This window comes from Ooceraea biroi, chromosome 10, assembly GCF_003672135.1.
Source record: "Ooceraea biroi isolate clonal line C1 chromosome 10, Obir_v5.4, whole genome shotgun sequence".
NCBI lineage: Eukaryota > Metazoa > Arthropoda > Insecta > Hymenoptera > Formicidae > Ooceraea > Ooceraea biroi.
This window is the reverse complement of record NC_039515.1, coordinates 10,019,251-10,081,943: the sequence shown is the minus strand read 5'-3', so window position 1 is coordinate 10,081,943 and position 62,693 is coordinate 10,019,251. Positions and strand designations below refer to the sequence as shown.

Here is a 62,693-nt window from a genome sequence, read left to right as displayed (position 1 = left end):
GAATTAGATGTTAATACAGCTGCTGTAGCAGGCACTGTTACAGTGGGAATTAGTTACGCCCAGCTGGAAGAGTTGTGTGCAGCTATAAACATTCCTTGTATGTCTGAAAAGACGTATATACATAATCGAGAAAATTTACTCGATGATTTCCAAAAAACCGCCATGAACAGCATGAAAATGGCAGACGAGCTTGAAAAACAACTCGCTATGGAGAGGAATGAAGTAATAAATGGCATTTCATATATAACCGTTGTAGCGGATGGTAGTTGGATGAAGAGGTCGTACGGTTCTGCCTACGATTCACTTTCCGGTGTCGATATTATAATTGGTTACCGCACGAGGAAGGTCCTCTTTATCAGTATCCGCAACAAATATTGCACGCTATGTGACATGGCGGAGCAAGAAGGTCGCCAGGTACGGAAGCACAAGTGCTACAGGAACTTCGACCGCAACGCAAGCTCCACAAGCATGGAGCGAGACGCTATTGTGGAAAGTTTCCAAAGTAGCCTTGAAATGCATGGAGTAATATATAAAATACTTATTGCTGATGGCGACAGCAACGTATATCAGTCCATCATTAATAACGATCCGTACCGCGAGATGAATGTGAGAGTGCAAAAGATAGAGTGCACCAATCACTTGCTTCGAAACCTATGCAGAAAGTTGAAAGCTGTTGCCGAAAAGCCTCAGTCAAACATGCATAGGTAGCGTGATTGCGTACAGCTACGAAATGTTGTGAAAAACAATATTTTGAAAATACGCAAAGAAGTGTTGCGACTAGCCGCTGTACTAGGGGAAGGAACGCAAGCTCACCATATAAAGGCTATGGGCTTACAAAAAGCCATATTAAATATCCCTAGCCATATATTCGGTGAGCATAAGCGATGTAAGGTACATGATGTAGACGAAAGCAACTGCAATAACAAAAAGAACTATGTGCCGTCTCTGCAGTTCTATGGTCTGTATCAAAAAGTAGACAGCGCTGTCGTCTGGCTCAGCGCTTACTCCGATAGTTTGTTATTCAATGTAACAAACAATCCTGCAGAATCTTTCAATTCAGTGATCTGCAAGGAAATCGGTGGTAAGCGCATTCATTTTGGCAAACACGGTTCTTACAATGCTCGAATTGCGGGAAGTGTTGTGCAATATAATACACAACAAGTCCTTACAGAGCTCCATAAAAACATGTGTAAGGATATTCCTGCTGTTGTCGCTAATCTTGAAGAAAGGCGACAAGTTAAAATTTCGAGCAACAAAGAACGCAGAGAAATAGATGGAAGACATAAAAGGTTTAAAAGAGAGACAGGACCAGATTGCCATTACGGTCCGAAATCTGAAAAACTTGATCTTCCATATCCTGTTTTTGAGCAATTACGACAGAAACATGTTGAGAAGTTACTCGAAAACGCAGAAAACTGTGACAAAATTGAATGTCAGACAAGAGGTCAAAGTGATTGCGAATTATGGCTATCACTGAGACGTCAAATGTTAACGGCATCCAATTTTGGAATCGTTTGTCGCATGAAGCCAACAACGTTTTGTGCAGCGACTGTGAAAAGTATTTTGTTTCCTCCGTCCATTGAGACCGCTGCCATGAAATATGGACGCGATATGGAGAAAGTCGCAAGACAAGAGATAGCGGCAGCATTGAAAAAAGACATTGCACCATGTGGATTGTTCATTGATTATGAAAATCCATGTTTGGGTGCTTCTCCTGACGGACTTATCGATGAAGACGGTCTGGTGGAGATCAAATGTCCTTGCTCAGCTGAGAATTTGACAGCTGATGAAGCTATACAAAACTTGCCTCAACTAAAGACCGTGTTTGATAAGAAAAACCTAGATAAAATGAATCGGAATCACCGATTCTTTTATCAGGTTCAAGGTCAATTGAACATTACACGGCGATAGTATTGCATCTTTGTTGTGTGGACGCCGAAAAGCTTCAAAACAGTGCATGTCAACAGAGACGATGTTTTTTGGAAAGAGCAAATGCTACCTTCCCTAACACGTTTCTATAATGATTGCATACTGCCAGAGATATTGGACAGTCGCTACAATAGGCACATGCCAATACGAAATCCGGAATACATTATTGAGGCTATGAAGGCTAAAGACGCATGTAAAAGATAAATAGTTCACGAGTTCGGCGAGATATCCGTAGAGAAGATAAATCTGCTGAACAAATCAGTCCAGCATCATCTGCCGATGTTTCTCTTCTTGAGGAGCAAGATGATTGCATCATAATCAGTCATTCCAAGCAAGAATTGACTGATAAAGATGCGAAGAAATTTAAAAAAATTCTGGACGACACAATCCCTCCTCTCTTTTTGTTGAAGCAGAATATTTTACCTCTGCACAGCAAAGTGAACGACGAATCGCTCGATCGATTTTTACGCGTCGTCAGAGAGACTTCTGCTTTTGAAACGCAAAGCGTGCAGTACTTGGAATTTCCTCACCTCATTGACGCTAGTATTAGCGACAAGAGCATTCAAATAATTGGAGGAAATTGTACCGATCATTGGCGTTGCATTTTCTTTGACGGTTCCAAGCTGCATGTGTATGACAGCATACCTGGCTGTACATACAATAAACTAGCAGAAAAGGAAAAAAATTATATTCGCAAACGTTTTCCGCAGGTAAACGTGAGCGATATAATTTTTGAAAGGGTACAGACACAACCGGATAACACGTGCTGTGGCATTTATGCTGCAGCTTTCGCTACAGCTGTAGTGTTGGGAAAGGATCCATGCGACGAAAAATATTCGAATGACGTGAAGCGCATGAGACGTCACTTTGTTACTATTATACAAAGTAACAAACTAACACTTTTCCCAACATGAAAAATGTTTATCACGTCATGATGCTTTTGCATCACATACGTGGCATTGACTCTGTCATAGAGGTCTAGTAATGCATTTATTATTCCATGTGTGCGTAATTCTCGCGAACGCTTGTGACAAATAAATGCTCACACGTATGAACAATCGGAGAGACGAAACGATATATTGGTTGCGTTCTCACGGGAATGGGCGGTGGAGGGGCCCATTCTACTTCTTCAATTTTTTTAAATATCTATAAACAATATGTAATTTTTATATTACGTGTATGTGTTTATACATATATAAAATATTTTGCATACATGCTGTATCATTTGTACTTTTCGTTGCGACTTTCCGTTGCAACAAGAAGTGAATGATATTGCGTGTATTACTGTGCCGCACATCACATTATCAAAATAATGTTGGAAGACTGCCTGCAGTTGCAAGTGCTTCAGAACACTTTGTATCCCTTCTTTTTTCCAAATAGAAAAGAAGAGAAAATAAAGAGTGTTGCGAAGCATATTGTTCAATTTATTCCAACATTGGCAACACTGTCCAACACCATTTTTGTAATACGGGTGTGATTGTCATTTCCGGTGTATTTTTGCCTGTTGAACACGAATGCGTTCTCCAAATTTGACTATCACGTCACAATTTTTAGGAAATTGGCGTCAAAGATGCCAAAACCGACGATTTTGTGGGTTTTCGTGACACCGGCAGCAAATTTTTTTCCTAACTTTCGTTTACGCCATGTGAAAGTGTGAACTTTTAGCTGTAAAATGCGCGTGTTTCGTTTCTGTGTGATGTTTCGTTTCCGAGATGTAGCAATTTGAAAATAGCTCTTTTTCCCATGGAAAAATCATTGTTGCGTCATGTGGAAAGTAACTGCTTTTATAATTATATAATATAACTATAAAAAAATATAATAGGATCACATTACATCAACAAACAATATGAAATTGATAAAATACAATAGACAGAAAGATTATAGAAAAATATCCGCACTCGGCATGACCCAGGATCAACGACGTGGACATGGCGGAGATCTTTTATAATCTTTCTGCTTATTTGATTTTATCAATTTTATATTGCTTTTTGATGTAATATGATCCTATTATATTATATAACTATAAAAGCAATTACTTTCTTACATAACGCAGCAATGATTTTCCTATAAGAAAAAGAGCTATTTTGAAATTACTATATCTCGAAAATGAAAAATCACACACAAATGAAACCACGCGCATTATACAGTAAAAGTTCACACTTTCACATGGCGTAAACGAAATTTGGGAAACACATTTGCGGCCGATGTAACGTCACAAAAACCCGCAAAATCGTCGGTTTTGGCATCTTTGACGCCAGTTTCCTCAAAATTGTTACATGATAGACAAATTTGGACAACGGAGTCGTATTCAGCAAGCAAAAATACATTGGACATGACTATTTACACTCGTGTTACAAAAAAAGTGTTTCCGTACAAATTTTCTCGGACAGTCTGATTATATTGCCGATGTCGGTAATGTTGGTCTCTACTTTCATTTCCCTTTCTGCCGCTACGAAATGACGGCGCTTTCGCGACGAAGTTCGGCCGTCACTCCAGGATCCCCTTAGGCCGGTATTCATAGTCGGATCTTATATTTAAGACCGTCTTGAGTTTATCTGCAGATGCTGTATAGATCATTTCATTGGCTACGGAGTATCTGAAGATACACTTAAGACGGTCTTAAATATAAGATTCGACTATGAATACCGGCCTTAATCTCGGCAACTATGAGAGATAGCGATTGCATTGAAAAAGTACAGTATTCTCCATAGTCTGTAGGAAAATGATAGCCTCATTAGAAATTTAGGAAAACTATATCTTCGGTTACTAAAGCGAGAGAGCGTATCGAATTCCTGACGCTATCGCTTTTTTATATTCGCATGCGTTTTTTGCTGAAATCTCGGCAATCAGGAGAGATATCAAGTTCATTGAAAAAACACAGTATTCTCCATAGTCTGTAGTAAAAGGAAAGCCTCATTAGAATTTTAGGAACACTATATCTTCGTTTACTAAAGCGCGAGAGCGCGTCGAAGTCGTGACGCTATCTCTTTCCCGCCTATTTTATACTCCAATGCATTGTTTGGTGAAATCTCGACAACCAGGAGAGATATCGATGTCATTTTAAACGCACAATATTCTGCATAGGCTGTAGCAAAATAACTTTATGTATTTGATTGTACATCACCCACATAAAACGAAAACCTCCATTGGGCGTCCAATGAACGTCTGTCATGGAGGTTCAGACCATCCAGTGGACGTCCTTTAGACATCCAATGGACAGCCATTAGAAATCCATAGTTCCGCTTTGCGCACGTCCAATGGACCTCCATTAGACATCTTTACAGACGTCCATGGGACGTCGATTGGACGTTTTGTGGGTCATTAAAGGAAGCTTCATGGAGCCTCGAAGGACGACCCAGGCAGCACACATTGGTTTCAAAGCCGTTATAAACGTTTTAACGTAACGTTTCATAACCATTTTATTGAAACGTTTATTTAGGAGAAAAATGTCCAACGAAAAAACGTTAAGAGAAACGTTTCTTTTTCGGGAAAAAACGTTTCAGAAACCATCAGAAAAATATTTATCAATTCTATATATCAGTGCCTCAAAGATAGACAGAGTTAAGTCACATTTTTGTAAAAAAACTAGATTTTTATATTTTATGAATTACTCTCTAAATTTCGTGTAGTGAAATCTCACTCTTTTGGAATGAGATATCACTTCAAGCAATAATGATTTCAAAAGAAAAGAAGAAGAAAAGAGTACTGGATCGGTTTTCCGGATGGTTATTTATAAAGTGATAACGCAAATGTTTCTTGCGAGAACGTCACGCCTGACCTGGCCATCTATCGGTCGCTTGGTAAATCAGAGGCGGGAATCTCACACACACACTTATGTTGATTTTTGTCTCTTGTTCCATAATCGAGTACATTGAAACGTATGATGTAAAAATAATTAATACTCGCAAATTAAGTAGAAATTACTATTTTTTTCTATATTAATTATATAATTTTGAATCAATTTAATAAAACACATTTTTCGTTTCTGTGGAAACGTGAAAAATACGTTTTTAAAATTTAGGTCTAAAAACGGTTTCTATTTAAACCGTTTCTTAAATGGTACTTTATGTTTCTTAGACATTAGATACGTCTAAGAAACATATATTAGACTAACATGTGCTGCCTGGGGACTAACCGACGTTCCGTGGATCATTAATGGACGGTTCATGGAGCATCGATGGACGTCTATTAGACGTTCCGTGGATCGTTAATGGAAGCTTCATGGAGCCTCGATAGACGACTAACCGACGATCCGTGGATCATTTATGGACGGTTCATGGAGCATCGGTGGACGTCTATTAGACGTTCCGTGGATCATTAATGGAAGCTTCATGGAACCTCGATGCCACGAAACGTCGGTTAGTCATCCATCGAGGCTCTATGAACCTTCCATTAATGGTCCATGGGACGTACATTAATCGTCTACCGAGGTTCCGTGAATCTTCTATTAATGATCCACGGTACGTCTAATAGACGTCTTTAAAGACGTCTAAAGGCAGGAGCACAGACTTTGCATAAGCGCATAAAAAGATGCATAAGAAATTTGATTGGTCTATAAGCATGTGCATAAAGAAATGGACCAATCAAATTCCTTATGCATCTGTTTATGCGCTTATGCAAAAGTTTGTGCTCCTGCCTTAATGCAGATCCACTGGACGTGCAAGGCGGAACTATGGATTTCTAGTAGCCGTCTAATGGATGTCTAGTGGATCGCTACTGGATGTTCCGAATTTCCATGACATACGTCTAATGGACGTCCATTACAGATTTTCGGTGGATGTAAATTTATGTAAGAATAACTTCAATTATATACATATATTATTAATAATTAAAAATAAATTCTATAATATTGTGAATTTCTAAATGTTAAACAAAATTAGCTAAAAAATTGTAATTAATAATGAAACTTAAATATTAGTTTATTGGAAATACTCTATATGTTTAATAAATCTATTATACATCCATAATGGATGTCTAATGGACATCTGCAATGGATTTGTAGAGGACATCTATTATGGAGATAGGATGGACCTCTAATGGACGTCTATCTGACTTCCACTATGGAGATATATATCCCATGGAGCTATGGAGGTATCATGGATCTCTAATAGACGTCCATCTGACGTCTATCGTGGAGATAGATGTCCCATGGAGCTATGGAGGTTTCATGGACATCCACTGGATGCTAATTTCTATGTGGGCAGGTTAGCTAGACGAACGCATTCTTATTTAAATCGCAACTACAATTGTTAGTGCATAAGTAATTTGTTTCTAAGCAAAAATTAATATATTTGAAAAATTACAAAAGTTCTTAAATATACGTAAATTATGCATTTCGCATAAATGAATTATCATAACAAACTTTATTATTATTATACATATGTATGTAATATGTGACAAAAAAACTGACAAAAAAATTTTATGGTATTTTATACTTCCTACAATGAGGTATTCACAGTTTTCGAAAATGTCAAATTTACGATTTATATTTACAATTTACCCTTACCCTTACCTGTTATTTTGTAAAACAATTTGGTAAAAAAATTTAAACCATCAAATGTCAAATCTAACCTTGTATAATACTAGTATGGTAAGCATTAAAATGGATAATAATACATTTTTTAAAGGAAATATAATGATTACAAAACTAACTATCATCTTAATAATTATTAAAATTATTACTTTTTGTATTTTTATGTTTCCTTGGTATGATATTATACTAACAGTTTTATATTCTCTTTCCTTTATATTGTATTAAATGAAACTGTTAACTTTATAATTCTTATGATAATCATTTTCTGAAGATAACATTATATGGTAACATCTTGTGTGGGTATATTAATATTATATGGTAAGTATCATTGAAAGTTGGTAACTCTGTCGGTAACTGTGTCGGTAATTGTTATTACAATTGGTAACCTAGTTCCTACTGGTAAGTTAGAAACACGTGATTACCCAAGGGTCAATAACTTATCCTAAAAAATCGGTATTTAGATAACAAGTAAAAAATGAAAAAAATTAATATTTGTGAATGTCGTGAGACTTCACACGCATAATGACAATCGATCCGCCGCGATATCGACACGGAAAGTAAACAATCTTTGCAGGGCATTACAATGGAAGTAAAATCCTTTTTGTTCTAATGTGATATCTCGCTTCGTTTCTGAGATATCAGCTTTAAAAGATAATGTTTATTTCCGCATGAGAGAGAAAGAGAGAGATAAGGATGGCAAATGTCGTCGCGTGATGAAAGTTGCTCCGCCGCGATAGCGGTAACAAATATATACAATCTTTGCAGGGCATTACAATGGAAGTAAAATCCTTTTTGTTCCAATGTGATATCTCGCTTCGTTTCCGAGATATCAGCTTTAAAAGATACTCTTTATTTCCCCGCGAGAGAAAGAGAAGGATGGCAAACGTCGTCGCGTGATGAAAATCGATCCGCCGCGATAGTATAAGCGGAAGTCGTTAATCCACGTTCTTCACGCAGAGAATAGTTTCAGAAACAATGTTCTTTTTGAACGGGAGCGATATCTAGTTCCGTTTCCGAGATATGTGCCTTATCATCTGTTACTAAATTGTTGTTATTGTCGCTGTTTACTAAATGTAGTAAATTTACCGTCTCTCTCATTTAATGCATAGCATACAGAAAGTGTTATATCCTGCAAGTAAATTGTATTTTTGGATATTATTGTTTAGTTCACGATAGAAACCAAGAAAATTGTATTTAAAAATACAGGATCCTCTTTACTATTTACTACAGGTCAAATCAGAACGATTAATGTAGCTAAACTTTTATTGGAAAAGAACTCTGAAAAGTATAATAAGTATGCCTGTAGTCGAACGTTTTCCTGTCCTAGATACATCCAGCTCTTCGTATTGCGACAAACTATCAAGCAACTGAGTGAAATTTCAGTGGCATCCAGGATGGCATTGTCCGAAAGAGAAAGAATTACTTTACTGATGATGCGAGGATATGGTGACCGCGTTAGATCCTATGAACAAGTAGCTGCTTTATTTAACAATACTTATCCAGATCGTGAACCAATTGCGAAGTCTACAGTCCAGAAAACGGTCATTCGATTTGATGAAACAGGATCCGTCAAGGACCGACAACGCACTGGCAGACCAAAATTAGCGACAAACTTGGATAAGAGTTTAGAAGTGATGCAAACATTCGTCGAAAATCCTCATTCTACTGTGAGGAAGGCAGCACAGGCGCATGATATTAGTACAATGTCCATTCATCGTATTTTAGTGAAAGAGAAATGGCATCCTTTCAAAATTAAAATCACTCAGGAGCTATCGGAAGATGATTTTGATCGAAGAAATGAATTCTGCGACGAAATGATGCGTCGATACGACGATAATAATAACTATTTCGATCACATAATTTTTTCCGACGAAGCTTCTTTTGAATTAAATGGAGCGGTAAATCGGCATAATTGCCGATATTGGAGTGATGAAAATCCTCACTGGGTGCGTGATCTCCGCACGCAGTATCCCCAAAAACTTAACGTTTGGGCGGGTTTTTGCGAACGTGGTATTGTCGGGCCATTCTTCATTAATGGGAATTTGAACGCGGCGATCTATCAGGAGCTATTGCAAAATGAAGTCATACCCGCTCTTGAAAATATGTTTGATGGGAACATAGAAAATATTTGGTTCCAACAAGATGGTGCAGGACCACACTATGCAGTAGCAGTACGGCAATTTTTGGATAATACTTTTCCAAATCGATGGATAGGAAGACGTGGTCAAATAGAGTGGCCTGCTAGATCACCAGATCTTACACCTGTCGATTATTTTTTTTGGGGATATCTTAAAAATAATGTATACGAAACAAAACCTGCCAACCTTGTGGACCTTAGGGAACGTATAATACAGTAAAGCGATCTTATCTCGGCAGAGATGAGACGAAATGTTTTAAATAATTTTTATCTACGACTAGGCCACTGTCAAGCAGCAGACGGAGGTCAATTTGAACACTTACTCAACTAAACGAAACGCACGCACGCACAACAAATACACGTCACGGCAGGGAGGGTTTGGAGTCTTGAAATACCGGAGCAGTGACGAGCCCCGGGGTCCTGATCCCTGCCGTGCACACACACGCGCGCACGCACACACGCACACGCGCGCGCGCACACACACACGCACGCACACACACGAGGTGTAAATCCGACCGTGCAACCTCCATGCGGTACACCTTGGGTAATGCTAATGCCGGCGGTACTAATAACTTTCAAGCCTCATAACTCACAGAGTAATGAGCGAAAAAATACTTTCATATAGTGTTTTGGAAAGCTCTCGAGGTAAGCTACAAGGATATGCAATAATAAATAGGGTGTTCAATTTAAAAAAACAAAGTTGAACTCTTTCTGACTTTGGCATGTTCACTCAAGGTCAAACCAATGACACCATCTTATGTGCCTCTTCGAACCAAACAACTTTTGTCTGAAACATTTCTTTCTAAAATGCATAGTTTATGAAATATTCGATCGTTTCCAGACTTTTGTTACACCCTGTATATATATGTATGTGAATCGTATATTGTGAGGACCGACATTAACACATATCTTTTTTGAGTACATAGGTATACATCAACGTGTAGATGAGTATATTAACGGAATTTTTTATATATATATTAATTTTCCGAAGGTATTCAGCATTTTCCTCTGTATACAGTAATCGTATATACTGAGGACCGATATTTTAGAAATTATTTAGACTCTTTCTTTGCTTATTCTGAAATATATATTGTTTTATTTCTCATCGCTTTCTGGCATGCAATATCTGTTCAACAGAAATAAACTGTCACCTAAACCAAATTTTCAAAATTTCGGAATTTGTTGTACAATTTGTATTCCAACTCAGTACAAAGCTAGATACATTTTGTTGGAAAGGAATAATGATTATGAAACACTGATTTAAACACCGAGTAGTATTCCGGAAATCTCTATCTCACGTTGCTTATGCGCAAATTGCATGAATTTTATTTTAATGTATATCGTTTATTATGAGGACCGACAAGTTTTTCGTATTTTCGGATGGAAAGGTGGCAGATAGCGGTTCGCGGGATAAGATCATTTATATTAACAATTTCGAGAGCTATCGACAGAATAGTATTCCAGATATCTCAATCTGAACCCGTTTAGGCATAAATTGGACGATAGTTTATTTTAATATACATCGTTTACTAGGAAGACCGACACGTTTTTCGTATTTTCGGATGGAACGATGGCAGATAGTGATTCTCGGGATAAGATCATTTCTATCAATACTTTCCACAACTATCGAAAGGGTAGTATTCCGGATATCTCTATCTGAAGCCGTTTAGGCGTAAATTGGAAGATAGTTTATTTTAATGTATATCGTTTACTAGGAGGACCGACAAGATTTACGCATTTTCTGATGGAACGGTGGCAGATAGGGATTCACGGGATAAGAACATTGTAATCAGCAATTTCTAAAGCTATCGAAAGTAGTATTCAGGAAATCTCTATCTCAAACCGGTTAGGCATCAATTGGAAAAAAGTTTATTTTAGTGTATATCGTTTCCCAGCAAACACGGGTATATAACTATTACATTACCCTAATTAAACGGAATGTAACACGCAATATTACATAGATGTACTAGGTTATATACACGTTAGTAGTAATTTCCTACTCACACATGTTACAATTATATAACGTGAATATAATACGTATGTAACATGTTATATACTCTTAACAAAGTTAGCGAATAATTGTATGATATATATATAATCGTGATGTAAATTATGTAATTGTTATATTACTGTTATATTTTTTGTAACTGAATAGTAACTGTAGAATGAAAATATATATTTTATACATACTAATCCCAGAAAAGGTCTTTGAATTAATTCTAAGCGAGAACAAACTATTTCATTTGCTTTCGCTCGAAATTAATTCAAAGACCTTTCCTGGAATTAGTATGTATAAAATATATAAGTTAATACAGTAACATATACAATAACAATCACGCTATAGTTATTATAATGATGCAGTTTTCCCAGAGGAAAGGGAAAAATATAAATATTTAATCATTATATTTTGCACTTTAAACATATACATATAAAATATACACAGCATGTTGTTGCGTGTTATGGAAGAGTTCTCTTTATCCAAGGTAATCTTTTCTAACAGTAACATTAATATTAAAAGTATTCAAAATAAGTATTATATTATAAAGAAAACTAAATATTTGTACATATATAATTTTACCAGTATTCTTTAACTTATTGCAATTAATCTATGCATATGTAAAATGGATATAGATGCAAAAGTCGCATTGCAAGAATGCAACGCCGAATCATTTCCATTTCTACGGAGCATTTAGAAATACTTAATTTCATTATCAATCTTTAGAGTTGTGTACATTTGATAATGATAAGCATTTCTAAATGTTCCGTAGAAGTGAAGACGACCGGTATTGTATTCTTGCAATGTGACTTTTGCATACATAACCTACTACACCATTTTAATTACATATACATAGGTTAACTGCAATAAGTTAAAAAATACTAGTAAAAATATATGCACAAATAGTTAGTCTTTATAATAATACTTTTAATCAATGTTCGAAATTAAGGATTACCTTGGATAAAGAGAGCACTTCCATATCACGCAACAACACGCTGACACGATAAAAAACCAGCAAAAACTGAAAAGAACGCAAGGATACCAACAACGAAAAGAGGCAACATTTTAAATATATATGTTATATTCATGTTATAATATATATAATATAAAATGAATATAACATCTCTATATAACACGTTGTATAACATCAAAGTAATAATAATATAGCATTTGTAATATCACGTGTTATGTTCCATTTATATTGCTGTTATATTATTATAACCAGGAAATAACACAGTTATAATAAAGTTTTAAAACAAAGTAATATTACAGTTATAAAAGGATATTATGTAGCCTCAATATTAATAGTGTATAACAACTGTTATATTACGTGTTACTTCTGAGATATACACTACTCACAAAAATTAGAGGAACACCAAACTTTTCTTAAAAAATAGGCAAACTTCAAGCAGCTGTAACTTTGTTAAAAATGAACGAAATTTAAATTTAAAAAAAGGATTTTAAAGCTTGAAACTTCTACTTTCGAACGGTTGCCATGAGTTTAAATTTCTGTGACGTTTGGTAATTTTTACATACAAAAAACTGCGAACTGGACAAAATAAGAAATTTTCTTTTCACTTTGAAGGTCTGTCACGTATCAAAAAAATTCTGCGAAAATTATCGACTTTTTATTGTAAAAGATTAAAGTTTTCCCTACAAAACGCTTTTTTAAAATTTTTCTACGAGTTTTTGTTACTGAGTTATCGCCGATTAAATAAAAATTGGCATTGTTTACTTTGATTGCTCATAACTCCGGTAAAAATCATCGCACAGCAATTTAAAAAACGGATTCTTAAAGCTGAAACTTTGCTCTATTGAAGGGTATGCTTGCCCAAATTTTTTCGAAAACATGTAACCATGCTGAAAATGGATGAATATAACGTAAAAATGAATGATTTTTCACTTTGTCATTTTGACCTTAAAAACAATCGTACAGAATGACAAAAAAATTTGTTCTTCACATTTTTGTATACTTTTCAATACCATGAATTTGACAAAAATGTGCTGAATAGCTATAAGATTTTTTTCATCGTGGCCACTGTGGTTTTATGGGACAAAACTAAGAAATTGCTAAATTTTAGTAAGATAAAATGGAAAATAATGTTAATTAATGTTAAAAAATTGATTTCTAGCGCACTATATTAATCTTTATTAAGTCAGCAATAACAAAGTACACACTTTTCTACCAAAAGTTGAAAAAATTTGTGAACCGCCGGCGTTAGTTTTATCCAAAGCGTACCACGTGGAGGTCGCACGGTCGGATTTACGCTTCGTTTTGTGTGTGTGTGTGTGTGTGCGTATGTGTGCGCGCGTGTATGTGAGCGCTCACGGATTGCACGCAACTAGTGGAACGTCTTGCCACTAGGCGGCGACAAGACGTAAGACGTTTCTCGTAAGTGAAAGAGTTCAGCTACATTACTTAAGATCGCGCATTCGTACTCACATGTGCTTATGCTTACATACGCATACGTATACTGAGCTGTTCGGAGTTCTTCTATTGGCGATTTTTGATACTGTCTGATATATCACTAGTTAAGGTTTTTACTTATTCCTTTACTTATTTTTACATTTCTTCTTTACTTTTATCTATTCTGTTTTCTCCTTCCGTTTTCTGCTCGTTGTTCTTTTATGATGCCTATGCGTCATTTATCTGAGACAGATTGTTCTCGTATTGTGACTCTCCTACAGGAGAATCACAGTCAACGGTACGTTGCCAACCAGTTTGGAGTAAGTCCGTCCGTCATTAATCGGATTTATTCCCGGTTTTGAGAGACTGGCTCATACCACAGACGGCCGGGTCAAGGCCGTTCTCGTGAAACAAGCGCTCGGGAAGATCGAATGATCGTCCGGCAAGTTACACAGAATCGCTTTGTATGCGCACGTAGAATTGCCGGCGATATTAATTATGGTCGACAGCATCCGATCTCGGCTTCAACGATAAGAAATCGTTTGAGAGAAGCGGGATTGCACGCTCGTCGACCAGTACAAGTTCCATACCTTACCCATCGTCATCGTCGCCTACGATTACATTATGCTCATTCTTTGTCAGGTGACCTAGGCAATGGAATTCTGTACTGTTTAAGGATGAGTCTAGATTTTGCCTTTTTGGCAATGACAGACGAGCCCGAATTTGGCGACGTCAAGGAGAACGCTATTCCGAAAACTGCAACAGACCGGTTCGAGCTTTTCATGATGGTTCTGTAATGGTATGGGCAGGAATATCTCGATTTTCACGAACACCTCTTGTAATTATCCCTCCACCAGGATTAACTTCTAGACGATATGTTCATGAAATACTAGAGCCATATGTTCTACCAATTAGAAATCCAATTGGTCAACGGTTTCGCCTAGTGCATGACAACGCACGACCGCACACTGCTCGTTATACCCAACAGTTTCTGAGAAACCATCAAATCGGTACATTATTGCATCCGCCAATGAGTCCCGATTTGAATCCAATCGAGCATGTTTGGGATATGTTAGAGCGCCAAGTACGCGAAAACTATCCCAATATCGTCGATTTGGCTTCGTTTGTCACAGTTCTTTGCCGAACTTGGCAGCGAATCCCTCAAAGAGCAATACGTCGTTGCATCAATATGCGAAATCAATTGCGAGCAGTCATTTTTAATAGAGGCGGAAATACACGTTATTAAATTCTTTTTAGCGTTAATCACTCCATCTTGTATTAATCACTAATACACTCCATATAATACATACGCACACACACGCACACACAAAACGAAGCGTAAATCCGACCGTGCGATCTCCACGTGGTACGCTTTGGATAAAACTAACGCCGGCGGTTCACAAATTTTTTCAACTTTTGGTAGAAAAGTGTGTACTTTGTTATTGCTGACTTAATAAAGATTAATATAGTGCGCTAGAAATCAATTTTTTAACATTAAGTAACATTATTTTCCATTTTATCTTACTGAAATTTAGCAATTTCTTAGTTTTGTCCCATAAAACCACAGTGGCCACGATGAAAAAAATCTTATAGCTATTCAGCACATTTTTGTCAAATTCATGGTATTGAAAAGTATACAAAAATGTGAAGAACAAATTTTTTTGTCATTCTGTACGATTGTTTTTAAGGTCAAAATGACAAAGTGAAAAATCATTCATTTTTACGTTATATTCATCCATTTTCAGCATGGTTACATGTTTTCGAAAAAATTTGGGCAAGCATACCCTTCAATAAAGCAAAGTTTCAGCTTTAAGAATCCGTTTTTTAAATTGCTGTGCGATGATTTTTACCGGAGTTATGAGCAATCAAAGTAAACAATGCCAATTTTTATTTAATCGGCGATAACTCAGTAACAAAAACTCGTAGAAAAATTTTAAAAAAGCGGTTTTTAGGGAAAACTTTAATCTTTTACAATAAAAAGTCGATAATTTTCGCAGAATTTTTTTGATACGTGACAGACCTTCAAAGTGAAAAGAAAATTTCTTATTTTGTCCAGTTCGCAGTTTTTTGTATGTAAAAATTACCAAACGTCACAGAAATTTAAACTCATGGCAACCGTTCGAAAGTAGAAGTTTCAAGCTTTAAAATCCTTTTTTTAAATTTAAATTTCGTTCATTTTTAACAAAGTTACAGCTGCTTGAAGTTTGCCTATTTTTTAAGAAAAGTTTGGTGTTCCTCTAATTTTTGTGAGTAGTGTATAATATTTATATTCTGTGTTTGCTGGGTTACTATGAAGACAGATAAGTTGTTCGCATTTTCTGACGGAAGGGTGGCAGATAGGAATTCCCGGAAGAACACGATTTTGATCAGCAATGTCTAGAATTATCGAAAGTAGTATTCAGGAAATCTCTATCTCAAACCGTTTAGGCATAAATTAGACGATAGTTTATTTTAATGTAAACCGTGTAGTATGAGAACCGACACGTTTTTCGTATTTTCGGATGGAACGATGGCTGATGGCGATTCGCGGGATAAGATCAGTTATAGTAACAATTTCTAGAGCTATCGACAGAATAGTATTCCACATATCTCTATCTGAACCCGTTTAGGCATAACTTGGAAGATATTTTATTTTAATGTATATCGTTTAGTATGAGGACCGACAAGTTTTTCGCATTTTCAGATGAAACGGTGGCAGATAGCGATTCGCGGGATCATTTCCATCATCGCTTTCTAGAGCTATCGACAGGATAGTATTCCACATATCTCAATCTGAACCCGTTTAGGCATAAACTGAAAGAATGGTTATTTTAAATGGATATCGTTTACTATGAGGACCGACAAGTTTTTCGCATTTTCAGATGAAACGGTGGCAGATAGCGATTCGCGGGATCATTTCCATCATCACTTTCTAGAGCTATCGAAAGGGTCGTTTTCCGGAAATTTCTACCTCAAGTCGTTAAGGCATGAATTGGAAGATATTTTAGTTTAATGTATATACAGGGTGTCCCATGGGAAGTTGCTGAAACTAATCAGCTGTCATTTTTAAACGTATGCAGTTATTGAAAAAACAAAAATAGCGTTGGAAAGAGGAAAATCTGCAGTTTTTAATGGGTATAAATAAAATTTAGCAAAATGTTTGTATATCAGTTTATTTTATTAATGAAAAATATGCTAATAATCAAGTAAGCTAATGATAAATATTTTCAAAGTGTGCACCATCTGAATTTGTACAAAAATCAATTCTTTTACGAAAACTTGTGAAAACTTTTTCTAACATGTTGTCTTTAATGTTGCTGACGACCTTTTTAATAGCTACTACTAAATCTGACACTGTGTCTGGATTTTCGGCATAACAATGGTCCTTAATGTATCCCCAAAGAAAGAAGTCACATGGATTTAAATCCGAGTACGGTGGCCATTCTAGCCCCCCCCCCCTGGGCAAATTTGGGGTATCCCAGACCGATGACTCGATTGCCATAAACTTTATGGATTGTTTCGAAGACCTCCTGGGTTCGATGTGGTGTCGCTCCATCCTGCATGAAATGAAATCCTCTGACCAAGCCTCTTTTTTTGCATGAGGGAAGAATTGTGTTTCGAGAAGCTGCTTGTAACTTTCACCAGTGACTGTTGATTCGAAGAATTGCAGATACATTCCTTTTACCGAGATCGCAGCCCATGCTGTTATTTTTTGTGGATGTAAAGGTTTAGCCAGGGAAACATTGGGATTTTCCGACCCCCAAAATCTATAATTTTGTTTATTAACATAACCATTTAGCCAGTAATGTGCTTCGTCCGTGTAAATTATCAATTTTGCATCAAGTTCTCCATCTTCAAACATTCCATTTATCGTCTTGCAGAATTCCACACGTTTCGTCATAGCGCGTTTGGTTAGCAATTGATGCGATGTTATTTTATAGAGATGCATTTTCAGGAAATGTTTTAAAATCCTGTGTAACGTTGTTTTGGATATTTCAAGAGCTTGGGCAGCTTTCCGAATGGAAGAATTTGGATTCTCTTCAAAATTCTTCTTAATATCTGCAATGTTTTCTTCTGCAGCTACAGACACAGAAGGACCTGGCAGATCATGTCTACGGTCTTGGATAGTTCCATACTGCATAAAATTATCGATAATTCTGATAACAATAACACAAAACATTATTTTAATGCAGATTTATTGTCACAAAATGGAGTGACGTAACGCATATGTTTAAAGAAATAATAAATTCTAACCTTTTCAGTGTGTTTTCGCTCTTAACTTTATGTGTTCCGTATTTAGTATGAAACCCCCTGTAAGCATTGCTATAAACTTTTCCTCTGGAAAAGAAGCACTCGACAAGATAAATCTTTTCTTCCGTCGTCAGATTACTCATTTTGACGCGCACGGACTTGCATCTACCACAACCAGAATAAAACTGCGGACACTCAGATGAACGACCGTTAACCGTAAGACCCTTTCTGAAGTCATGGAGGGGAGAACCAATCGTTTACTTTCAGCAACTTCCCATGGGACACCCTGTAGTTTATTATGAGGACTGAAAAGTTTTTCGCATTTTCTGATGGAACGATGGCAGATAGGGATTCGCGGGATAAGACCTTTTCGGTCACTAATGTGATATGTAATATGTCTAAAGCTATCGAAATGGTAGTATTCCGGAAATCTCTATGGCATAAATTGGAAGAAAGTTTATTTTAATGTAGGTTACTATAAGGACCGACAAGTTTTTCGCATTTTCTGATGGAACGGTGGTAGATAGCCATTCGCGGGATAAGATCATATCTATCAACAATTTCTAGAGCTATCGCCAGAGTAGTATTCCGGAAATCTCTATCAAAAACCGTTTAGGCGTAAAGTGGAAGAACGTTTATTTTACTGTATATCGTTTACTATCAGGACCGATAAGTTTTTCGCATTTAGGTCTCTGATAAATTTCGGCCATTAAAAATATCAACACTTTCTAAACAACTCAGTATTCTATGTATTCTGTGCTACACGGATTACTGTATTAGAATATACGATTAATATGCATTTGATTATAAGAAAGGCAGGAAAGCGGGCCGGGCGATAACGTCAAGGCTTCGGCGCGCTTTCTCATTTTAATAATCGAAAATTAATTGTAAACTTCTAATGCGGCTATCTCAATAATACAAGGTAGAATATTGTGCTTTATTTTATACCGTTTAAATTGTTTACATCTGTATAGATGCGTGTTATAAATTTTGTGTTTAAATAATTCTTTTCAAAAATGTTTGCTACATATTTTCTCTTTACTTGCATTAAATTGCATGAATATCTTCATCAAATTATATTATATGCAAATCACTGCAAATTACATTGGATAGTCACGGTAATGTACAGAATACAATAATTAGAATGTCCTCATAATGCACGATTCGTATAATTTTAAAGATGGTACTCATAATGTACGAAAGTACAGAAAGTTATTGTGAGGTCCGGTCTACATAATATACGTTGCCTGTATAATATTATGAGGACCGTCCTCACAATGACGTTTGGTCTACATAATATACAGTTGTTCAATGAAAGTGTCCTCACAATATACGGTTCACATATATATACACATACAAAATATATATATATATATTTTATATATATATTGATATTAATATATATATATATAAAAAACAACTTTGAATCACGCACAGTTCAAACGGTTAATGAATGATTTTGAATATATGCTTATGGGTATTAGCTATTAACACGGAATGAAAAGCAATAATATTACTGTATATATATATGTATATATATAATATATATATATATAATATATATATATATATATATAATATTGAGTCATATATGGCAACGGTTTAAGCTGACTGCTATGAATCTCTGGAAACACCTGCGTCATTTGACGCAATTAAAGAAATTACTCCATTTGGAATCCTGCTTTAACACATTCCATTGGGAAGAGCCCCACGCACTCAGCCGCCGGGAAAACCCAGCAATAACTCAAGGACTGATCATCTTACAGGCTACCTCACAGGAGCACCTGAATATTGCTGACTGAGGCAGCAATAAATAATAATAAAACGAGGTCATAAGAGTCTGTAGCTGACAGCCTTGGGCAGTCGTTAGACTTTACTTTAAGTAATTAAATAAGGTGTGACATAGCATTAGCTGTTACAAGGACAAGGATATACATTTAAATAAATATATCCACACAAGAAAAAAAATTATATCAACATAGGGGAAATATCAAAATCAGAAACACACACACACACATATATATATATATATATATATATAGGGCGCATATGTGCATATTTATAACATTAGAAGGATAACCTACTGGAAGCAAGGAACCTTCTCTTCTTAATTTTGCAAATATCGAGCACCCCCGATATTTGTCTAAGGTGGGGGGTGTTACGTCCAGGAGACTTCACGGTTCCTCGCTTCCATAGGAAAAATATTAATTTAGAAATAGGAAAAAGTAACAAATAAGAACTAAACCCCACCAACGGAAAAAACGACCGAACGAGCGCAGGGGGGGCCAGGTGGACAGGCGTTACGCCAACCATAAGCTTGCAGCTTTTCCAATCCCAACTGCGCTCGGCCGGAACGTCCGATAGGTAATAAACAACCAGAATTAAGAGCTAAAATCACTTAGTGAAGACAGCTCCAGAACCTGGAAAAGCGGAGCGGTACCCGCTGACGGCAATAAAAGTAATCCACCACAATTAAATACTGAGAAATCTGCCATACATGGGGAGATTCAAACTAAAGATACGACGCAAATAGACTAATGGAAACATGAGCATGGATTGCAATATGGTAAACGGAAGGGTCTTCACAAGTGCCGCACTTTAACTTTCAAGAACAAAATCATAAATCTATCGGATACCAGCTGCAATTCGGGAAAAACAAGCGCTCCAATAGAAACGAATTTGTTTTACTTTTCTTTTCTTCTGGGAAACAAATCACCCCCACCTACACTCTTTTAGCCCTATATAAAGGGAACAATTTGGTCAGAGGTCCTCTTCAATCTTCAGTTGGCTTACAACGCATATCGTACTGTTTTGTTCCCGTGATCGGGACATCGAGCTTAAATCTTAGAGTCAGTGTTGGACTCCACTCGAGGGACCTCTGGTCAAGTTGGCTCCCTCCTCAAACGCATTGACGATCAACTCCATCCAAGAAGCGGTACCAGAAAAGTAAGCCTAAGTTCATTATTAATTTCATTTTACTCCCCTCCAACCGTCTTCGTGGTTTCATTTCGGTTTCTGGCACAAAGAATCAATTCCGTCTTATTTCATTTAAGTGTCAAATTTCAATCGCGGACGCAGTAATACCCCGACAGAAACACGGGCAGAAACTGTAACGTGCAGCCAAGGGGCATCTTACACCGATTCAGCACAATTAACAACCGATAACACCGAGCGTTACTCACCCCTTTTTGTAAATATCTCATCACCTGGATCTAGCGTTATCGGGAATCCATCTTCTTCTCCCGGCCACTCCCCCCTTTCCCTCCCTGAGTTGTCTCCGCGGTGGTATTCACCCATCCCCTCTCCTGAGTTCGGGCGGACCCCAAACTCGACCATCTCTTCCTCTACACCCGAACTAAGTACCTACCTTCCTTCACCAGCTTCAGTCCCTGAGAACCCCGATTTTTGCAGCCTGCCCATCCCTACCATTCCTACATTAAGGGAGTTTTCGCAGGGCGCTTTCCACCTATTATTAGAGTACTTCCTAGATTTCTTTCCCATCTATTCTCTTCCACTCTCTCCTACCACTATAATCTGCGGACCAGGACCCATAAATATTCCTGCTCTCAGGATCGCAGTCGAAAAAGCTGGTCCCGACACATTTATACCTTTCATAACCCACCACCGCGTTCATCCTGTATTAATCCCTGCGATTTATATTAGAGAATTTATTTTTAATTTGGACATTTAAGCATGAATATGGTAGATTTATTTTATTTATCATTATAGTTTGTAATATTGAATATGTATCAATAGTATAGAGAGTTTAAATGCGAGTTTAATTTTTGAATTTTAAAATTGTATAGACAACCTAATATTACCTCCATTATGCGTTTCGAAGTTATAGTTATCTATCCGTTATTTTAAATTATGTTATATATATATATATATATATATATATATATATATATATATTCTTACCAACGATGTTCGGAAATGTATCATTCCTCTAATCAGAACTTTCTCAAATCTTTTTGTCTTGATTTTATACGTTAGTCAAAATTACAGTTGCGCTATTTATAAGAAATAGAATCATGAATAAATTTCTACTCCAAATTCTAAATTATAGTCAAGCGTATCAGTAGCGATTCATTAATTTCATTTATGTAACCATTAGACAGAATATATTAGTGGAAATGTTTTAAGAGACAAACCCAAGTTTCATTTATGTCTAACTATTCTCGTATAACATCCCTTTCCTTGACAGATCGTACAGGTCCTATCCTTGGTAATAGGGATTCATTTCCCTTACCTAAAAAGGACCATCGAGTTGACCATCTCGAATAATAGGGTAAAATCGACTTCGGTCGTTGACCCGAAGATCGAGTACCCGTTTCGAATAATAGGGTAAAATCGACTTTGGTCGTTGACCCGAAAATCGAGGGACCGTTTCGAAAAAAGGGTAAAATCGACTTTGGTCGTTGACCCGAAAATCGAAACGTATCGGTCGGCTCGAACACACGAGGCACGACGGTTATGTGCCTACGTACCTCGAGAGGCGTCTGGTTGCGCCCTTCCTCGAGCTCACGGAGCTCTGGACGTAACAGTGTTATATATGGGAAATATTCAATATTTCGGTAATCGTGCTATATGTATATGGGAAATAAGAATAAGAAATCGACTAATCACAATAGAGTATGAAAAGAAATATGGACAACGCTTGGTCAATTTCTCAAGGCTTGAAAAAGTTCTTATTGTAGAACTAAATTAACGTCGCGTGGATCGTACCCTATATCATAGCTCTTAAGGAAAAACAAAACATTGATTGGCTGCCACGTTGTATCCAGCCATGTCTTGTCGCGCGACAACTGTTTCGCGCCCTGTTAGGAGCCATTACCTTTTGCGCCATAGTTGCCGCATTCTTTCTGTTGGCGCCAAGACGTACGTGCGCGGCTGAACACGTGGTAATCGCCGGCTCGCTCATTACGTATTCCTGCGTATCGCTTATTTGTGTGCGTTATGTGATTCACGTGCTTCACCATCCGAGAACATACCTGGTGCGGAAAATTCTGTATTTTCTACCTAATTCTACCAAGGATAAAACGACGCAAACTGTAAGTCCACTAATTAATAACATGTATTGTTAAAAAAGTTATTATAATATCGCAATTAAAACAAGTGGCAGTAATTGGGACACTGACAGTAATTGGGATCGATACTTTATATCTTGCAATTTCTAACATTGCCTGATTTGCAGCAAACAATGTCAACAAAAGAAATTAAATTTGCATACATAAAATATTCGACTGGAGAGAAAGAAATAGTTCACGTAGATCGGATTAAAGGATTTAATGCAAAATCGATTAACTATGAAAAAAAATATAAAATTTTATGGAACGCAGAATACTATGATGGAATTATTATTTTCGTCGCAGGTGATTGTTGATTTATTTTTGTAAAACTGTATTTTATTTATTTTCTTTCATATTATTTATTACAATTATACCTTTTATGATAAATTAATTATATTTTGTTTTATATTGTAAGAATCGGAAAAAATATTGGAAAAAAAAACTTGAGAAGGAGAGATCAAGATTTCGTCCCATGGATCAGTATATATCTGCCTCAGAAAGCGATACAGAAAACAAGGTATTAAAAAGGTAATTATTTGTGTATATTATAATTATTTTTAAGTTAAAAGAAAAACTATATATTAATGTAAAAATTTTTTTCAGAAAAGTAACACTGAAAGGAAGAAAGATAAAGAGGATAAAGAACAATTATTAGCAAAGAAACTTGAAGACGCATTAAATCAGAAGCAACATACTAAGTCATCTAGCCATCCTAAATCGTCTAGCCAGCCTAAATCATCGAGCCATAAACATGTACGTATTCAAGCCATTAACCCTTCAGTACTCAAGACATTGGTCCATATTCAGAACGCGCTTACATCATTCAAAGCGTGTTCTTAGCCAATCAAGTGGTTGGCTACGGGTGCGCCAGGATGATTTTTGAACGCAGCCTAACACTTACATTATTGAATGGAAAATTATACTAACAATTACGTTATAGTTACAGTTATATTAATATTTTTTATTTTTAATATTTTTAAATTCACATTTCAGATTGTACTTGCATTTGTTATAAAGCTTTGTTTTGGATACTGTCGGCCAATGATCCGTTAGCTTAATATTATATATGTCGTACGACAAGCTTGTTGGATACGTTGATTGAATTAGATAAAATTTCTAGGGTACTCAGAGCAATACTCTGTTCGTCAACCAATCAACGTTTTCGACAAGCTCGCCGTACGACAAGAAATCTTAAAAAACAAATCTACAACAAATGCAATCACAATCCAAAATGTTTATGATTATATATATATATATATATATATATATATATGTTATGATTATATATGTATGTGTGTGATTTTAACATTTATTAGAATAACAAAGAAGTTGATAAACCTAAAGAAGTCGATACCATTAAAGAAGAAGTGGAAAACTTAAGATTGCAGATTGCAGAATTATCAAGTTCGTTACACGATATACAAGATTATATGGAAAAAGGTCAACACAATATAATAGAAGAAATACATGAACTGAAAAGTATGTAATAATTATTATACCCTGCTAGCCGATTCAGATAGTACAGAGAACTAAGAAGTCAGTTGCACATCACCAATTCTGAGTTTATTTTCAGATGCAAAAGGAATTCCTTTTGCATCTGAAAATGAACTCAGAGTTGGTGACATACAACAGAAATATTTTTTCTTTTTGAATTCCTGTGGTATCTTGAAAATCTGGGGCTAATAAAATTTCACAGCAAGGTATCTATTACGGTTCTTTTAACGAAGTGAAAATTACAAAAGTGAGCGAATTTACTAGAATATTAATTTTATTGGCTAGTACCTAGTGGATAGGTAATAGGTATCCAGATCCATAGCCATCTGTCCACATTAAATTCATGTTCTATGAAAGACGTTTGTTGAAATAATCTTACAGTAGGTTGGCGACAGAAATAATCATTCTTGCCGCCAACGTGCCGTAAGGTTATTTTAACGTTATCCATAGAATACGAGCTTAATGCAGACACAGATGGCTGTGGATCTGCTGTAAGATTCTATTATCTGCAAACTTGGCTGGCAGGCAAAGTATTAATAAAATATTTATAAAAGATATATTAATTATATATTCATACTTTTTATATAGATATTGTTAAAGAACAGCAGAAGCAAGAGACTCACACAAGAGAAGAAGAAATACTTTCTCCTGTTGGTCAACGAGAAATTGATGATAATGTACGTCGTTACACGCACCTTACTACAATTTTTATTTCTTAACATAATGTTTTATATAACCCAGCAAACACAAAGTAATAGTTATAATTTCCCATTCAACAATGTAAGAGTGCATTCAGATGGACTAAATTTTCCGCGTAACGCATATCGCTAATCATATCTTTCATTCTTTTTGAATGTTCCAACAGAAATCTCAATTTTCGCAGTTCATTGAATACGCATTACGTGGAAATTTTCAGTCCATCTGAATGCACGCTAACTGTTGCATAACACACGTTAAGTTAAAAGAAAAACTATATAGTAATGTAAAAATTTACGTGTTATATTGCAATTACATTGTTGAGAAGTTCTAGTTAACACTTTTATAGCTCTTACTTTGTGCTTGCTGTGAATTTTTGCTAATTTTTTTGCTTTTTTAGATTGAAGTCCATGTAGGTAGAAATATATGGATCTCGTCTCAAGTCTATAACAGTGTAATGTGCATAAGTAAATCGCTTAGTTCTTTTACGAAAAATATGGCTCTTGCTATATTTGGAGTTCAGGTGTTACAAGAAAGCTCAGTTACCGGAATTGTCTCAAACAGAATAAAAAAAAATTAAAATGTCACTCCTAGACCAAAGCTAGATCCGCAGCGATTATTAGCATTAAAAGGTATTTCCCGCTTTAATTTTATTTTTCAAAGCATTTGAGATTTGTGTCATTATAACATTCTATACTTTTTCCTTACAGATATTTTACGTTATTGGATGGACAAGATAAAACAATATGATGAAGTAACCATTGATATTGAAGTGAACTTAGTAGGTAAATACCTCAGCCAAAAAATATACGAATTAAACAGAAATAAAAATAAACAAACTGCAGAGAGTATAAATACAGGAGAACCTGCAAATCCAACTGTAGAAGGTATGTAAATGAAATATATATTAATATAGATCCTAACTCAGAACTGCGGACAGTTTCACCTTTAGAGAGAGGCTATCCCCACTCTTTTCGTTTTTTACATTTCGAACCTTGAACTCAGAAACTCTATTAGCTAAAAATCAAGGTCAAGCGTCTGATGTTTGCGCGAGATGTTAAAAACGAGAGGAATAGGGAGGTAGCTACTCATCCCTAAAATTGAAACTGCCTGCAGCCCTGTTCTAACTAAATTAGAACATTAATTAGTTACGATAAATGTAGTAAAATATAAGAGGTTCTTGAAATATTAAGTAATATATAAACAATCTTATTGCAGAATATACTAACGAAAATATTGATACCGAAGCCCAAACAAATGATGATTTAGTAAATGAAGAAAATCAGGGCGAAGAATCAGATAACTAACACCATCATTTTTATGGAAATGGACGGTCAATGAATAAAGAATACCAGGAAGGAGCAACTTCGCGATATATGGCGGGCAAGCGAAAGTCGCATTTTGGTTTAGTTTTGTAACGTATAAGTGACATTTCGGAAGTGACGTTACGTTTAGCTGTGTTCCAGGAGTCACTGCCAACACTGAAATCTATTGGATACGTAACGTATCTATAATATGCGGAATATAGACTACGTTTACGCGGCCAGATTTACACCGAAGTTATAACATTGATGTTATAATGACTGACGTTAAATGCCGTGTAAACAGTGCTTTACACCGGTGTAATAACTCCGGCATAAAGCACCGTTTACACGGGATTTAACGTCAGTTGTTATAACATAGAATGTAATAACTTCGGCGTAAATTGGGCCATGTAAACGTAGTCACATTCACCGAATCAATAATCAAAATTGATTTAGTTTCATTATGTCACATCTCCAGGATTTTTTTCTTCATGCTCCTTCCTGGTATTCTTTATCTGTGGTGGCGGCACAGATGCGATTAACAGATGCAAAATTGTAAGCATCTCAGATATTTATTTTAGTCTTTATAAATTTAGAACAGCTACCAAAGCTTCTTACCAAAGTTGTAGTTTTATAAGATAAAATAAATTGATTATTATTTTCTTAAAGGAGCAGAGCTGGAATTTTTATTCTATAAAATGTAATTAATAACTTTATTGAATTACATTTGTCTTTAGCAGTGCGCATACATAACATTCACTAACATGTTTAACATCTTTTTTATTATTAACATTTTTTTTATTCCAGCTCTGCTTTAAATTAATGAAGTTTATTAATTCTATTTTTGTTTATGGTTCATTATAATAATAATAATCTTTATTAACGGGAGAACCCTTTTGTTACGAAGAAGTTGTTACAAAGAAAAATTATTCAGTTTGTTATAAAAAGAAAACTGGTGGAAATGTTTATTTTTCATGTGAAAATTGTATTGGTAAGGCAATTTAATATAATAATGTAAAAGTTCTGAAAAAACCTCTCAAATTTCTTTCACACATACACACACACGCACACATACATTCACTTTTACTCGTCTATTTTATATACCCTAACAATTAACAGATGCGCACTATACACTTATGAAAAATTTGTGAAATAAAAATATGATTACTTATCTGAAATATTTGATAGATTTTCTATAGTTCTATAGTTTCTAGATAGGGTAAGAGATAGGGTACAATCATTGACACGGATATAGTTATTGACACATTAATTTTTTTAATTGAAATTTCTCGACACATGCACGGCTCTCGTGTGAAACGTTCATATGCTCGTACAAAAGTACTTTTTCACCAATAAATTTACTGAGTTGTCTTAGATTTCTGTCATTGCGTTTTGAAGCGGATAGCAAAAACAATCACTGACCCATTCCTGGCGATGCTCCGAATAGATCAGTGCATGTTTTTCCTGCCTGCTTCGAAACGCACTGACAGAAATCTAAAATTACTCAGTAAATCTGTTGGCGAAAAGGTACTTTGTACGAGCATATAAACTTTGCGTACGTGCATGTCACGAGAAATTTAAGTTAAAAGAGTTAATGTGTCAATAACTGTATCCCTATCAATAACTGTATCTCTTATCCTAGCTTAGATATTGTTTTTAATAAAATATTAATTTTGATACGACACAACCCATAGAAATTGATTAAAAACAATATCTAAGCTATGACAAAACGATAAAAGAAGATAGAAATCTTATCATATATTTTAGATAATGAATATGAAACTTACGATTAAAAGACGATAGAATATTATACATTTTAATAAAACACAACCGATAGAAAGTAATTAATAACGATATCTAAGCTATGACAAAACGATAAGAGGAAATAAAATTTATCATATTTTTCAGATAAGTAATCTGAAATTTACGATAAAAAGACATGATAGAATATTATAAATGTTGATAAAGCATGACCAATAGAAAGTGATTAATAACGATATCTAAGCTATGACAAAACGATAAAAGAAGATAGAAAACTTATCATATATTTTAGATAACTAATATGAAATTTACGATTTAAATAGACGATAGAATATTATTAATTTTGATAAAGCACAATCAGATAGAAATTGATTAAAAACGATATCTAAGCTATATGATAAAATCGATAGAGAACTATAGAAAATCTATCAACTATTTTAGATAAACAATCTGAAATTTACGATTTAAATAGACGATAGAATATTATTACTTTTAATAAAGCACAATCAGATAGAAAGTGATTAAAAACAATATCTAAACTATATGATAAAAACGATAGAGAACTATAGAAAATCCATCAACTAGTTTAGATAAACAATCTGAAATTGACGATTAAATAGACGATAAAATATTATTAATTTTGATAAAGCACGATCCGATAGAAGTCGATTAAAACTATATCTAAGCAATACTATATAAACGATAGAGAACTATAGAAAACCTATCAAATATTTCAGATAAGTAATCTGAAAGTTACGAACCAAAAACACGATTCAATCAGATAGATTTTTGATAAAGCACGATCCAATAGAAGTCGATTAAAAACTATATCTAAGCAATACTATATAAACGATAAAGAATTATAGAAAACCTATCAAATATTTCAGATACGTAATCTGAAAACGAACCAAAAACACGATTCAATCAGATAGATTTTTTCTATCTGATTCTATCGTTCTTTTTAAGCAGGGCAGTGTTTCTGAATCGCTCAATAGTCACTTGGACTCCTTTCAGCGAGACTTTCATTTTTTTGCTATTTCGCGGTAAGAATAGCCTTCGTTGTATAAAGTGATTATAGCACTTCGTTTTTCGATGATAATTTCCTTACGTTTTCCCATGTTGTCTGTTTGGAACACGATTATTTACTAAAGCTTTAAAGCGTTCCGAGTGATGATTGTTATGTTATGTGGGTGGCAAGGAAAAGGAACACACCGTATACTTTTACAAAGTTTTACTTTGCTCTATATGGAGGTTACAAACGTTTGCTCGCAAGGATGCCGCGCGACTAACTGCCCTCGCGCTAGCGCTAACCAAACAAAAACCTATCGAACCCGCCTTGTTATAAACGGAAACCAAACTAAACCTTTACATAACATTCCCCTTTCTTTAAAATAAAAATAACATTTAATGAAATCTCGAATCAAAATGATAATAATCAGGCGGCTTTCGTAAACGCGTTCCTCGACGGGGAGTTATGCCCTGTGTGACGCTGTTTCCTGTTGGCTGCGCGTCGTCCACCGTTTCCTCTGCTTCCGTCGTCACGGGCGACTTCCTGGACGGACTCCTTTCCGAACAACTATCATCACCTGGCTCCTTATCCTCGCACGGTAACAACTTAACTAGTTGTGATCGGGTACGACGATAATCACCTTTAGCGCAATTAATTACAAAGGAACGTGGTTCTTTACATTTTGCTTTCACTACTCCCCACATTCTAACATCCTTAATCCAAACCTCGTCCCCTTCTTTCAACGCAATAGACTCTTTCGTATAATGTTTTTCATCATGATTAGTTTTCTGCCGTTGAATTCGAACATTTTCACGATGTAACAATACCTTTCGATCAATTAAAACAGGTGTTAAATTATCGGGATGAATTGGTAATAATGAACGTATTTTTCGTCCCATCAAAAGTTCGCTGGGGGTAAAACCACATTCCAATGGTGTCAATCGATATTCCATAAAAAATAAATGCATATCACCAGTTTTCTCAAGACTTAATTTCATTGTCTTTACCATAACCTCAATAAAACCGTTACTCTTTGGATAATGAGGAGATGAAGTGATATGTGTAAAATTAAATTTATTCGTAAAATTAATAAATTCGCGAGTTTTCAAAGGGTCAAACTGTGGCCCATTGTCGCTACGAACTATAAATAGAATACCGTGTCTCGCAAAACAATCAGTCAAACATTGTATAATGACACTAGCAGTCATATTACGTACTTTATAAAGTTCCGGATATCGAGAATAATAATCGGTAACTAACAAATACCAATTGTCTTTAAATTTAAACAAATCCATGGCAACAACTTCCCATGGGTAGTCAGGAAATTTTGAAGGCAACAATGGCTCCGGGCGATTCGGTCTATGTTCGGCACAAACACGACACTGTTTTATTTTTTGCTTAATGTCTCTAGAAATGCCCGGCCACCACAAGCTTGAGTTGGCACGATTCCGGCATTTAATGATACCTTGATGTCCAAGATGAAGCGCTTCCAACGCTTCCTTTCGTTGCTCCTTAGGCATCAACACTCTAGGTCCAAACATAATAACTCCTTCGTTCACCGACAATTTATCGTAATATGAAAAATAGGGTTTCATATCGGCCTCCAGTTTCTGCTTGTTGTTCCAACCATTGAGGATAAGTTTTTGTAATATTTTACACTCTTCATCATTTTGTTGACTGACTACTAGTTTTGCCATAGTAAAGTCAGACAAACCACAATGTTGTACCACTGTACATACATGGGCTTCAACTTCTTCTGCTAAATCCGACGTTGGAAGATCCTCTTGCAGTGGAACTCGACTCAAATAATCAGCTGCTACAATGTTCTTTCCCGGTGAATGGAAAACTTCAAAATCATAATGCATCAATCGCATTCGTAAACGTTGAAGACGAGGACTAAGTTCATCTAAATTTTTTGCTTGAAGTAAAGGAACCAGCGGCTTATGATCAGTTTCCAATTGAAAGCGAAGTCCATAAATAAAGTCGTGAAATCTTTCACACGCCCAGGTCAACGCTAAAGCCTCTTTTTCAATTTGAGCATAACGCCGTTCCGTATTGCTCAAAGTTCTGGACACATATGCCATCGGTCTCCAGCTACCACTCGCTTCTTGAATCCGTAAAACTGCACCAAGGCCGTAGGAAGAAGAATCTGTTGTCACCATAATTGGACGTGATGGATCAAAAATAGCAAGACAAGGTGCTGATGTTAATTGTCGACATATCTTCGAAAATGCCTGGTCATGACACTTTTGCCATTGAAACTCCGAACCTTTTTTCAATAATGTATAAAAAGAAGCGAGTAAGTCACAAAGTTTTGGTACAAATTTACTTAAATATTGCACCATTCCAATAAATGATCTGACTTCCGATACATTTGTAGGCGGTTTTAATTTACTAATAGCATTGATTTTACCTGGATCAACTGAAATGCCATTAGCACTGACTATATGTCCTAAAAATTTAACTTCTTGAACACCGAAAACGCACTTTGCTCTGTTCAAAGTGACGTTATTTTCTTGCAGTCTTGTAAGTACCTGCCGAAGACGAATATTATGTTCCTCCCGGGTTGCTCCCCAAATCAAAATGTCATTCGTGTAATTGGTCACGCCCTTGAGCCTTCCAAAATTCTTGAAATCCGTTTTTGGTAATGCTCCGGCGCTGATGATATTCTAAACGGTAAACGTAAAAAACAAAATCTTCCAAACGGAGTAATAAACGTAGTCAATAATTGAGATGCTTCAGATAACGGCATCTGCCAAAATCCGCTAACGCAATCCAGTTTGGAAAAATACTGGGCTCCTGACATCTGTCCTAACGTGTGCTCCACCACGGGCATCGGATGATTTTCTCGAGCCACAGCCAAATTCAAAAACGTCAAATCGACACACAAACGAATGTCTTCAGATTCACGCTTGTTAACTATTACCAAGCCACTACACCAGTCGGTTGATTGATCGACCGGTTTAATCACCTTCATCTTGAGCATTTCATCCAGTTTTTGCTTCAATTTTGACATTAACGGCAACGGCACACGACGAGGTTGATGTAAACAATAGGATTTAGCCTCCGGTCTGAGCTTGATCTCATACGGTTCCGCCAAAAGCCCTAATCCACTAAACAACGGCTGGAATTCTTGAAAAGGATTCACGACAACCTGATTACATCGGGCGATTAACTTCAAAAGAACGCATTCTTCACGCCCGAGCAAACACTGATTTATTTCACGAACCACGTAAATATACCGATAAACGGTTTTATTTGTAAACTTTAACCGTGCTTTAAACATTCCGTCCGTTTCTGACAAATGTCCGGCCGGGCCGATTAATTTTTTATCCGCGGGCACCAATTCATAATCTTGTGAACGTAAACATTTGTCCCATGTTGACCAGCCAATAATGGTCACGTCCGCTCCGCTGTCAAGTCTAAACGTCACCGGTACACTTCCGATTTTGATAATTTCTTCCCACTGAATATTGCCACAGTCTTTGTTTACCGAGCCGACAAAATAATTTTTCGCATTTTCGACCACCGCATTAACTTTCGCGTTCGATTGCACGTTCTTCGACTCTTCCTTTTTCGGTCCTTTCTTGCACATTTTTTCCCAATGTCCTAATTGGCTGCACTTGTTGCACTTTGTTCCGCGCGCGGGGCACGAGTCCTTCTTATGTTGTTTAGTACCGCCACAGAAGTAACATTTCCAAGATGTGTTACCAGTCTTCCCTTGCGGATACTTCTTGCCTTTGACTTGTACAAGGTTAGTTGCGCCGACGGTAGATGTCGCGCTTTGATGAATCTCCTTGTTCTGCCGCAGGACCGTCTCATAGCTTCGCGCCATTTCTGTGGCTTTCCCATAATCTAAATTATCTTGTAACTGCATCCTTTCCGATAACTGCGTATCACGAACATCGACCACGAGCTTATCGCGGATCATTTCTTCTTACGAACTTCCGTAATTGCAATATTTGGCCAATTTATGCAAATCCGTGATGAAATCGTCCATAGATTCACCGTCTTTCTGTGCACGGCGATTAAACAGCGCCCGTTGATAAATAATGTTTCTTCTTCCATTAAAATAATTCGTAAATTTGCTGATCACTTCCGCATACACCGTTTTGCTAGCTTCCGTGTCCCACGTAAACAAATTAAAAATTTCTTCTGCTCTCGGGCCCATTGCATACAGCAAACAGTCTACTTTAACCTTTTCCCCTCTCAAATTCGCCACCGTACAATATCTCTCAAACGTAGATTGGTAAATGTCCCAATACATTGGATTGTCGAACGGGAATCGTTCTGGCAAAGGAATGTGCGTAGTGTTGGCCATCTTGTCCCGGCGTGTCACGACTGCACACGATCGTACGATATACACGAGTCACAATACCGTAACTGAGCCAATTTTTACCGCTGCCACCATGTTATGTTATGTGGGTGGGTGGCAAGGAAAAGAAACACACCGTATACTTTTACAGAGTTTTACTTTGCTCTATATGCAGGTTACAAACGTCTACTCGCAAGGATGCCGCGCGACTAACTGCCCTCGCACTAGCGCTAACCAAACAAAAACCTATCGAACCCGCCTTGTTATAAACGGAAACCAAACTAAAACTTTGCATAACAATGATGATAAGATGTATTTCTCATTAAATCAATATGTACTATTTATTGAAACTCACAGAAACCATGTACAATGTATTACAAGATAAGATAATAATAGAAAAGTTGAGTTACCTGAAGTATGCAACTTAATGTCTCGATCATAGAAAGTAATCTACATAGATTAGAAAACTCATGTGATAATTCTTTGAAATTTTTTGTTACAGGCCGCGAAACTTTTGATAGATATTATTATTAATGAGTTCACTGATTCATTACTAAAAAATCCCTTTTGAAGCGGTTGGGTTCCTCGTTAAGACAATATAAAATACATATATGTCGATGTATCTAAACTTTTGGCTGGCAGTGTATTTACGTATGATTAAGGTCAGAAAAGTCGAAAATATGAAAACGCCTCACGAAAGAGTCAAAAGTGAAAATGAAAATATTATGATGTAGCCAACTTTGCAACACATAATGGAACGAAAGATAGCAGCAGTATGACCCGATGATCATCCTATTTCATTACGTAATAATAAAAGTATAATGGATCTTATAATTGTCGATATGTTACCGTATAATATTGTTGAAAGTACTGCATTTCTAAGGCAGAATATTACTGACCCAAATAGCCCGTCACGATACTGAAAAAATCAGAAAAATTCTTTAGGACATCTTTGATGCCAACTACTTACGATAAAGTTAAAAAAAAAGTATTCGATCTTGTTTCTAGAGCCGACTGGATAAGCTTTAGGATGCTTCCCCACGGAGCGTAACTTGCGTAAGCGTAACTTGCGCAGACCAATCACATCATTTCATTTGGACATCAGCTTCGCGTAGTTATTTTACGCTCTTTACGCTATTATCGTTACGCCGAATCCAATTTCTTGCGGAAGATACGCCGATGTATGTGTATTAGTGCGTGTTCGTGTCAGTTCGTGCGTGTTATTATACAGGGTGTCCCAGACCTATCGTATAAGACGTGAATGGTAGATTCCTGAGTTCATTTCGAGACGAAAATTCTAATGCCAAATTGTCGAGGGTGCTATAGTTTTTAAACGGGAAAGGTTTAAAGTTTACCAATAAGCTTGTCAAAATTTCGCGCGCTCAGGGACATCGTATATCAAAAGGGCCCTTCCACATCACTTCACTCAACTCGATAGAACATGTTAATGTGTTCGAGTGTTAACTCGAAATTATTATTCACTTTATTTCTTTGTACACTGTTGACAAGACCGACGAATATCAGGATGATAATAGTTTTTAAATTGTCATACGGAAACGCGATGCTTGTCGAACAAAGCATTCGTGCGAAGCGTGCAACGAATAAATGACGTTTCTTCTGTGATGAGAATCACATTGTAATTGATCTTTCTGGACTGGAGCGCAGCACGATACTTGTTCCTTTAAATAAATTAATAAATTAATAAAAAATCTTGCTAAATATGTTAATATTTTCTTTTCTTATAAATTTTTTCTTTAGCGACATTTCATGCAGAAAACCATGCAGAAAACTTCATACCGATCGTATAGATTTTCTCTTATCACAGAAAAAACATCATTTATTCGTTGCACGCTTCGCACGAATGCTTTGAAAGTTCGACGCGCATCGCATTTCCGTATGACAATTTAGAAATTATTATCATCCTGATATTCGTCGGTCTTGTCAACAGTGTACAAAGAAATAAAGTGAATAATAATTTCGAGTTAACACTCGAACACATTAACATGTTTCTATTGAGTGAAGTGATGTGGAAGGGCCCTTTTGATATGTGATGTCCCTGAGCGCGCGCAATTTTGACATGCTTATTGGTAAACTTAAACCTTTCTCGTTTAAAAACTATAGCAGCCTCGACATTTTGGCATTAGAATTTTCGACTCCAAATGAACTCAGGAATCTACCATTCACGGCTTATACGGTAGGTCTGCATACCCTGTATGTTACAAAAAGGATATTGTGTATTGTACACAAAAAGTTTAAACAAATCATGAATAAAAATCAAATCAGGGTAAGTTAATAATTATCGTTATATAGAATTTATTATATCAGCTATAGCGTTCTATTATATTCAATCCACGTGCTTACGATTTTGTCAATACAAAATATTAAGGTTATAGCTGTATATTAATAGGTCTGTCGTATTGTTTTTGCATGTAGAATCTTTGCTTTCTCTTTCTGAAATTTTTTTCTCAAATTAATTTATATGTTCTCAACTTATTATTTTTCTCACTTTAAGTGCATGAATTTTTGGGAAACAAACAACACAAACAGATCTAACATCAAGATATTATACACTGTTATAAAATGACCAATTTTATTTTGCAATGCGGTACGTGTTCAAATAAAAATAAAAAAAAAACACTTTCCTGAGGCCACCATATTCTTAGTTTATTTAATTGTGCATTATTAAAATGTCTTGGATCTATCTTTTTATGTGTTCATTAATATAGAGTTATAAAAAAACAAATTTTATAAATTAATAAATAAATTAATAACATAAATCCCACATAAGCCGGGACGGACGTCTGGTCACTTTACACTATCATTAGATACACAGAACATTAACTTATCCATATTGCATGCTTGGACCTTTGCAGCACAAGTGTGGATATTGCGGGTGGCTTTTTTGCTTTACCACAAATTTCCTTGAGCATGAATGCTTCAAGCATTATGTGGAAGGTGAAGATCGGATTTATGTGGACGAGAATAATGTTGTGACACTATGTATGTTTTTCTGCATTCTTTATTCTTCACGCATATTTTATTGTACTAACAACACAGGCGCGCGCTACGCGCGCTATTTTATTTTTCAATATTAGTAATGTTTTCGAATAATAATATTCATCTATTATTTATTATATAATAAATAACACAAATCCTATTCTAAAAAAGGCATTAAAGGTGTTATTTATTTCATCGTGTTTCATCAATACAAATTTGACAGAATTGACAGCTGCCGTTTTCACGTTCCTAAGAAATAATAAATTAATATAACCGCACTGACAGCCACTATGACATTTTGACATTCGCAACACGAAGTTCGAGCCAAGCGAGAGAACCAATCAGCGTCGCGGAAAAGAAGCCTCAATATTCGATAAAAAAGAACTTCACGAAGTTAACACGCCTTTTTTAGAATAGGATAATTTTATGTATTTTATTATATTTTATAATGTGTAATTAAATGTACTCATTTGTTTAAGGCAATACAAAGACTGCAGAAGGTCCTGTATGTAAAGATGTTATAGATGAGCTCTTGATTGGAGCAGTTAAGGCAAGGAAAGGGCTCTACGACTATACTTTACCTGCTTCTGAAAGAAGTTCTTTACGCAAAAATGCATTATGGGCAGAAGTTTCAAACACTATAGGAGGTAAGACTATATCTGTATTTACATTTCTGAATACATATGTAGATATTGTATTAATTACTTATGAAATAAATTTGTTAGGAGCTCTTAGTCCAGATAAAGCTAAGGCTCGCTGGAAATACTTACGAGATAACTACGCAAAAGCTCGCAAGAAGGTCAAAAGCTACATTCCCAGTGGATCAGCAGCAAAAGCTAATGTACTAAAGAAATCGAACTTTAGATTTTATGATGTGATGACATTCTTAAACGACTTTCTTGAGACACGAAAGTAAGTTCTTTTTCTTCAATATGCAAACTTGTACTACCTCTCTTCCTCAATTTGTCGAGGATAATAGATCTTTCCAACGTGGAGAGAAAAAGATAAACTCTAAATTAGTGCAGTCAGTTCAGCTGAAAAGAACAGACCTATAATCACATCACATAGCCATTTTAAGATTGTATTTAAGGTGATCTTAAATATTATATAAAAACGGACTGTGAGTACACCGTCCATACACTGGCGGATCCGGGGAGAGGGGTTACCCCCCTCTTTCAAATAAAGAAATAAGTTTTTCTGAATTTGTTTGGAACATCTAGGAAGAAAATGCATTAATTTTTAAAACAGATTATCGCGGGCGCTTACTCGCCGAAACTAACTGAGCGTTGCATATACACGTATGGGTTTTCGACTTCGTTTGTAAATAATTTTGTCAACCCCCCCCCCCTTCATTATCAACATCAGGATCCGCTAGTGCGCCCATAGATGCTGTATATATAAATAAATTTATTTATTCTAGGACTGTGAGTTCATTGTCAGACAACATTACTGAAATTTATGAAACATCCGAGCAACAAGAGAATGATTCTGTTGCTTCATCTTCAGAATCCACTGATATTTCTTTTTGGACGTCGACTACTGTCAATGCTTATCCACCAATGCTGACTCCTACTCATGTTTCTCCACGAACACCCACAACTGTACTTCCTCCGCTGATCTCAGTCAGTTCACCGAACAACGTCCCTTCACGAACGCCGCAAACTCTCAGCACTTCACAAATACTGTCTACAAATTCAAAAAGTTGGTAGTTTGTTATTATATGTATTCTTCCTCCCATTTCTTTTGATGATAATAACTTTACACATATAGCAATATGTATCATTATAATATTTATATCTTGTTCTCAGGACCTTTGCAAACTGCAAGTTATAATGTTGATACATCCCGACAAACTCCCTTAGAAAAAAGTAAGTATCATCGCGATTTAATCTGTTAAAAAAAAGCAGCAACGAGTGAATATGAAGCCTTTGGAAGTTCACTTTCTCCGTGATCATTACAGCGTTTTCCAAATTTATCAATTTGCTATAGTTATAAGCCGAAGTTAAAACAATCGAACCAATCTCTCCTTTTCATTGTTGTGTGGAAATTAACTAATATTTCTGCGATTGAGCATATGGTGGAGAGTTGTCGATTGAAATTTTTTATTTTCCTAATTTTCAATATTTTACTAAGAGTATCCCCAATAGCCAACTCTGTCGAAAACAAATATCATCAGAGTCTGCTACAGATTTTGTTAGTAGAAACGCTACAGAGTTGACGCAGGTTTTGTCTTTTCTATACTGTTAGCAACATAGCAACAGAAACATAACAAAATCTGTAGGCATAACCAATCTGCAGCGCACATTTGCACTATTTCTGCCGCCAATCTGCTGTTTTATTATGTCAGCAGGATTTGGCAACAAAACAAAAGCTTAATGCGGACACAGATGGCACCGTATCTGCTGTATCATTCTGATTAAATTTGTTTCCGATCTGCTGACATATTGTTAACAATTTGCTTATTGGGATGTTTGTATTGCGTGTTTCACGCGTTTTAGAGCAAAAGAGCGATGCTTTGCAAGCAGCATTAATAGAAGCACTGAAAGAGCCACCAACGCAGGCTGCTGATCCGCTGGATGGATTTTTCGCTCGGTTGGGAGAAGGTATGCGAAGGCTGCCATACCGCGAAAGAGCTCGCCTAGAAATAACATTTCTAACGTTGCTTGCCGAAAAGGAAGATCTTTATGCTTACACTGATCGAAATGCAGGACCATCAACAAGATAATAGTTGGAAACAGTTTTATTTACGATACATATCTGCAATATTAACGATAGAATGAAAAAGAGAAAGAGAGAGAGAGGCATGTAAGAGGAAGTATATGCAAGAGGAATGTTGATAGCTTTATGTAAATATCTACTGTTATTTATTAAGACTTTAACAAATGATTGTTAAGTAAGTTAACGCATTAAGTTAATTGCATAGTAGAGTAAGAGATTTACAAGATAGTAATATATGCAAAAATAATGTATTATGTTGGTTATATAATTCCGAGATTGTCATTTCGCGACATTGTATTCTACACTAATGATTCTGACAAAAAATTCAAGCGTATACATAGCTCAGTGACGGTTAAAGGTCCATAGATAAATATTAGGTAGTCTCCAACAAAAAGGAAATTATATATTATCCAATATCGTTTCCAATATAATAATCACACAATTTGATATGAATACCGAATGCGCGCGTTTAACTCGCGAGCTACATAACGTACGCGATGGACAAATAATTCGTAATAACTTTATTCGGCACTATGGCGCACTGAAGCACGCGCACCATATAATTGTAATAAATCGGCAGAATAATATGAACGATAAACACACTTTATAATCAGTCGCTACACGAGTCGCCACAGCACAGAGACTTGTCGAGCCATCTGCCATCTTCAGTGAATTATCACAGTTCACTACTTCATTGCATTACTTAAGTTAATACTTTTTGTACCAAAAATATTTTCTATTATTAATGTTGTTAAGTTACTATTTCTGAAATAAGAAAATGATTTTAATTTTACAGTTTCGTGAATGTAGATGACAATATTTATTAATAAAACAAAAACTTGCATTCAATACAAGACTTCTTTCATACCTGATGCATCCGAACGCGTCATCGATGTCGTTACCATCACGTACACTGCATAAATTGTCAGTATTATACGATATGCTCAGAACTAGATCAGTTACATAATTTTACGTTCTCATTTAATCCTGCTTGACCGGACGCATTCTATAATAAAGCGCGGAAAACATGATACTAGAACTAAGTAGCACCGAAATGATGAAGTTCCCCAGCAAAAGTATATCGGCCGAATCCATCCATATCGTAAACACCCTCGCTGAAACAAGTCATTCAATATTTATTGCTATTATTATCTCATTACTTTTTCTTCTTCTATTTTATTATCTTATCTTAAACTCAAAACTTACTCAGGTTTGTGAAGGCAGATATAAACCAGGTAAGAGGCGACACCGACTCTGCGTTTTTGGCTCGAAGTATAGCCAACAGTTGAACAATCTTACTGGAAGCGGAAATCGGAGTGCACATGGGCTCAAAGTCAGACAATATTTTTCAAACGATACATATTACAGGAACTCTTCTTTTACCTATAAAAAAAGCAATTACTTCTCTACTAACTAAAATACTAGCTAAAATTGTAAGTACAACTTTTGGAGTAACTTCCAACAACAAACAGTGCTCAGCATAAAGTAGATTATGGTGCACAGTAGAGACCACATGTTAAGCTTGACTTCTTTCATACCTGGTGCATCCGAACGCGTCACCGATGTCGTTACCATGGTTTACGCCGTTATGCATATCGGAATTGGTGTAAAGTCCTTTGCACAAAGCAAAGAACAGGCAATGAGAGTAGGGAATAGGATCATCTGTTTCATTTAAGCGCACAGTAAAATCTGTGCGTTGAGATGGTTTTATACATGGCGTTCAGCTCACAAAAGTCTGATCACAATGAGGAAGATAACTTTGTAACGCAATTTGTCTAATCGCACTCCAAACTGCGCGTCGCGAAACAAGTTCCAAGCACAACTACTTCACGTACACAAAGTAGAAACGCCTGAAATGACTGGTATATATAAGATGTCATTTACACTGTAAAATAAAAGTATAGATAATAATTATACGAATAATAAAATGAATAAGTGTATTTGTAACACAAAAAAACGATGTACTCTCTTTAACTTGCTGAAATAAAATACCACAATTTCTTTTCATTCATTTTCGCCTCCGTCTACTCAGAAGCACAGAAGTACACGTCACCGACACATGTAAATTATATTTTCCAATCATCGTTGTATCAATGTGCATGTCACTTCGGTATCAAAAAATCAATTTCGTTTCTATTTTAAAATACTGATAAATGATAAATTTACATTTTTCTTACCTGAAATCTTTTCCTTTTCTCAATTAAAAATCGTTGAGCAAAACTTTTTCCCACTGCCAGGATACTGCTCCCAGGTTTTCAAAGTATGAAGCAAACTCATCTCGGATTCTAGAGGCAAGTCGGGTATGGGCATTAGTTCTGCCAGCATTGTTGACGTCTTGCAATGCACCGTTTATCACGGTTTCTTCTCCACTGATGATACGTGTATAACATCTTTCAGAAAGCGGCAATTGGTTTTCATTTTGGATCACAAAATTGTGTAAGCATACAGTTGCTTGAACAATTTTGACTGCAGTAGAGACAGATGAGATTATCGGTCGACGATAAATTCGCCATTTCGCTGTCAAAATGCCGAACGCACTTTCTATCATTCTTCTTGCTTGACTGAGACGATAGTTGAATACCTTTATAAATAATAAATACATACATACACGTTCTTTCCTTATAAAGAGTCTACACTTTTGATATATTTAATATTCATTACCTTTCTTTGACCGTTTAGGCGTCCGCTTCGTGGATATGGTCGTATCATGTAAGTAGTTAAAGCAAATGCCTCATCCGCTACTAATACAAACGGTAATGCGGATTCAGAACTTTCAAGCAGTCTCGGTTGTGGTAAATTCATTAAATTTGCTTCAAATCGCTGGCCGAAATTTGAATGAGCGAAGATTCCTCCATCGCTCTGTCGGCCTTCCGCACCAATGTCGATTAATGTGAAGCAGTAATTAGCATCACAAACCGCTAGTAAATTGATGCTATGATTTCCTTTGTAATTATAATACGTTGAGCCGCTGTGAGGAGGTGACTGAAATAGAAAATGATCATTTTTATCTCTTCCTGTAAATATAAATATTAAAAACATTATTTAAACATCTACTCACTTGTATTATCACGTGCTTTCCATCAATGGCACCTATGCAATGCGGAAAATTCCACTTCACCGCAAAATCATTCGCAATTTTCAACCAATTCGTTTCCTTTATTTCAGGGAAAACTGATTTATGAAGAGTATTCCACAATTGTTCACATGTCTCAGAAATAATTCTTGAGACAGTGTTTATTCCAATTCTAAAAAAATAACTTATTGAAGTCATACTGTCTCCAGATGCTAAATAACGTAGACAAACTAGAAGTCGGGTACGAGCTGGTATTGGATCTCGAACAAGACTCTGTTTTTCAATGACTGGTCCAACAATATGCAACAATTGATTGAACATCTTTACGGACATTCTGCAATAATTGTAGAACATTTCGTGATCTTCCAATTCCATTTCTCTGACCAGATTGTCACTAGCACCCTGTAATAACCTTTGTCTTTCTTTGAATATCGGGCGCACCCACATTTTATGAGCTCCTTCCGCTTCATGTATCAGTTTCCATATCACAAACAATTTCAGTATTTGACGTTTTTTAACATTCCGCTGTTGAAATGTGTGCTTTATCAGCTTCCACTTTTTCCATTGTTTCCATACATTTAATAAAATCAAGTCACAATCCATTATTATAAACCTTTCTAACCTAGGACCTAAATCATTTTGTAATAGATGAATATTAATATTGAATTTTAACTTAATGAATTATTAATTATATTGTACTTACCATTAATACGAATCAGGTTTGGAAGGATACGTGCGAATGCTGTGATCAGTATGAATAAATGTTTAGCAGAAATGTTTATGAAGTAACTCCACCCGTGGCTAATAAGTTTAGAATGCGTTTTTTATGTACCACTTAAAAAGAAATGATATATATGAATATTTTGATTAGATACGAACCATTAAGCTCAATCAACTCATAACTATCAAGTTAAAACATATTGACAATTTATTATTCATTACCTTCGATATGAGGCGTGTTTATTTTTTTCATAACAATCTGAAATCCTCAGATTCCATGCAGAATTGTAATAAGCGAAGATGCAAATTGGGACTCCAAGCTAAATTAGTGCCATCGAGACCGATATTTACCACATTAGAATTGATTATAGCTTTGTACTATCGTAAAACAGCCTATGCTGGAACTTTATGCGACTACAAGCCACTGAAAAGCATTTGGTGGCAAAGTGGCGTGGTGCGATAAACGTATGCCAATTTTCTGTGACCTTAATCATTTCGTAATATTAATATTCTAATGTTAACTTAATAAATTATAAATTATAACGTACTTACCGTTAGTTAATGTGAATCAGGTTTGGAATGGTATATACGTGCGAATGGCGTGGGTACCGATTCGAGTCACATACATTCCGCCTCACACATACTTATGCACAGAGTACCGGTTCCCCATGAGGCGTACTTTTCAACGCGCGTAGGTTACGAAAACCAATCGCAAATTTGTTTAGCATTTCTGTAACAGAAACTCTAATCAGCGATTGGTTGTATTTTTGCGCAATTCAGCAAATTACGCCCCATTGGAATGACGGCTTTCAGAATAGCGCAACTTCATGGTAACTTTTATTAAATCACTAGAATACGCAGGTTACGCTTACACAAGTTACGCTCCGTGGGGAAGCACCCTTACTACAGATTTTTTGATCAATCCTACAAAAACATGCTCCCTTTTGAGTTTTACGGCTCATTTTATTGAAGGACCAACCAGATTTAAAGTGATTTTAGGAGCTATGGTTCTTGATGAGGATCACACCGATCAGTTATGGCCAAGAAACTTACCGAACTAATTAATGAGTATCAAATGTTATAGAAAATAAAATTCATATGGCTATACGAGATAACGCCGCTAATATGGGTGCTGGAAATTTTACATCTTTAGGATGCGCAGCTCATACATTGCAACTTGTGATTAATGACTCAATCTTTAAAGATGAAGAAATTACGATTCTAATAAAAAATTGTCGCAAGATTTTAAGCCACTTCAAGAAGAGCGAACAAGCAAATCGATATCTCAATCAATTTCAAGAACCGAGTGGTTTACCAAAGCATGCTTTAATCCAAGATGTAGAGACAAGGTGGAATAGCACCTACTTAAAGATGGAGAGACTGTTTGAGCAAAAAGTTGCCATTAATCTTTATATGGCAGAACGTGGTGGAATCGATGTTTCAACTGTTGAAGAATGAGGTCTGATGAACCATCTAATAACTGTATTAAAATGTTTCTATGAAGCTACACTGGATATTTCGACCGATTCTGCATGTGTGTCTCTCATCATACCATTGATAGCCATACTAAACACAAAACTTACAATAAAAGTTGAAGATTCAGAAAAGATATGTAGATTAAAATAACGCTTGTGCAAATCATTCAACAAAAGATTTTCCTACGTAAAAAATTGTCCACAATTAACTATAGCAACGACTGTCGACCCACGTTTCAAAACCAAGTACTTAATCGATGACGAAATAAGCTGCAAGGATAAAATTCAAACTTTTTTATGTCAAGAGTTTTCGAAAACACTAGAAAATGTTACCAATATAATAGATGAAAATGAAACTGTTGTAACTTCACTTTCATTAGATCCTCAATCAATGGAAAATCTGTGGGATACGCATGATAATATGTCAAGTATGTCAACACTTGAATCACCCGATTCAGAAGATTTTCCACCTTTTGATGAACACCTGAAATCCTATTTAAAAGAACCTTTACTTCAAAGGAACTACGACATTTTTCATTATTGGGCTTCAAGTCCTTGTACCTATTTGAAAAAAGTAGCTACAAAGAATTTATCAGCTCCTCCTACCAGCGTAGCAAACGAGCAATTGTTCAGTGCTGATAGTAGGGCTAATTTGCTTGGTGAAAATATTGATAAACTTCTGTTTCCTATAATATTAAATTGTTTAATTTTGATTATTATTTTTATTTGATGTTAAAAAATACTTTATTATTTAATATTTTACGAGTTAAAAGATTGTTTTTTTTTAATTCTGCCTAGTTACTAACTTATTATGTTCTTAAAGCCAAATACAAAATGACTTGGTAAATATACCGATTAGGGGAGCCAACCCCAATGACCTTGACCTTGACATATGTTGTCAAGGTCACCCTCCTGAGTGACCTTCAAGAGGTTTTAGCCGTCGCTCGTTGTTCGTTAAAACCTTATTAACAAAAGAAGTTCAGTAGTTTTGTATGGATTTCCGACTTTTCACACGAAGTAAGGACATGAATTTGACATATATTACAAAGGTCACTCCCGAGAATAGTTAAAGTTATAGAATAGTTAAAGAAACTATTCTATATATCAACGATTCCACTGCTTTAAATGATTTTTAAAGCAGTGAATCGTTGATATATACACGGTGTTTGATAACTTCGCGACCGTCGGTTACTGGCGTATAGTTTGGACCTAGCCGAATAGAAAAGTCCTGTGTCATTTTGCGATTTTCGCAATAATTACCGAGTTATTAAAGGATTAAAGTAACCGAATAAGAGCGCGGCTCGTGCAGCGAGTCGTCGGTACGACGGCCGAGCGCTCCTCCGACCGTAGCGCGGTGGGGGACGGGCGGGCTAATATTGAAAAATAAACATATCTAAAAAGTTTTTGGCACAAATTATAAAGATGGGCTGAATAGCAAAGAGAAATTGGAAGAACCAGATATATTAAATGATCAATTTATTATTATTAAAGTGATAATAAAGTTAACACTGACATGAATTGAAGTTATAATTAATTGATTCACAAATACAGTAATATTAAAATGTAATATTAAATGGCCTAGTCCACTTTCGTTACTTAATGTAAAAACTGTTCGAAGTGCCTTCCTCGTTTTTGTACACAGAGTTCGACTCTTCTAATAATATTGCGTGTTGCACGGTACGCCATTTCCGGCGTGATGGTATTGAAGGCGGCAATGATTGCTTCACGCATTTCATTGTCCGTACCATCACGCCGGTGCAACACGCAATATTATTAGAAGAGCCGAACTCTGTGTACAAAAACGAGGAAGGCACTTCGAACAGTTTTTACATTAAGTAACGAAAGTGGACTAGGCCATTTAATATTACATTTTAATATTACTGTATTTGTGAATCAATTAATTATAACTTCAATTCATGTCAGTGTTAACTTTATTATCACTTTAATAATAATAAATTGATCATTTAATATATCTGGTTCTTCCAATTTCTCTTTGCTATTCAGCCCATCTTTATAATTTGTGCCAAAAACTTTTTAGATATGTTTATTTTTCAATATTAGCCCGCCCGTCCCCCACCGCGCTACGGTCGGAGGAGCGCTCGGCCGTCGTACCGACGACTCGCTGCACGAGCCGCGCTCTTATTCGGTTACTTTAATCCTTTAATAACTCGGTAATTATTGCGAAAATCGCAAAATGACACAGGACTTTTCTATTCGGCTAGGTCCAAACTATACGCCAGTAACCGACGGTCGCGAAGTTATCAAACACCCTGTAGAATAGTTAAAGTTATAGAATAGTTAAAGAAACTATTCTATATATTAACTAATCGGTATATTTACCAAACAAATTTATCCTATTAATAATAATAATAATAATATTGCTGAATAAAGTATAAATATGAATCTGAAATATTTATTATTTTTTCTCCCTTAACCTGGTTAGGTTAGGTTAAGTTAGGTTAGGTTAGGTTGTGTACCCTACCCTCAGGGGCTACGTCCTTCAAGTTTGGAGGGCGTAGTATGGGAATTAACGCTCCGAAGGTACCCGAGTTTCCGTAATTCTTCCATAGCGGGTTACAGTCACACATCCAGACATCCATCGCATCCATACGCATTCACACACATCCAGACACTCACACACAGACATACGCATACAATAGTTTCGCTTATTTTTCACACACACTCCGCACATTCACACAACACATATACACATTCACACACACATTCACAAGCCCGCCTACGGAGGAACCGGAGGTTCTTCAGAACCGCGAGGACTGGGGTCCTCTATAAAAACCCCAGAAAAACCGCTAAACCATGGAGGAAAACAGGACTACGGAAGAAACACGCCTCATTCCTCGGATGGATGAGGCTGCCTTTGGCCAGGAGAGTGATGGTTGCCGGCGTTCTCCTAGGCAACAAAGCGACTGGCAAGGGGAAGGCTGCTCCGCAGGGCCTTCCACCAATGTAGCAGCGTCTGCGACGACCCCTAGGGATGACGACATGGCGAGATCTATGGACGACGAATCTGAAAAAGAAAAAGAAAGGAAGTTAAGCAAGGTAGAAGAGCGTACACAGACTCTGAGACCTGTAGCAGTGATGGTGGAGAGAGTGCAGGTAAGGATGCCAAAGAGAAGGAGAGTCTCAGCAAAGGACAGGACGGGAAGAAGATCAGAGGAGAAAGGGACGAGGTCTGTATTACCCACTCCATCGCACGTCTCATGTGAAGGAGGAGATGAAGCGTCGGAGTCGGGACAGACTATCGAGATTGAGGATGAGGACTCGCCAAAGAGACCAGCGAAAAGGAGAGGCCGAGGACGTCCCCCTACGACAGGGGAATATGTGGGATTGGCGGCAGCAAAAGAGCGTTGGTTAGCGGCTGAAAGGAAGGAGAAGGAGCTGGAGGAAGAAAAGGACATCTTGGAAATGTACCCTCGCCTTAGTAGCAAGGTACTCATGAACGAGGAAGAGAAGGATCAGGTGAATAGGATGAAGAAGTCCAATATCGATGAAATTGCCGCATCGGTGTTAGAGAAAATGGCAGTAGTGGACAGGGTTGCGCGGACATCAAACAATCTGAAAGGTTCCAATGTAAAGGTATTACGAGATGTCGTAAGGGAGGTAAGAGTGGCTACTGCAGTGTTGCTGGAAAGGGCAAAGGATGTGGACAAGGAGGACAATAGGCTCTTGAGAAAGGAGATTACAGCATTGAAGAAAGAAATGGCAGAGCTACGGAAAGAGGTAAGGAGCCCTAGCTGGAAGGACAAAATTGAGGCAAATACGGACAACATTATTGTGAGGAGGGATGAGCAGGAAGGGGGAAATGAATCAGTGGAGGAAGGACTGGATAGAGGAGAAGGGGATGCAGGACTTGGACATCGATCATTCTCACCAGTGGTGGAGGGCGCAGGAATAACGCCCCCACCCTTCGTGATGAATGAGGAAGTGATAGAAAGGACAATCATCGACAGGGTGGAGAAACTGATAGATAAAAAGGTTGCGGAGTTGTTAGCCATCAGTGGAAACAGGGAAGAGGTAGGACGGATAGGAATACAGGGAAAGGACACTGCCTTCCCTCCCTTGCCAATAGTAAAGGAAGGGACAGTAGAGAAAGAGCGAGGGAAGCATGCACGGAGGGACCGGAAACAGGTAAATGTAGGAGACGAGGATGGAAAGGAGCAGGATCGAACTCAAATACAGCGGAAGGACAAGAAGGTGACAAGGATAGCGGGAATACCTAAGAGGATTAGGGAAGGTAGGTCGGCGGCCATCTCGATACAGATATTTGAAGAGAGGGATGGATCCACATATGCGGAGGTTTTCAAGAAAGCTAAAGGGGGTATTGACATAGAGAAAATGGGTATTAACAACATAAGAGTGAGAAAGTCCGTTACGGGAGGTGTAGAATCCTGGAAATTGGGGGAGAAAGGGCTAAAGAGAAGGCGGAGAAGTTAACATCCAAGTTAAGAGAGGTGCTTGAGGACTCGCGGATCAAGGTTAGGAGAATCCAAAGGAAAATGGAGGTTCAAATATGTAGGCTGGATAATGCAACAACAGAGGAGGAGGTAAAGAAGGAAATTGCGAAGATAGGAGGATGCCTGGAAGAAGATGTAGACTGTGGAAGGATCAAAAGGACAGCGAAGAGACTGGGATCCTTGTGGATGAGAGTACCGATGGGAGCAGCGTGGAATGTAACCAGGAGAAAACAGATTAGGATAGGATGGTCAGTTGTAGGAGTGGAAATACTACAAAAGAGACCTATACAATGTTATAAGTACCTGGAATATGGACACTCTCAAGCGCAGTGCACCAGTAGTATCGTTCGCAATAATAGATGTTATAGATGTGGAAACATAGGGCATGTAGCGAGAATGTGTGATAAAGAGAGTGAATGTATGTTGTGTAGTGACAAAGGTATGAATGACAAACATCGAATGGGAGATAAAAAGTGTAGGAGTGTGACAACGAAAAGTAGTGAACAGGAGAACAGTGAAAAAGTGAGTGATAAAGCTGTGGAGAAAGATACGAGGGATAGAGTGGATGTGGAGAGAGTGAATGTGAGTGTAGCTATAGACTCCCCTATTGGAGAACAAGCAAGGGACACGATAGAGGAAGCGGAAGTGGATGATGTGGAAAAGTCGTTCGAGGAGGTAGGGAACAGTCAAGTTCAAGTGTACCATAAAGCGATGGCGGATTGCCAGACTCCGAAGCCACAGCGAGTTAGGAGGAGCATCGATAAGAAGACAGCGAATAAGGGAAAGGAACAGGAGGGATCAAAGGCTGTGGTATCATGAAAAGAATGGGACGTCGACGTGGCAGGTTACAGTTACACATTGTCTCACACACACACACATACATGCGTACATACACGCACGCACACAAGTACACACACAGTCATACATACTTACCTTTCCTAAACATGCACACCAACACATTCACTCAATAGACACACACACACACACACACACACACACGCATTCATAAGCCTGCCCACGAGGACATTGTGAAAGAGGAGCTACCCCGATAGGATAATAGGAAGATAACATCCGAGATACCCGAGAGGGAACGTAGAGGGTGGGGGTCCCTTGACGATAACAACCCCTACTAATTTCTGAATATGATGAAAGGCTCGAAAAAGGAAAACGTGACTTCATCTATTCGGAAAGATGAGGACCGGTCCGGGGGGGGGGGGTAATAGCTACCTGGCTCTCCCCCGATCGTCAACTGGCGACGGGCAAACCACAGATTGCTCCGCGGGGTCTGTGGCGGTTAAAGCGACTGCGAAGATCGTTACGAGGGGAGCGGTGAAGGAGGGGGGGCTTTTCTCGAGACGATTATACGACCGACATTACTAAGGACAAGATCGTGGATGACATTCTGGCTGATACATATAGGTTGCGGAGTGCGGAACAGGATAAGACAGTGAAAGGAAATGAAGGTAATCCGATCGAAATATTAGATGATGATGAGATGGATTATGAGATGGAGCGCGGTAAAAAACGAAAGAATAGGAGCTTCTTGGATGGGGATGGATCAGATGAGTCTACGGAAGTAATGACACGAGAAGAAAAAAGGAGTACTTAGGGGACTCCTCAGTTAGCATAGGATCGCAGATGTTGGAATGGATTGGGGAATTGGATGAACTGAGAGGACGGGCTAAAGGCTTACAGAAAAAAATCAATGGTGATATGAAGGAATTACTTGCTAGAATAAAAATAGCGGCTATTGAACTTACCCGTAAAAGTGTAGAGACCCAAGAGCGGCTGTCCAGTGATGTCCGGGAGAAGGAGGTGGCGGCAATGCGAACGGAGGCGACGATCCTGAAAAAAGAAAACAAAGAGCTAGTTAAAACAATTGATAAATTGCATGAGACAAACAAAAAGTTGGCAGCGGAGAATAAACAGATTGGAGTGGAATTGGTGAGAGAGCGAACAGGTAGGATGGATAGTAGAGAGGACATGGGCAGAGAGGATCGGATCCACCGAAGGATTTGGAAAAAAGGGTATGCCTCCGTCGACGAAAGGAGAGACGGGGCGATACGAAGGAAAGATATAGGTATTCGAGAGCCTGAGAAGGTTAAAAAGATAGTGAAGATAATGGATTCGCGGAAAGAAAAAGACCGGATGCTGACGGAACAAATAGAAGAACTGATTGCGAGAAGGAGAGAACTGCGAAGAGGTAATATAACGGAGGGCGAATTGGAGGAGCAGGCCCCATTGCCACAACGGAAGAGGAGTGTGAGGACGCGTGGATGGGCAACACCGACACAGCAGACGGAGGAGGAATCGACGGATGGGGAGAGAAGTATTCACTTCCCTCCCTTGAAGGATTCAGGAGAATGGACGACGATAGAACGTAGAAGGAGGGGAGAAAGAAGGGTGACACAAGGAAAAGAAGTGCAGGGGAGCACAGGTTGGATTCCAAAGAAGGATGAGATGAAGAGTACAACGAGAAGGCGGCCTCCAAAGGCAGAGGCAGTGTGGATTGCTGGAATCAAAGATGGACCGACAGGACGAGAAATCCTGAAACGAGCGAAAAAGGAGATTTCGTTGGAAGAACTCGGGATCGATAAGCCTAGGACGCGGAAGACATTGACGGGCGCGACATTATTAGAAATATCAGGAGAGGGTAGCAAGGAGAAGGCTGATGCACTAGCTCAGAAGCTGAAATATGTTTTTATGGACAGGAAAGTGAACGTGCGAAGATTAGTGCATCGGGCGGAATTAAAAATAGTAGGACTGGATGATGATACTACAGAGGAGGACGTACAGAGAGCGATAGTGAAAGTAGGGAAAGGAGAAATGGAGGATGTGAAAACGGGGAAGATTCTGCGGACACGGTCTGGAATTAGAATAATATGGGTGACGTGTCCAATGAAGGTAGCGGTGGAGGCGGCTAAGGAAGGACGAATCCGGATAGGATGGACGCAAGCACGGATTGAGCTGCAAGAAACACGACCGGTTCGCTGTTTCAAGTGCCTGGAAACGGGACATGTGAGAGACGGATGTACTAGCGCTGTGGACCGAACGGGAATTTGTTTTAAGTGTGGAGAGAAGGGACATAAAGTTTCGGAATGTAGGAACAAGGCGCACTGCGTGGTTTGTAGTCATAAAGGGTGGAATGCAAATCATAGATTAGGTGGTGTATTTTGCGGGAAAGAGAGAAAGGATAAGGAAAGTGGTGGAATGGCTAGGAGGATAGCAGCTACAGGCACCGATTATGAGAATTAAGCAAATAAATTTAAATCATTGCCGAGCAGCACAGGACCTGTTAATGCAAAAGATAGAAGAGACGGACACGGACATAGTTGCTGTCTCGGAACCATATCGTGTGCAATATAATAACATTTTCTCGGACAATAGCGAAAGAGCGGCGATTTTTTACAATGCGCGAAAAATTAACGTTAGATTCTTGTACAAAGGGGACGGCTACGTCGTTGTGGAATGGCAGCGATTGACAGTTGTTAGTGTATATATAAACCCGAGTTTTAATATTAGACGTTACGAGAGAATTTTAAATAATTTATTTAATAGCATAATTGTACATAGTCAAAGTTATTTATTAGTACTCGGAGATTTTAACGCAAAATCGAAACTCTGGGGATCTCGATATACAGATGCGAGAGGCGCTTTAGTGGAGGAATGGGCGGCTAGTGCAAATTTACAAATTGTAAATACTGGTGGGGTGGTGACGTTCGAGCGAGCACGAGGGGAATCAGTGATCGATTTATCTTGGTGTTCGTCGGCAATTTTTCTCAAAATTAAGAACTGGAAAGTGGAGGAAGAGACGGAGACTTTATCGGATCATCGGTTAATATCGTTTACGGTGGAGCTACGAAATAAACAGTTGGAGCGTTCGCGAGTGAATAAAGCTAAACTAATGCCCCGATGGCAGTATAAGACATTGAATTTGGAAGAGTTAGAGGAGAGTGTATTGCGAGAAACGTGGGGACAAAGCGCAGAGTTTGTTTCGGCGGAGGAGGGAAGCGAAATGGTTCGTCGGATACTTACGCGGATAAACGATGGAGCGACGCGACGGGTGCGGCAGGATGTCCAGCGGCGTCCTGTGTACTGGTGGTGTCCGGAGGTAAACCTGCAAAGAAAAAAGTGTATTAGTGTACGGAGAAAATACCTACGAATAAAAAAGAAAAAGGAACGCGTGATGGTGGTGGTGTACGAAGAAGCGCTGCGTTGCTATCGGGAAGAGAGACGAGCCCTAAATAAGGAAATTGTGAGAGCGAAAATGCGTGCGTGGGATGAGCTCTTAGAGACATTGGAAAAGGATCCGTGGGGCCGCCTATATTTAATTGTTCTGAAGAAACTAACGAATGCGCGAAATGCTTGTGAATCGTTACCTGTAAATAATGTACAAAGAATTTTAGAAGTGTTATTCCCTCGTGATATGACTGTTAATTTATTCGAGCGTGAACGTCCTAATTTATTAAGTAGTAAGCGTCTTAATTTATGGAATCTATTGCGAGAAGAGGACATGGCGAATGAGCCGCGTTTAGTTGATGAAGAGGAATTGGCATTGTTAACTAGAGAAATGATGAAGAAAGGGAATCCGGCGCCCGGACTAGACGGAATACGAAACATGACATTGAATATGGTAACAAAAACATCACCGGAATGGTTATTGAATATTTTTAATGCATGTATACGCGAGGGAGTGATACCGAAAATATGAAAGCAAGCGCGCTTAGTACTTATTAAGAAAGAAGGAAAACCGGACGGGGAACCGTCGTCGTACCGACCGTTATGTTTATTGAACGAGGTAGCTAAACTATTTGAAAGGATCATCCTACACCGTATGGATCTTTTTATCAACGAAATAGGGCCTCGAATATCTGCAAATCAATATGGATTTGTGAAGACACGGTCTACGATTGATGCGATTACGAAGCTAAAAGAATTAGTGAAACGTGAAACGAATGAGGGATGTTTCTGTATTGCGTGTAGTATAGATATTCAGAACGCCTTTAACTCGATTCCATGGAATAAAATAAAGGAAATGATGCGTGCGCGAGGTTTCCCGAGTTACCTAGTGCAATTAATAGACAATTATCTGAGTGAGAAAACTCTTAAGTGGCTAGATGAGAACGGTGATATTAAAACGTATGATATGGCGAGAGGTGTACCGCAAGGATCAATTCTTGGACCGAGATTGTGGATTTTGATTTACGAAGCTATCACGAATTTGGTGTTACTCGATGGCGCTTATGTGCTTGGTTACGCGGACGATACGGTGGTGTTGGTGTCAGCGGAAACTTTACGCGACGCGAAATTCAAAATGAACCTAGTAGTGGACCTGGTGATACGAAAGATACGCGAGCTAGGATTAAATATATCGGCGCAAAAGTCGGAGACAGTTGTATTCCCGCCTCGACGATATAAAAAATGGACTAAAGAAGTGAGCGTGGAGCCAGAGGGAACGCGGATTAATTGCAACAACGCGGGAATTAAGTACCTGGGGATCATTATTGATCCGTTATGGTCTTTTGAGTCACATTTCGCGGCTATATTAAACAAAGCGAACAGGATAACGGTGCGATTATCCGGAATAATGAGAAATTTACAAGGACCGGGTGATAGGAAAAGACGATTATACGCGAACACGGTGTATGCAATTTTGCTATACGGGGCACCGATATGGGCGGAAGAACTAGAAGGGAATAGACGTTTTAAAGTAGCAATGCGAAAGTTACAAAGGAAATTGGCGTTACGCGTGATCAGTGCTTATAGAACAGTGTCATACGAGGCTGCAGAGGTTTTAGCGAGGCTTCCGCCGGTCGACCTAATGGCATTGAAGCTAAAACGTATTTATGAGCGGAAGAAAAGAATCGCGGAAAGTGGGAACGTGTTAATAGACAGAGCTGTGAACGCGATAAAACGAGAAGAAGAAAAGGTTACGGTTGGCGCATGGAAGGAGAGAGACTAATGGGTGATAACTTACCGGGAGTGCGAGTACGCGAGGCAATATTACCGCAATTTGAGAAATGGTTGGAGCGGAAACATGGAAGCATTACGTTTCATTTAACTCAAATCATTACTGGTCATGGTTCGTTTGGCGAGTTTAGAGAAAAAATCGGTAAGAGTAGGAACGCGAAGTGTTTTCATAGTTTATCACCACGTGACTCGGCACAGCACACTGTAGAAGTGTGTGCAGCATGGTCGATGGAGCGCCAGGAGCTTCGACGGATAATAACGGGGCCCTTGACGCTAAAGAATATGATTGGCGAGATGTTAAAATCGGAAGAGAAGTGGAATGCGGTGCGAGATTTTGCATCAAAGGTGATGCGAAAGAAGGAGGAGGAGGAGAGAAGACGCGAGAGAGAGAACGGATGATAAAGCGAAACGAGGCAATACTTACGTGACAAAGAGTCTTTCTCAATGGAGCGCAGCAGATGGAGTACCTAGATCTTATCCCTCTTACATATATCCTTTTATGATCGATTCCTGCAATAAAAAGTCCTAAATTAGTTTTATTATAATACCATTTAATGTTACTTACCTATGTGCGTGTCCCCCGATGTCCCGAGAGGTCCTGGGCGTAGTCCTGGGTCCTTTTGGGTTGTTCATCCTGTCCCTTTTGGTCGATTCCTGAAATAGAAAATAGTTGATTAGTTTTATTCACATACCATTATATGTTACTTACCTGTGCCTGTCCCTCGATGTCCCACGATGTCCTCGTCCTGTCCTGGTGGTCCTCTGTTTGTGGTACTTTCCTGTCCGTGAAGGGGGGGCCCGGAGTGATTCTTCGTCGTGCCTGGGCCTCCCCTTGAGGGGATCGGGTATGGTGCCGCGTGCGCGGTGTGGAGTTCCTTGGAAGAAAGGCTTCCTCTCTCCACAGGATGGGTAGACCCTTAGCCAGTCCGATGTGCTGGCTCGGGGTCAGAAATCCTCCAAGATGGGAGGTCGTGGTACGTCAGTGACTGACCCCGGCGTATCACGGGGGGAAATAGCCCCAACGCAGGGCTGTTGAAGGGTGGAGATGAGTGCCCCTTCAGCGATATGCGGACTAAGGGGAGGGGGGCCCCGAGAGGCGTGAGGCAAGCACGATCTCGGCCTCCGAACTTCAGTGAGGTCAGTGGCTGTGGTTTTACCATGGGTATGCTCTGGATGGCGAGAAATCGCGTCCCAGGTGCGAGTCCCCGGACACCCCCGAAAGGTCACCGGACCCGGAGGGATGGCATAAAGCTTTCCACAGTCTAATAATAATAAAAAAAAGGTTAGGTTGTGTGGTCCGCATTTTATCATTTTTGCGTGCGGGTAATGCGGACCAAAGAGGAGTGTGAGCGGGCCCGGCAGAGGGTTAGGTCCCCTTAATTGTATATAGAAATGTATATATGAATTTGTCCTACCTGTGTATGTGTCGGACAAGGTAGGACTTTTAATTATTTATTTATTTATTTATGTGGGCTCATCCCATCGACGTGTCCCTCTTTACAGGTCATGTCGATGGGGTGAGTTGTTTTACTTATTTATTCCATCTATTTATTTATTAGGTTTTATCGGAGTTTATTGACTCCACTGACCTTTCCCTTGTCGGATCGTACACTGGTGTACGTATAACCCGGGTCTGCTAATTATTATTGTTATTTGTGTGTGTGTGTGTGTGTGTGTGTTTGTGTGTTGTGTGTATGCATGGGGCAGACCCAGGCAGTTCGTTGCTGTCTGGGTAGGGTCGTGGGGCCCAAGTGTACTCGGGGATCCCCCCTCAAGTTACTGTTTAACGACGTTACGGGGGGCCCCTTGTGTGCTGTCCTGTGCCGTCGGGTGTGCCGTCGGTGGGTTAGGGGAAGGAGTGTGTTTTTAGTGGGTATGGCTCAGTTGGACCTTAGGTCCTTTGGGCGAGTCCCACACTACCAGGGGTTTCAGCGCCCCTGGTGTGCGTAAATGCATTTTTTGACTCCTTCTGCGAAACAAAAAAAAGTTAGGTTAGGTTAGGTTTCCCTCGCGCGGGGTCCTGGACACTCTCTTCCCTGCGGGAGGGGGTGTCCGGGACCTCCGGAGTGGATGATCTTCGAGCAGCCACAGGAGATACCGGGGATCGGACCGGAGGAGTGGACGGGGATCCTGAGCCGGCTCCGGGGCAAGAGGGCCCGGGGCCGGACGAGATCCCGAGTAAGACCTGGGCCCTCGCAATGGAGGTCCTGGCCCCGAGGATGAAGTCGCTATTCGAGCGCTGTCTGAGGGAGGGACGCTTCCTCTCAGTTTGGAAGAGGGCCAAGTTGGTCCTTATCCCAAAGGGCGGGGGAGACGCGGCGGCGGTGCGCAAGTTCCGGCCAATATGCTTGCTGGACGAGATCGGCAAGCTCTTCGAGCGGGTGATAGCGGGCTGTCTCGTCCGGCACCTCCCGGGGGGTGCTCCGGGGGAGGAGGAGAGGCAGTTCGGCTTCCGTGCGGGCCGCTCCACGGTGGACGCCGTGTTGAGTGTCAGGGCCCTCACGGAGGCCGCTGTCTCGAGGGGGGAGTGGTGGTGGCGGTGTCGCTGGATATAGTGAACGCCTTCAACTCCCTCCCTTGGGCAGTGATTGTGGATGAGATGCGAACGCAACTCCTCCCTCCTTACCTCGCGAGGGTGATCATGGAGTACTTCCGGGGCAGGTCACTGGAGTGGATCGACCGGGACGGGTGCACCATGACCCGCGAGGTGGAGTGCGGGGTCCCGCAGGGGTCGGTCGTGGGATCGACCCTGTGGAGACTCGTGTACGAAAGGGTCACGCGCGCCGTTCTCCCGCCCAGCTGTCACGTGAGGTGTTATGCCGACGACACCTGCGTGATAGCCGAGGGTCCGAGCTGGGAGGAGGCGATAGTGTTGGCGGAGCTAGCGGTGGCAGTGGTGGTCCGCGCCATCAGGGAGGCCGGCCTAGAGGTGGCACCGCATAAGACCCGGGCGATGTTCTTTTTCGACCATCGCCTGGGTCTGCCGCCTCCGGCCGAGATCAGGGTCGGTGGGGTCGGCGTCCCGGTGGGGACCAAGATGAAGTATCTTGGCCTCACCCTGGATGGCGCCTGGTTCTTTGGGGAACATTTTGGGGGATTGGCTCGGAAGCTGGAGGGGGCGACCAACGCGCTGAGTCGCCTCCTCCCGAACCTCGGAGGCCTGGAAACGAGGGTGCGCCGCTTGTTGGTGGGAGCGGTGCGATCGATAGCCCTATACGGGGCACCGGTCTGGGCAAGGGACCTCGCGGCCTCTCGGCGGGCCCTCCAGGTGGTGAGGCTAGCGGGAAGGGTCGCGAGGGCATATCGCATCGTCTCTCATAGAGCGGCGCTGGCCTTGGCGGGCACCCCTCATGGAGCTCCTGGCGGAGGGGCATGCTAATGCGTACTTCCGCCGGCGGGAGCTGCGGGAAAGGGGTGTCGTACTAACGGCCCGAGCAAAGGGGGCCCTGAGGGACCAGGGGAGAAAGGCGGTGCTGCTGAAGTGGCAGCGGCGACTCTCTGACCCGGGAGGATCGGGTCGGAGGGTAGCCGGGGCCGTCCAGCCCATCCTCTGCGAATGGGTGGACAGGGGATGGGGGACGCTGACGTATAGGGCGACACAGGTTCTCTCCGGACACGGGTGTTTCGGGGAGTTCCTGTGTCGTATCGGGAAGGAGCGTGGACCGCACTGCTACCACTGTGAGGCGGAAAGGAACACGGCGGACCACACCCTTGCTGAATGTCCAGCGTGGGGGGTGGAACGCCGTGTCCTTAGGGATATAATTGGGGGAGGATCTTTCGCTCCCGACCGTCATGGGGAAGATGGTCGGGAGTGAGAGAAACTGGAGGGCGGTCTCCTCCTTCTGCAAGCAGGTGATGCTCCGGAAGGAGGGAGCCGAGCGAATCCGCCGGCCGGGGGCCGAGCGGATGAGAAGGGAGGTTCTGGCCACGGGGGACGGCGGGGGGGCCGCGGGGTGTTGTAACGACACCGGCGGCCCCCTCATCGCACACGGGCCGGGAGAGCGAGGCGCTTGGGGAGGAGATTCGGGAGGGAGGTCGGGGAGATCTCCCTCCGGAGTCGTAGGGAAGGGCCCCAACCTGTTATAGTTGGGGCTTTCGCGGAGACCCCTGTTGAGGGCAGAGTGTCGGCGGAGTATTTGCCCGGGGACTCGGGTGATAGGTCGTCGGGGCATTTGCCCAGACCATCATCGTCGCGGGGCCCTAGGACACCGCGACCTCCAACGGGGAGTATTGGGGATGGGTGAGCGAGGGTTGACTTGGGAGTGTCAGCTCTTGCCCTAAAACCTCCCCTCAACATAGAGGGGAGGTCCCCGCGGAGTGGTGGTTTGCCACACTCCGTGGGTGGGGTTAGGGCCCGAAAGGGCAGCGCACCGGCGCTAGGGACTGTACACTTGACAAAGTAGGGCGCGGATGAAGTGTCGTTTGGCCTATCCCGCGCTTCACATAGCCAGGGCTGGCAGATTGAGGTAGGTTTAGTGAGTATGAGTCTCACACTCCCCCCGTGCTCCGCCCAAGGAGCGCGGGGGGGCATGACGGGTTCCTCCTCTTAAAAAAAAGGTTTCCCTCAGGGGCTACGTCCTTCAAGTTTGGAGGGCGTAGTATGGGAATTAACGCTCCCAAGGTACCCAAGTTTCCGTAATTCCTCCGTAGCGGGTTACAGTCACACATCCAGACATCCAATACCTCCATACGCATTCACACACATCCAGACACACACACAGACATACGCATACAATAGTTTCGCTTATTTTTCACACACACTCCCACACACGTTCTGACTCGGACACAATAGACTAGCTTTCAGACACACAAGTTTTTTTGGTTTTCACACTCACACACACAACACACACACACACATCCACAAGCCCGCCTACGGAGGAACCGGAGGTTCTTCGGAACCGCGAGGGCTGGGGCCCTTTATAAAAACCCCAGAAAACCGTTCACCATGGAAGACGAACAGGAAACGGAAAATACCAGCCTTGCTTCTCGGATGAGTAAGGCACCTGATAGTTTGGAGAGTGGAGGTTGCCAGCGCTCTCTCAAAAGTGATGGCTTTTTCTTCTTACCAGGAAATCGAAAGGATGGAAAGAGAAAGTCCACTGCTGAGGGTGAATGACGAGATGATAGAACAGAGAATTCTTGATCGAATTGATGTGTTGATTGACAGGAAGATGGAGAAACTGTTAGCGAGTGATGCTAGGAAGGAGAGGGTAGATGCCGAATTAAGGCGAGAAGAGGAGACGGCGTTTCCGCCGCTCCCACCTAAACAACAGGTGGAAAGCGGAAGAAAAGACGCGAAGCGAGTTGATCGAGGGAAGCAAAGTAATGTGAGGAAAGGAAAAGATAGTGAAAGGAGACAGGAGGTAGAAAATGCAGAGGAAAAAAGGAAGAAAACGGTGAAGGAAAAGAAGAAAGAGAGCAATGGAAATGTACCTAGAAGAATTAGAGAAGGTAGGACGGCGGCGATTTCCCTGCGAATATTAGAGAATAGCGAGGGCCTGTCTTATGCGGATGCAATTAAGAAGGCTAAAGGGAACATCGATGTTGATGAAATGGGCATCGAACGGATAAGAGTGAGGACGGCGATCAACGGCGGTCGAGTGCTAGAGATAGGTGGAGATAAGGCAGTGGAAAAGGCGGAAGAATTGTCGCGAAAATTAAGTAGTGTGTTTCAGACGCCTTATGTCAAGGTCAAAAGGATTCAGCGGAAGGCGGAGGTTCAACTGTGGGGAATTGATGAAGCTACAGTGGAAGAGGAGGCAATACAAGCGATATCCAATATTGACGGTTGCGCGATAGAGGATATAGATGGTGGAAAAATCAAGAGAACAGAGAAGGGAATTGGATCTCTGTGGCTAAGATTACCAATTAAAGTGGCGTGGACTATCGCGAAAAAGAGACAGATAAAGATAGGATGGAATAGTGTGAATGTTTCGTTATTACAGAAAAGGCCAGTGCAGTATTTTAAATGCTTCGAATTTGGGCATTGGAAGGCTAATTGTAGGAGTGAGATCAGCTATAGTGACAGATGTTATACATGTGGTGGACAAGGACATATTGCGAGAGAGTGTGACAAAAGAAGTAGATGTATTATTTGTAAAAATAAAGGTCTAGACTTTAAGCATAGAATGGGTGATAAACTGTGTAAAAGCAAGAATGTGAGTGATAGTGTGAATGCGAGATCCGGTTTACCTGATAACGAAGGGACAGAAAGACCGATTTCGAGGATAGAAAGCAGTGAAATTGCGGAAGAGTGTGTGTCGCCGACCTGTCTAGATCAAACAGAGGAAACGGAAGGAGTGGAGACAGTGAGAGACGAGGAGAGGTCGTTCGAGGAAATAGTGGTCGAGCAAGTGGAGGCCTACCATAAGGTAATGGCAGATCATCAGACCTCAAAACCGCAGCGAGCAAAGATGAAGTTCGAGAAGGGAAAGGTTGAGAAGGGAGATGGAAAGGAGAGAGAGGATCATGGGTGAGTGGCTATTGTCTAAATGATTAATGGTGGAGGATAATAGTTACTTTACACAGAGCGTACTGAGTGAAATAGTGATCGATATATGAATTAGTAGGATTATTAGGCTCGTGAGGCCTTAAATAGTTACGCGACACGCATACAGGCAGTCACACGAACGCGCGCACGCACACAGAGTCATACATATACACATGATGCCTATACAAGCCTAATTAATTACGCGAGGATAATAAAGAGAGTACTTAGTTGAGGCAGGAGATTTTGCTACATAACATCGGCTATAACTCATTAGAGACGCAGAGGGTGAGGGTCCCTTGACGACAAAAACCCTCACTTTCTTTCTGATCATGATGGATGGCACAACAAAAGAAAAACCAACTTCATCTGGTCGGAAAGATGAAGACCGGTCCGGGGAAGGTGATGGTTGCCTGGCTCTCCCCCGATCGTCAACTGGCGACGGGCAGTCCACAGATTGCTCCGCGGGGTCTGTGATAGAAAAAGTGACTGCGAAGATCAACAGGGAAGGAGCGGAACGAGTTAAGAGGAAGGGCTCTGGATCTGTTGATTATACGACCGGCTTGTCTAAGGATGTGATTGTGGATAATATTTTGGTCGACACTTATAGTATGGTGAAGGAGGAGAGAGCCTTGGCGAAGAAGACAGGAGGGATGGATGTGCCTATAGTCCTGGTTGACTCGGAAGAGGAAATGGACATTGAGATGGCGCGAGGAGTAAAACGCAAGGATCGACTTGGACAGGATGATGAGTTGGAAGGTGAGGAGAAGATTCCTACCTGTGGGACAAAAGAGAAGGAATATATGGGGAGCTCAGCAATGAGCATCAGTGTTACGATGCTGGAATGGTTAGCGGAAATGGAGGATCTACGGGTACGCTGTAAGAGTTTACAGCGTAA

General features: G+C 39.3%; 7 protein-coding genes across 8 annotated transcripts; 4 read left to right on the top strand and 3 right to left on the bottom strand.

The window, feature by feature from the left end:
- Nucleotides 1-29,581: 29,581 nt before the first annotated feature.
- Nucleotides 29,582-33,499, bottom strand: LOC105286421 (uncharacterized protein K02A2.6). The gene is made up of 4 exons (XM_011351372.1): nt 32,339-33,499; nt 30,786-32,237; nt 30,038-30,599; nt 29,582-29,682 (listed from the first exon to the last, which is right to left on the bottom strand). Exons 1-4 carry the CDS (start codon nt 33,497-33,499, stop codon nt 29,582-29,584), a joined length of 3,276 nt encoding a protein of 1,091 aa, XP_011349674.1.
- Nucleotides 33,500-40,579: 7,080 nt separating this feature from the next.
- On the bottom strand, nt 40,580-41,173 carry LOC105286424 (PQ-loop repeat-containing protein 3). Its single transcript, XM_011351375.1, has 3 exons — nt 41,069-41,173; nt 40,805-40,925; nt 40,580-40,713 (listed from the first exon to the last, which is right to left on the bottom strand). Exons 1-3 carry the CDS (start codon nt 41,171-41,173, stop codon nt 40,580-40,582), a joined length of 360 nt encoding a protein of 119 aa, XP_011349677.1.
- A 621-nt stretch (nt 41,174-41,794) lies between these two features.
- Nucleotides 41,795-44,254, bottom strand: LOC105286419 (putative nuclease HARBI1). 2 transcript variants are annotated; one of them, XM_020034000.2, is made up of 7 exons: nt 43,944-44,254; nt 43,614-43,876; nt 43,375-43,505; nt 43,084-43,300; nt 42,657-43,005; nt 42,260-42,580; nt 41,795-42,179 (listed from the first exon to the last, which is right to left on the bottom strand). In XM_020034000.2, the coding sequence occupies exons 4-7, from the start codon at nt 43,272-43,274 to the stop codon at nt 41,799-41,801; spliced, it is 1,242 nt and encodes a 413-aa protein (XP_019889559.1). In that variant the 5' UTR covers nt 43,275-43,300; nt 43,375-43,505; nt 43,614-43,876; nt 43,944-44,254; the 3' UTR covers nt 41,795-41,798. The 2 variants fall into 2 exon arrangements, with proteins under 2 accessions (XP_019889559.1, XP_019889558.1); XM_020033999.2 differs by having other exon boundaries at nt 42,657-43,300.
- Nucleotides 44,255-50,976: 6,722 nt separating this feature from the next.
- LOC113562696 lies at nt 50,977-52,593 on the top strand. The gene has a single exon (XM_026972839.1). It carries the CDS (start codon nt 50,977-50,979, stop codon nt 52,591-52,593), a length of 1,617 nt encoding a protein of 538 aa, XP_026828640.1.
- Nucleotides 52,594-52,806: 213 nt separating this feature from the next.
- LOC113562695 lies at nt 52,807-54,049 on the top strand. The gene is made up of 2 exons (XM_026972838.1): nt 52,807-52,825; nt 52,980-54,049. The coding sequence occupies exons 1-2, from the start codon at nt 52,807-52,809 to the stop codon at nt 54,047-54,049; spliced, it is 1,089 nt and encodes a 362-aa protein (XP_026828639.1).
- Nucleotides 54,050-55,299: 1,250 nt separating this feature from the next.
- LOC113562827 lies at nt 55,300-55,707 on the top strand. The gene has a single exon (XM_026973325.1). It carries the CDS (start codon nt 55,300-55,302, stop codon nt 55,705-55,707), a length of 408 nt encoding a protein of 135 aa, XP_026829126.1.
- A 4,183-nt stretch (nt 55,708-59,890) lies between these two features.
- Nucleotides 59,891-61,789, top strand: LOC113562798. Its single transcript, XM_026973282.1, has one exon. It carries the CDS (start codon nt 60,357-60,359, stop codon nt 61,782-61,784), a length of 1,428 nt encoding a protein of 475 aa, XP_026829083.1. The 5' UTR covers nt 59,891-60,356; the 3' UTR covers nt 61,785-61,789.
- The last annotated feature ends 904 nt before the right edge of the window (nt 61,790-62,693 follow it).

Bases quoted from the DNA above. Each gene is read 5' to 3' on its own strand.
- LOC105286424 (XM_011351375.1), bottom strand. From the start codon at position 41,173: ATGGTAACGACATCGGTGACGCGTTCGGATGCACCAGGTATGAAAGAA. The intron at 40,926-41,068 runs GTTTGTTGTTGG...TCTGACTTTGAG, and splicing joins TCTACTTTATGCTGAGCACT to CCCATGTGCACTCCGATTTC. The intron at 40,714-40,804 runs GTAAGTTTTGAG...GACTTGTTTCAG, and splicing joins ATCTGCCTTCACAAACCTGA to CGAGGGTGTTTACGATATGG.
- LOC105286419 (XM_020033999.2), bottom strand. From the start codon at position 43,274: ATGGATTGTGACTTGATTTTATTAAATGTATGGAAACAATGGAAAAAG. The intron at 42,581-42,656 runs GTGAGTAGATGT...TTTCTATTTCAG, and splicing joins GAAAGCACGTGATAATACAA to TCACCTCCTCACAGCGGCTC. The intron at 42,180-42,259 runs GTAATGAATATT...TTATTTATAAAG, and splicing joins GCCTAAACGGTCAAAGAAAG to GTATTCAACTATCGTCTCAG.
- LOC113562696 (XM_026972839.1), top strand. From the start codon at position 50,977: ATGTTGGAATGGATTGGGGAATTGGATGAACTGAGAGGACGGGCTAAA.
- LOC105286421 (XM_011351372.1), bottom strand. From the start codon at position 33,499: ATGATCCGCGATAAGCTCGTGGTCGATGTTCGTGATACGCAGTTATCG. The intron at 30,600-30,785 runs GTACGTAATATG...CATTATCCAAAG, and splicing joins GATATCCGGAACTTTATAAA to AGTAACGGTTTTATTGAGGT. The intron at 29,683-30,037 runs GCATAACTCCCC...TGTTCCAAACAG, and splicing joins AGGAAACAGCGTCACACAGG to ACAACATGGGAAAACGTAAG.
- LOC113562798 (XM_026973282.1), top strand. From the start codon at position 60,357: ATGGCTTTTTCTTCTTACCAGGAAATCGAAAGGATGGAAAGAGAAAGT.
- LOC113562827 (XM_026973325.1), top strand. From the start codon at position 55,300: ATGGGTGATAACTTACCGGGAGTGCGAGTACGCGAGGCAATATTACCG.